Source organism: Pseudopipra pipra, chromosome 5, assembly GCF_036250125.1.
Source record: "Pseudopipra pipra isolate bDixPip1 chromosome 5, bDixPip1.hap1, whole genome shotgun sequence".
Lineage (NCBI taxonomy): Eukaryota > Metazoa > Chordata > Aves > Passeriformes > Pipridae > Pseudopipra > Pseudopipra pipra.
Window position 1 is genome coordinate 44,680,652 of NC_087553.1, and position 72,089 is coordinate 44,752,740.

The 72,089-nt window shown below is 42.0% G+C and overlaps 1 protein-coding gene across 1 annotated transcript; it reads left to right on the forward strand.

The window, feature by feature from the left end:
* Nucleotides 1-17,909: 17,909 nt before the first annotated feature.
* On the forward strand, nucleotides 17,910-56,808 carry SLC38A1 (solute carrier family 38 member 1). The gene is made up of 16 exons (XM_064655839.1): nucleotides 17,910-18,155; nucleotides 26,769-26,981; nucleotides 34,450-34,525; nucleotides 35,089-35,204; nucleotides 40,077-40,150; nucleotides 41,773-41,865; nucleotides 42,167-42,248; nucleotides 43,422-43,504; nucleotides 44,142-44,200; nucleotides 44,910-45,032; nucleotides 47,071-47,150; nucleotides 48,308-48,408; nucleotides 51,506-51,624; nucleotides 52,174-52,315; nucleotides 52,424-52,521; nucleotides 53,573-56,808. Exons 2-16 carry the CDS (start codon nucleotides 26,863-26,865, stop codon nucleotides 53,672-53,674), a joined length of 1,467 nt encoding a protein of 488 aa, XP_064511909.1. The 5' UTR covers nucleotides 17,910-18,155; nucleotides 26,769-26,862; the 3' UTR covers nucleotides 53,675-56,808.
* The last annotated feature ends 15,281 nt before the right edge of the window (nucleotides 56,809-72,089 follow it).

A 72,089-nucleotide genomic window follows, 5' to 3' on the forward strand; every position in this document is an offset into this window, starting at 1 on the left:
TGGCGCTGGGTGCAGGTATTTCCTGATGAGGAACAGTGCCAGGAGCAGCAAGCCTGCTGCATGCGCTGGCCTGCCTGCAGAAATTGAGCCAAAATGTCTTGAGTGCAGGAAATTATGAAATCTGCACTAACACGGATCGAGTGCCCACGGGGACTGTCTGTAGCCTGTTGCCGTCACACAGCTCAGAGGGGCTGCATGCTTTCCGCTTGTGCCAGGTTTTGACACTTGCTCTCTTCCCAAAAATCAGATCCCAAAGGTCTCTTGCCTTACTGCAAAGATGATGTTTCCAAGCACAAACAAGACTTACATTCTTCTAAACATGGACATGGATGTCCCAGGAAACATTTTGAAGTCCTGCTTGCTACAACAATCGTGGTTTGGGGTGACACTGTGTGTGTCTGTGTCTGGATGTACACAGTGGGAATAGAAGGTACAGGGGCTCTTTCGATATATTTCCACTTACATGGAAAGACAGTAAAAATTCAAATGGAGAAGTGAAGAAAACAAGTTCCTCTTCCAGTAAACCAGACAAGAGCCAATACTGATTTCCACACCTATATTGCTTTTCTTGGTCCCAGAAAGATCCATAACTCTCAAATTCCTCTCACACATTGTACTTTGGAAGCCCGTGTTCACTCTAACAGCCACTGCAAGTTGGCTCTTAATCTTCATTTCTTCTGTGAGAACATTCATTTCAGGTATGCTGTATTTCATATCCTGGTTCCTTCAGATCTTATACAGTTGATGCGAACACCAAATTGATTATGAGACACACGTGCAACAGCCTTTTTTTTCCCCCCAGGACCCAGCCCTAAGCTCTGCAGTGAGCTTTTATAAACTACCAGCCAGGTCACAGAGTATTTCAAAACTGAGTTTGTAGTTTAACATAAAACAAATGTTTTTGGTTTTTTGCTGCCACAGATTTCCACCCATTGTGGTAAGTCAAATGCAGCACTTCACTACTCCAGCACTTAACAGAGGCATTTTCCATCTTGTGGTTAAATTTCTCAACGCATTTAAACAATCGGTATCTTGGATCAACACACTGCTTATCTCCCAAGTCCCAGTGGAGAAGTCCTATGACGGTTATTATGTCTAAGCATGGCTAACTGCTGGAATATCCATCTGTCCTCCCCTGCAAATTTTAGTTTGGCAGGGAACATCAGTCTTCTCTTCTGCATTTTCTAGCAGCAGCTTCACCAAAACTAAACCTCTGAAGTATTTCCTTTTTTACTTGAATATGGATAAGCGTGTGAAAGAATCAGATACAATCTTTGTCATCCAGAAACTTTAGAGAACCATGAAATCCTTCTGAAAAAGGCATCAACAACTACTTAGAGTAACTACTTTGATTACCTTCTTATTTTTATAAATACTGAGTAAACTTAAACACATGGAACCTAAAGTATTCTTACAGTTTATTTTATTTCTGTCAGTTCTGCTGTTATGTGAGTAAAGCTGCCTGTGTGATTCAGCCTTTTCCGTGCTGAAGTGACTAGAATGGTGCTTTCCCTGTCTGTGCACAATGAGTGCACATAGTCCAATAAAATAGAGATAAAACAGAAGTTCCTCCGCAGAATCTTTCCTGCTTTCATTTCTCTCACTCTTCTTCAGACTAATGTATTGTAGCTTTACCTTCTCCCTCCACTACAGACACCCAAAACCATTCACTTCGCTAATTCTCACAAGGTTTTGAAAACTCTTAGCACTTCCTTTTTTTCTCACAAATAAATGTCTTTGCTTTTCATTTGCTTAGTAGTTTCCAACATGATCTTTTCAGAGACTGTAAAGATGACCAGATTTCAAAGTGGAAGGCCTTTTTGCCTAGTCTAACAAATTGACTGCAATATTTTATAGAAGTATAAAAGAGAGGAAATATTTGGAAGACTAAGTGATAAAGAAACTGTGAGAAATATTGCAATATCATGGTAGTGAGTACGGCAGCCAACTGATGCATTAATGTTACTAAACTAAACTATAGATTGCCTTCGATGCTGGAAAGCTGAAAATTAACAGCACAAAGTTTTCTCTTCATCCTCCTGCTGCAGCTTGGCCATGTTTACTTGCTGCCCTGCACAGTGACCCAGCTTGCAAAGCCTCAGGGTTTGTGCTTTGCTTCATTAGCCAGTATTTCCTTTATCCATGAGCCCACTCTCCCTGCAGCCTTCCAAGGAGCTGGTGGATGTGGAAAGCTGGCAGATGCTGGGGCGAAGAAGTGGGCTGCTGCCCAAAAGGGATAGGTGTCCAAGACAAAAACTCAGGTGTGTGCTAACAAAAGGGATGCTTGATCAAAGGCTTCTGCTTCGTGGTGCCTAAAGGCTGGGAATGAGAGCTGCCAGCAGCCAGTTATCCTGCCCAGGGAAAGGAGCTGCCACTGCTGGCCAAGCACCCATCACAACGGGGTCTGCTGGCCCCTGCTCGCAAGCAGGTCAGCTTTCCTGAGGGCTCCAACAGGCAGGAGTGAAAACGTAGACAACAACTGCATTTTTGGAGTTGGCACTGGAACTAACTGAAGCACCAGTCACAGGAGAGGAAAGCAAGCCAGAAGAAACACAGGAGGGAAAAGGCCTGCAGAAGAGCAGAAAAGGAGAATGATTTCATGACTATGAAGAAGAGAGAAAGTGGTAAATGAGAAGGGAGATGAGAACGTCTGTGCAAAACATAAGAAATCCCAAAGTGATTTTGCGGTTATTTGTTTGCCTCCTTGCCTTCCTTGAACAGGAAGGGAGAAAGGACTTGGTGAAAATACTCCTGGATAAGGTACATAAAACAGAATGTGTGAAGAACTGAACATCAGCCAGCCCAGCCTTCAAAGCTGCTCAATTAATAAATATTCAGAATCTTTTGAAATTATTTTGAAATCATGTGAAAAAAATACTGGAGAAAACTCTACATGTTGACAGTCTCCAAGGGAAACCTGAGTCATTACTTAACTCTTGTTACTTAATGCCCACAAGGCTATCTTCTATCCCACTGGCACATTAACATAAGTAATAAAATAAATCACTCTAAGCCAGAATCTTTCCTGCAGGAAATGCTCAGTGAAATCAAGGGGGTAGCTTGTCAGAATAGCATGGAGGTCTACATCACCATTTAAATGTGGATTTTAGAGTGGATAACCATTACAAATAAGCCAAAAAGGGATGACTAAGTTTTTTCAGACTTCATCTGTTTCTTACTCTTGAGCAAAGATATATAAACCCTTTCTTGTCCTGGTTTTCAAGCTGACAATGAGGAAACTCATCCTGGAAAATAAAGAAGTGCTCATTCCTGGCAGCCAAGAAGTGGTGGGCAGCAACGGCTGGTGGAGCAGCCATGGCCCATTGCAGCCAGTGCAGTCCCACAACAGCCCTCACAGGCAAACTGCAGGCAGATCATTCCTCCTTCTCCTAAGCAGCCACAGAGCAAATACACAGGCATGTATGTGCCTCTCTCCAGAAAAACATTCTCTTACTTTATGAAAAGCTTTTGCAGTGATGTGTTTTGGTACTACAAATATAAAATGTAAATCTTTCTTATTCCCTAGGGAAATAGGAAGCCTGATACACAGCTTTGAGGGACCCTAGGATTGCCACTCTATACCAAAACATACCAGTGATGCTGGAGGTTTTCTACTCACAGTCAGTTACAATATCCTGAATCACATGAATCTTGTAAAAATTGCCAAGTCATAAACAAGCTTCTGACCTTGAGCTAGTAACTGCACTTCCTGAAGTGCAACATAAATAAATCAACATAAAATGGTATGATTGATGCAATTTTCCAGGAACCAGATAGGAAGGAAAAGAAAGTAAGTATTTTTTTCTGGCCAAAAGATTGATGGTGATATTCACATTTGAAGGGAGGAATTTGCCTTGACTCATAGGAAATATCTTTGTTCTTGGGGATTTAAAAACAGCTTCCGTGGAACAAAATAGATGGCCTGAACTATGCCTGTGTTTTGAGGAAGGATAACTTTGCCTATTGAAAAGAATAACGAAGTGAAGAAGTATGTTAATGGAATGTGAGGTCATTTTCATTTTTCTTTGTAGCTGGCTGCACCAAAGGCAAATGACAGTGGTGAATTATTTTGAAGAGCATAGCAACACAGAAAATGAGAGAAGTTTAGATTTTGAATAATTAATTTGGATCATGTTACTGTTGTCAAGTTGTTCACTTATTTGGAAGACACAAAAATTGATACATTCTTTGCTTTGAAGAGATTTATAGTCTTAACAATGGTGATCTTACGTGATTTTGGTACTAGCTGTCATATATTTACCTTCACTTTTTTTAAACCTACCATAAAGTTAACAAGGATTAATTGAAGCACTAACAGAAAAAGAGCTGCAAATCCCCTCCAAAACCCAGTGAAGGTGCTCACTCATCATCTAATCAAATTTTCTACACAGAAGAATGTCTGAGGATTATTAAAACCAACTTCAAACCTGACAGCATCATTATTATAGTCCCAGGGTTGCTTTTATTGCTGAAACATAAGTAGCCGTGCTCCTAGAGCAATGATGTTGCTGGAGGAGATGAGCAGCACTTGGTCCAGCCTTGCCAGAACTTAAAGACAGCTTAAGTTGGCTTTCCCTGCATGGTGCTTGGGGCTCTGAGGATACAAATTAATTATATGTTTTAAGCACCTTGAATGGTCCCACTAACTGATGTTTCTTTTAAAGTAGCTTTGGAATCAAACCTAAAACAAGTTGTGTTTTTTTTAATCAAGATCTCCTATACAGAATTAATTTGGAAAATGAAGAAAGAAAATGGAACTCAAACTTTGCACCAAAACAAGCAAGTAACTGGGGCATGTGCTGAAGAAGGTGACAAAGAGAAGCTCTGCAGCAGGAGAAGAGTTACCCCAACTCCCAGGCCTGCTGCAGATACCTAATCCTATTACAAACCACGCTGGATCATTATCAAAACTGTTCTCATTACATTTCCCAGGCCTAAATACCTGCATGTGTTTCACAGCATCAGGCACAGCACCCGTAAGACAGGGCATGGCATCAGCATAGCCAGGAAGGCCAAGGGTGGCAAAACAAGTTGTGCTTCTGGGATGCATTTGCCAGGTATTTAGCCTTTGAACACACCATCTTTTCAGCTTTGTGGGCTCTTACAAATATTGCCAGATGTTCATCCAGCTGCACCAGTCAAAGAATTTCTCACAGATGCCCTTTCACAGTAAATGTTTCAAGGAACTTCTCAGCTACTGGACATGAAGGTGTTTCAGGGAAGACATGGCCACTTTGGGAAGGAGACTTCTCAGCAGGAGAATTAGGAAGATGAAGAGAGCTGACTCAACATGGCTGCTGTGTGAATGTTTTACCTGAACACAGGTGTCCCCCTGCAGCCACCACCTTGCTGCTTGGGCACACAGGATGGCTGCTGGGAGAGAGGGCAGCAGCCACGCTGCGCACGCCGGAGCTTCCCTGGGCCCCTCACGCGGGCCAGCAAAGCCACCGTTATCCTCTAGGCAAAGTCATATGACAGCACACAGAACAATATTGCTGTGTTTCCTTACCATTGACTAATTAGTTACCAATTTGATAGTTCAGAGAAAATTAGGAAAATTCCTGCCTGTTGCTGCTAAGTAGCTAAGTTATGAAAAAGTAACCATTTCCTTTAAATTTACTTCTCATTCTCCTCTTTTTTACAAACATTTCTTCATTCTGCTGGGATATAAGACCTTTTAACATTATTTTCTATCTGTTAGGTTTCTTGTGTAGGAAACACCATCCTGACACACTGTATCAATCCTTAAAGAGGATCAAACAAAAAAAAAGAATAAAAATATTCAAATTTCAGAATTATTAGGATCCTCTTGAGGATGACTTTCTTGTTTTCCATTTCCTGTCAGAATTTGATTTTGCAAAGGAAGCTGACATATGCAAACCCTGATCACATCTCAGTATTAGTTTTATATTTAAACTTATGAGAGTGATTCAGATTTAGCTTGGGATTGTCAGAGCTTCAGGTGCTCATTTCTTTAACTCAGGAAACAGTTCTGCAAGGAAAGCATATCTAAGGACAATACCATGATAGATCAATAAGAGCATTATATGTCATAACACATTTCTATCAAAGATAAAGCACTTCCCACTTGTCTGAAAGTTGTACGTCTATCTCCTGGAACAGCAAAAAGGAAAAGAGACAAAGCAGTATATCCAAAACCAAGTGCATACCAAAACTGATGGGGAAAACAGAAATAAACTAAAGAATTTTCAATTTAGATGTCAAAGAACTAACACTGAAATCTTTCCATACATGTTAAACATGACTGTGGAAAAAACTGCAACACAGCAGAGGAACACATATTCTCAGAGAAGTCCATTATAAAGCCATGGGAATCACAATTTAATTTTGTTACTTCCCTCCATAAACTTTGTCACACAAACACATTGTCTCCTTCACATGCTGTAAAATGAAAGATGAGAATACCCTGTCATATATATCAAACTAAGTTGCATCAATACATATTTGTATCAAAAGATAGAAAAGATACGTCACTGTAGCCAAAAAGGCACAAGAACATAAAGACAAGTTTTGTATATAGGGATTACATCTTTTATTAGACAAACTAGTCTAACTAAAAAAAAATAAAACTAAAAGAAAGTTTGAAGGAGCACAAGCTCTTATACAGGTCTGAAATAGAAGCAGCAAACCAACGTTTGCTATGAAACTACATTTCATAGCACATCACAGTCTGTTCCTTTCCTATTGTCACATCAGGCAGGTGATATGCCTCCCCACACTTCAGGGGATAAAATTATCAAATCTCTCCACTTTGCTGAGCAAGTACCAGCTATCTTTTCTTCTGGGTGGCCTAATTTACACACACCTAATTTGGCTCAGAGCAGCTTACCCCCACTTCTGCCAGTTTGCTTCTACATCTTGCCTGGAGAAGGCCATGTGCGCTCAATAGTTTGCTTTACTCAGCGTACAAACCTCAGCTTGCCAACAGGTGTTAGTGCACCTCATCTCCATGAATTGTGTCCTGTTTTGTTGCCATCTCTCATGATGTGCTAACACAGAATAATACAGATGCCTAGAAATCAAAGTGCAAGTTTTACTGCAGCAGCATGACAATGATAGAAACATTTCAAGAATTAGCATCACTAGCAAAAGAGAAAATAAACACTTCCATAGTAAGAAATAAATTCTCAGAGAAAATTACAGACTTGTGAATGAAATAGGAGAGAATTCTGTATGACACAGTATTTTTAGACTGGATAAATGCAGGGGGGTGAGAGTCATTTTTGTTAGTAGCTGGATATTTTCCAAGAGCAGTTCAACACTAGATTGAAAAGTTATTTTTAAAAGTTTTATTTCACTCTTCAAATGTGTAGTGTGAGCTCCAAAATTCTGAGAGCATGCAAGCAAATTTCCAAATACTCAAACAGCCCAGAGGGACCATCTAGATTTTGCATTTTATCACCAAGATGAGGGAGAGTACAGGGTGTGCTTGCTGTCCCTGTGTCCATAGAGCATACTGGGATGAGGTCTGGATCAACATACTGGGCAATGCAGGTGAGCTGGCAGTGGGGCGTTTTAATTAGCAAAGTGTTCTGCCCTGAAGGTAGTAAAAAAAGAAAGTTTTGTCTGTCTAACTAATGACATTGGCACTCCACCTTTCCCATGATGTAATGTGATTTAATGTTATCTATGATGTAACTTAGCCTAAATAAAAGGAAACAAGGTAAGGAAAAAGGCAGGGGAAATAACAAATTTCAATCCAAAAATTTGCCAAGCATGAGATTAAAATGATGAGGAAAAACTGTCTCCATTTTTAGAAGTCCCAGCGCAGCACTGTCGTGTGCAAATGGCCAGAAGAAGGTGGCCTTTGGTTATGTTACCATCCTCTTCACATTACACAGCTCATCAACTCTGTTGTTGCAACATTTTCAGGCAATTGATTACCTGGTTAGGAAGCACAACTTAATGAGTCATGAGCAGCAGTGTTTGTTGTGAGTGGCACGTGTTTGTTTAATCCACACGAGAAATTAAATGAAAAGCATCAGTAGCCATTTCAAACCAGCTGAACGTCAGAGAAAAGCAAATAGTTTTATATTTGTACACACTGGCACTGAACCCTTCTCCTGCATGAAAACCAAAAGGCAAACAAGGACCCAGTGAATGCTTGTGCCCATAGAGGCTGCATGCATCGCTGGCAACAACCAGCCATGAAATTGAAAGCAAATATTTGCTCTGCTTAAAAAATGTTCAGACTGTAATAATTGTATAGTGCTGTAAGCTTCGAGAGCTTCTCGATCATTTATGGAGGCTGCCTCTCTGCTTGCTGAATATATACTGTACGTGGGGGGAGGTTCCCAGGAATCGGCTATCAGTCGATAACCGATATCCCCTGGTTAAATCCAGAACATGTTCAAACAGAATTATGCAAGTGAATCAAGTTTTGATATACCATATTTTTAATTTCCTGGTTCCCTGTAACACAGACTGCTGGGTTTTTCTGTGGCAGTGGGCATGCTCCAAAGTTTGATCCCTGTTTCATTTAAGGTCCTGATTTGGGTTTCTTAAAACCACAATCAAAATCTTGACATTTCCTATGCCAGGCATGCTCCAAGCATTACGTGGCTTGGGGCAAGTTGAGAGGCTGGATTTCTTCTGTCTCAACCAAGAATAGAGGAGGTGAGTCTGTGGCTGAGCTCGGCTACTTTTTGTCTGCTGCCAATCTGCCACTTGACACCCAGATTTTCCCACCTCTCACCTCTTCAATAAACCACAAACCTTAGTGCAAAACCCAAAAAGTGCAAAACTCAAGGAAAATTGAAGAGTTCCACTTCTCTGGGATACAGGAATAAATGCAGTTTTATAACCCAGAGATCTGTACAGCTCCTGTATGACTGTGGTCACTGCTGCAGGGAGCTGGAATGAGCTACCATGCTCCCTCCAGCCTGGCATACAGAGCATCGTCTCTCAGACTTACCAGAGGTTTGCATGACCAGCTCCCTCCTCTGTGTTATGAGGTCTGTGACCCTGCTCTGGTTCCAGTCACCCCAATGCTGCCCCTGTCAGCTCACATTGGCGTGCCCTTACTGAGGCTTCCTGGGTCCCAGGAAGGGTCCTGCTCTAGGGAATTGAAACAGCAGTGCAGTGGGGACTCTTGAATACCCAGTCTGGGAAGAGAACATGAAGGTGTGGGAGAAAAAAAAATCCCTTGTCCAGGAGTGGGAACTCAGGTACCAAACAAGTTCTTGTAGAAAACTGATGTAGATTAAAAATACTAGCTCAGGATTCAGAGAAGCAAAGCTGCTTGTGCACCACTTGCCTGTTTCTGCCTGACCGTGGCCATTCTAGGAACTGATCTGAGCTCAAGGCTTGGAATAGTGTTGTTCCTAACCTGGATGTGTGCCCCAGCCTGGCTTAAAGCAAATGAGATGTCTGTGCAACTACAGCCTACTAGGTAGGCATGCTCCTCCCCAGAATCCTCCTTCCCTCTAGACCCTTGTAATTCCAAGCAATTATTTACGTCATTACATCCTGAACTCACCATCACAGGCCAAATTTCAGAAAGCGCTTCAGCACAGAGTATGTTTTATGTATCTCTCTGCCTTCATTGACTTCAGGAAGCTTCTGGTCAGCCCTAATGCTGGCTGAGATTGCCAGAGGCAACTTCCCACAGCCCCCCTGCACGCACATGGAGAGGTGATGGACTCTGCAAAACCAGCACCACAACTCTTTCTGAAAACAGCAATATTAGATGACAAGCTTTTAGAAAGGCATCCAGAATCTGAACCAGGTAGCATTTGCAATGAACATGAATATTTCAGAACACCTTTACAAAATGCAGTCACTCCTTACTTTTACATCTGCATTAGGCCGTGAGTAATACTAAAAACACACTGGGCTACGTACACTAGTCCATAATATTTCCAATGCGACTTCAGTACCTGAGTGCACAAAATTTGCAGGATCAGGCTATGGTTTGCTGCCAAGGCAAGGCTTTAGAAAGACAGCATTTTCAAATGGACATTGTGGACTAAGCACACACTTAACAAACTGCAATCAAGTTCTTGCATGAAATACAAGTTCTAAGCCTATTTGCAGGAATTTTTTAAAATCTATTTATTATTAGAGCTATAGTACCATCAACTAATATATAATATACAATACATATCTGTAAATTTTAGCTATAAAGTATTAATACAAATTTCTATATCCTATATATTGTAATATATCTTCTGCCTTCTAGTTATTCAGAGCTTTATACACCAGGTCTACTGGTAAAGCATGATCTTGTAAGAATTTTTTCTCCTATCACTTACCTCAGGATAAAGTCTTTTAAACCAACTTCTAGAATTTTACATGGGTCTTAGAAATTTTATTGCACTTTACCTCTGACACAGTCTTATTAAAATGTTACCTGTTTTCTTCATCTTCTGAGTAGGCAATGTGAAACATGGTAAAACAGGAGGGACCTCTAGATGAGTGAAAGCAGTGGGAATCAAAACTACTGAATCCCTTCTCTGGTGTGAAGAGCCTCTGCTAATGGTTGACTTGCATATGTTCCAGTGATAATCATTATCTTGTTTGCTGTAAGAAGGTACATAATTAGTTGTATGCATTGCTAAGTTAACAGCATCTTCTGCTAATGTGCTTGTCAGAAGAGGCTGTAGGACAAGGCAGGTAGTCTTCACTCAGATGTTCAACTTCTGGTCGCAGCAAGTGTCCCAGATAGGACACTAAGGGATGTAAGCCCAGATAGGAGAGGAATATAAGTCCACAGTGCTGAAACACATTTTGGGTTGGCAAATATATAGCTGCTGGAAGACAATAAAACAGATGTTGGTAAGAAGCAGGTTCAGTTTTCCATCTCCAAAGATGCCAGGAGCTGGCATGAAGGCAGACCTACCTCTACGGAAGTAAATACTGATACTTAAGGCAGACACCTGAAATATTTTCTATTGTAATATCGTGCTCCTACAATTAATATGATCATACAGAATTGTACAAAGAGTAGGGATTTGTTCTGGGAAATAAAATTTGCAGGTGCTGTATCCAACTGGATGTATGAGCAGTCTCATTTTGTACCAAAAATCTATAGCACCAGGACCTGCATGGACTCTTTCATCCAAAAGAAATGCAACAAAAGGTCTTTTGCTTATAGGATCCTTTCAAGGACATCAAAGGAAAGGGCATTTAATCTTGAACTAACTAGTCTTGCCCTAACATTCGACAGGAATCCTAAATAAATAATTATTCTCCTTTTTTTCCCAAGTTTTCAATCTGCAGTGGGGCTAATAACACTTGCCACTTGTAAGCAAAATACTGGGAGATGCTGAAATGAAAAACACTGTGTAAGTTCAAAATACTTACTGTAATCAATAATTCTACAATATGATAGACTCCTCACTTCAGTAAGTGCCCTTAAAAAAAAAAATTATGTACTCTAAAGATAATTTCCCAAACACTATCCTTGAAATCAGAGGATTCAGATACGGAGTACTTAACTAGATTGCAGGAATGCATGCCATTTCTAGTCCTGTAATTAGGCAACAGAGCAGATCTAATCACTTCATTAATGTAATGGCAGCTGCTATATGAAGCCCAAAACCAGAGAGAGAAATGGTTTACCGCACAGGTACCTCAGAATGTGTTTAAGCATGACTGCTAACAGAACTGCATACCTTGACATTTTTGTCTGCCATTTGCCTTTTTCCCTTATTTGCAGCTTGAGCTCAATAGCCTGTCAGTGATGTGCAACTGGTGTTGAGCAGCTCCATGCCGCACGGGAGACTCAGGGGAAGCAGGAACACCTGCAGGGCTTGAGACTTCCCTGTCTCGAGCGGATCAGGAAGTTTTGCTATATTTTGAACATGAAGTTCCATGTTATAAATATAGTTTTTCAGTTTAACGTTCTTTCTACAGAACTTAACTCCTCCATAAACACATGGTGAAAGGCAACACATTGTTAAAGGCATGCACATTTAATAACCACTGAACACGTGCACAGAGCAGTGCCTTGGCCTATAGCACTGTCACAATCTCTAGGGAAGGACTTGCAGGAATACACAACACCCAATGCCTTGTAAATTATGGATTAAATTTTGCTTTCACTTATTTAATCTAGTTTTAATGAAAATGGAATTTGTTTGCATTTTAAAGAATTGCAAAAGCTAACATAAACGCTAGGGGAAGTATGGGATGGGTACTGGGCACCACATGAGGCACCTGTCTGGCTTTACCGCTGCATTAACAACATCAGATTTTAAATAAACTGACTATTTCTGCTGGACTTCAGCCATACTTTCTGACATGCCCTCGGGTGTGTCAATAGTTTTATTTTGGTTTATTCTTTTAAAAAATATTAGCCATCAAAATGTTTTAAAGGACTTCATTTTAACCCAGTCCTCTACTCCCTGAGTATTAATTTCTCGTGTGCAAAGCTAAGATTTATTAATTGGTTGTTTACTGTGGTGATTTAAAGAGTTCATAATTTTTCCACCATCCTGAAAAGCTTGTCATCTTCTTAGATGGGAATTGTCAAAAAAAAGTCACTCTCTTTTTCCAAATTCACCCATTTAATGATTTTTCATGAGCCTATAACTTCTGCAGGATACATTATTGCTGGATTACACTTAGATCAGTACATACAACCTGGATACTAACAGGTCAGCATCTAATATCATATATAGTCAGGGAAATGAGCACTGATTTCTAAAGATACTGAGTTCTCTTAACTCCTATAGATTTAAGCTGCAGTGAGACATGCTCAGCCACTCTGAAAGCTTTAAATTAATGTTATGGATTTAGATATATAATATTTGGCACCCAAACTCTGAATCAAGCTTTCTTTCTTTTTTTTTTTTTTTTATATATATGTATATCTATCTTTACTGGGCTCTGCACTAGCAGGCTGGTCCCAGATTAAATAAATTAACTTTAGTATAATTTAATACAATACATAACTAAGTATTCTTAGAATAATTTAATTCACAACAGTTATCAATTATTTCATGTTTCTAGACATATCCCATCCTCCATAGACATGCCTTTTATGCTCGGACTAGGAGTTGCAATTTGCGTGGACAATTTCTGGCAATACGACATAACAGGTACTGTCCCTTAAAATGCTGGCAAGCCTTTGAAGTTACTCTATACAAATGGAATTGCAAAAAATATCCTTTTCTGGGGAAAAGGAGAGAGGATCTAATTTTTGTATAGAAACACAACTCATCATCTTGGTCACCACAAAGTCTAAGTTTACTCATTTCAGAAAGATCAAAGTTTTATGGTCTACTCAGACCATATAACTTGGTCTATAGCACTGTAAATTGACATCAAAAAGCAACACCTTAAAAGCAAGTAGATAGAAGAGCATTTTGTTACACCTACTTTTAAAGTGTGTTTGAATGACACTTTTACTATGGCTACAGGGACCTATCATATTGCAAATCTCTTTGGTTTAGTCACTGCTATTTCCTTAACCTCATGCAAGAAGTTTGAAACCTTTGTATCCCAATAAAACACTTGTTCTGACCAAAGAAAAGAGTTAGAGCAGATGATCAGGAGGTAACAAGAAAAAGCACAACTACCTGGTTTGTTGCATGAATTCCTGAATCTAAAGAGGAAGAGCAGAGGACAACTCCTATTAAACCAGGATTACTCATCATAGTGGTATACCATACTTTGGTCAGAAAACTAACAAATGATAACATATCATGGTCACAGAGTCACTGCCATGCATGCAAGATTTCGGAGCGCTGGAAAACTGACTGTCTCAACACGCAGAGTTGGAGGCGGCTGAACACATGTTTAAACACAGTTGATGCTATCAATGTTCACTAAATCTGTGACAAGTGTGGGCAGTTCTTTTCAGAGTATCGCGCAAGACCAGTCATGTACATATCGTACATTATGCATCGTAGTCAGTGATGTTCTCCCTTGCTCAGCTGCCAGGCAAAATATCCTCCTCTGCTAATGTCACAGATTCAACATCGGGACCCTGCTAGCAGCAGAAGACTTTTAACATGGCCATAGATTTCCAAGAAACCTTTCTTTTTGTTTGCTAGCAAATCCTGGAATGGCAGACTACAGAAACCATAGATATTTTTTGAATTATTACTTTATTTCAAAGAAGAAATTTGCACTGTGCAGTGCAATAGCTTGCTGTACCACCCAGAAAGATTACATCCACCTCAGCACACCCCATAGCATGTTTGGGCTTGAGGCACTCCCAGCCCAGGTAGGTACCAGTACTTTGTTCATCCTTGCAGAAGATCTGCAACACTTTTTGAGCCCACAGTCTCAGTGAAGCCTTGGTGGAAAAAGGCTCTCCCTGTCTAATTACTTCCATTAAGAGGACCGGTACTGCCACCTCCTGTGAGCACCCCATGGCTTAGATGCCGCCTTATCAAACCTGAGCTCACAGGCTCTGCAGCAAATGGACACAAATTCTTCTTTCCAAAAAACAAAACCAATTAAAAAAACCAGCCCCAAAATTCTATGTGCATTTTAGTTCAACTTGATTTAGATGTAGACTGAGGTGCAAAAATAGCTACTGCCTACACCCTGTCCTTCCTCATCACTCTTGACCATTCTTGAAAGGCAGTCAGAGACTTCAAAGATGTTCAAGGTCACTTTCTGGCAGCAAGCACCCTCACTGCAAAACACAGGATTTTTCTCCTTAAGGTGGCTTTTCACTTCTGGTCTGTTCTCTTTTATTCTCTCTTTCACACAAGCACTAGCATGTAAGTTCAAGCATGCCACTGGCAGATGTACTAAGAGGTGAAAAGAACTCTGTAAGCACCTCCAGCTCCACCTGTCAGGCTTATCACATCAGCTGTGAATCCCCCACCCCAGGCACAGCCACCTCCAACCCCAGCAATTCCATTCCCCTGGGCTGTAGCCATATATTTGCCAGAGGGTAAAATAGTTGAAATGGGTAATCATACAAAATTAATGACGCTCTGTCATCAGCTTTGTGCCAGGTGCAAGAATTGTGCTTGGAATGTCTGGTAGGCTTTGCTGCAATTTGGAAGCAAAAGACAACAAAGAAGTCAGCCAAGTCCCACTTTCAATGAAATGCACCCCAAATCAAACAGCATTCTGAAACTGCATGGAGAAAATTGCTAAATGCTCACATGTGTGATAATATAGTAAACCAAAGAAGTATTTGGTGTCTTTTGATTTTAGCTCATTTTTACTATGTAGTTATATTTTTTGTTACATACTAGCAGTTTCCATTAGGCAGTAAAAGTTAGTCAATAAGTATAAATTTTTGAAGGACAGTTCAGAAGGGAATTTTCCAGACTCTGTAAGAACATTGCACTTCAGAGGGTAGTTCTGAAAATGAATATGGCTGTTGATTCATTTTAGGCTGGCAAAATATAGTCTAAAGAATATTTGGAAGCTGTAGGTCTGAACAAAACAGAGAAAGGCTCAGGGCTATTTCAGAGGAAAGAAAAGAGGATCTATTTTGACTAGATAAAAGTGCGTTAAAAGGCATTCAAGAAGAGAACTGCCAGTTCAAGATGGGCAAGAGAAAAAAAAAATATGTGCCTCAAATATAAAGGTAAATTCCTGAATCTTTTTGGTATATCTGAAACCAGATATGGGAATGATTTAAGACTGAAAAGGATAAAGACCCAGAAGGAATGAATAAGGTCAATAAGAAGTGAATGGTACAAAAATCTGTTGGAAAAAACTTACAAGAAACCATAAGAACTAGAAGATGCTTGCCACAAGCATAAAGGTTTCACAGCATATCAAGGCAAACAGAACCAACAGTGATAAAAAAACAGAGAGATATTGAGAGGGAGAGTGGAGAAATTTGAAATACTAGAAGTGCAAAGTAAAATAGTTTCCATTTCTTAGAAGTGCTAAGAATTTCGTGGAGCTGTATTAAGGTATGTTAAAAAGATTTTTTTTCAAATTCTATAAAAAATTAAGTACCTTGATTTTAAGAATGTGCATGACAAGGTAAGAATCAAATAGCCTGCCTTTACAGCTATAAAATGAAAGCTGGTAGCAGAACACATCAAATCAATGATCATTCACCTGATAGCCTGATAATGTTCTGTTTTAAAGAAACAAAGTTTAGTTTCCTCTTATTCTCTACAGCAACACTGCCTGACCACGTCCACTATATAACACACGCTTTTATTCAGTAATCTGGGGGAGAGGTTGATTTTTCAGTTCAAGATATATAATCTAATTGAGTCTAAATTGCAAATACCTTCTCATCTGCTTTCAGGCATGATGCCTTGCATGTAGGGCTGGATGGGCAGTCAAGCCTCTAATTTGGAATCCAATTCCACATCTTTTGTCAGTTTGAAATTTCTCTGGGATTGCATATGATTCTGCTGTGAGCCCCAAGAGGTTTATTCACATGAGGAAGTGTTGCAAGAGCAGCCCTTGGTTTAACGCCCTTGGGCAGCTAGCTTTTCCTTGGGCTTCACTCTCATTGCTGGGATGATATAGCTCTTGTCCTAGCAAGGTGCAATGGGATGGGTGTTAATTACTGTTTGCACAGTGCTTCACATTCAAAGAACTCTGGGGTCCTCAGCACAGGAAAGGCGCTGTTGGAGTGGGTCCAGAGGAGGGCCATCAGGTGGCTGGAGCACGTTTCTATGAGAAAAGGCTGCAAGAGTTGCTGTTGTTCAGCCTGGAGAAGAGAAGGGTCCAAGGAGACCTTTTAGGTCTTTCAGTACCTAAAGGGGGCCTATAAGAAAGATAGTGACAAACTTTTTAGAATGGCCTATTGCAATAGAACAAGGGGTGATGGTCCTAAACTGAGAGTCAATTTAGATCAGATATAAGGAAAAATATTTTTCCCTTATTCTTACATTACAAAGAGGGTGGTGAAACACTGGAATAGGTTGCCCAGATGGATGCTCCACCCCTGAAAACATTCAAGGTCAGGTTGGACAGTGTTCCGAGCAACCTGATCGAATTGAAGATGTCCCTGATGATTGCTCACTGTTCGTTGAACTTTAAAGGTCCTTCCAACACAAACTATTCTATGAACTGCCCTATTGAAAAAAAGATGTGGCAGAAGCGCCAAAATGGGAATGCAATTTGTATATGCAAAGCCAGTGATTTGAAAACCACAGTTCTTAATGTGTGTCATCTGCCTTTTTGGCCTGACATTTAGAAGACCCCTTTTCGACATTTAGTGGAAATTCCAGAGCAAACACCTCAAGAAGCTTCCGGAAGAGTTACCACAAGAGCTTCCCAGCAGCCATTCTCCCCCACTGTGGGCAGCCAGGCAAACTGGCCCCAAAACCTACACCATCCAGTATCCTTTCACTCTTTGCCTTGTGACATCCCATGCGAGTCATGTGTTGTGTGGAATGAAACTGAGGACAGCTGCAATGCCATCTTGCTTCAGGTTTGTTCTTAAAGAGTTTTTTCCAAGTCAAAAAGCTCACAATGCTTTCTAGAGATTAGTATGGAAATAACAAGCTACAGCAAATCACTTGTGCATCAAATCCCCCCTTGTATTTGCAAAAGGTGTCTTGCCCCAGCTGGAAATGCTCTGACCTCTCGAATGTATGGCAGCATTTTCAACATACACATTTTGCATGACGAAACAGGAAATCGGGTTACAAGATAATGCCAGATCTCCCGTAGCCATTTCACGCTACAAAAATCCGACCTGCCTGCCGGGAGGGGTTCTCTTGTGGGCAACCGTGGCGTGGAGAAAAATTATTGTTGTTATTGTAAAAAGAGTAAAAAATTATTTTTTTTTTTAAAAGAAAGATGCTGAACATCCATGGGGCCGGAGAGCTGCGGGTGTCGGAGAGCGCCGTGGGTCCCCTGCCCGGACCACGTGCGACCCTCTGCCCCGCGGGGACGGCACGACCGGGGCTCCGCGTCCCACAGCACCTGGTGACGCGGTCCCAGCCCCAGCCCCAGCCCCGGCCCCTGGCCCGGCGCGGCGGCGCGCCCGGCGCGCTCCCGCCAGCCCGCCCACCTCCACATGCACACACCCGCGGCGGGAGGAGGAGCGGCATCTTCCTCGCCGTCTTCGTTTCGCCAATTTAATTCCCCTTGCATCCTCGCCTCTTTTTCTTCCTCCTTTTTTTTTTTTTTTAATTTTAAATTTCTTGTTATCCCTGTAATTATTTGTCGCGGCGCTCCAGCCGGCTCCCGGTGGATAGGGTGGATCGCTTTTCGTGGGATCCCCGCAGCTCCTGGGGAAGGTAGGCAGCAGCTGATGCAATCGCGGGGATGGGGCCGCGGCTCCCCGCGCACCCTTTGTCTCCGCGCCGCGCGGGCCGGAGCCCGGAGCCCTGAGCTCGCCGCGCTTTGTCCCCGCCGTCTGCGCATCCCTCTCCGCGCCCCCAAAACGTGCCTCCTCACCCCCGAGTGCTGCGCATTCCAAACCCTAAAAATGCGCGCAGCGAGCCGGGGAGGGGCTGGGGGAGCCCGGCGGGGCGGGAGGGGACGGGGGGCCGGGGCTGGGGCCGGCCATGCGGCATATCCCCGCGGCTGGGGCGCGTTGCCGGGCCGGAGGCGGGGGGGCGGTGCTGCTCTAGCCGGCTGCTCAGGCGGGCATGGAAAAAAAAAAACCAAAGCCCAGCAGAAATAAAACAAAAACCTGGTAGTCGGCAACTACGAGCTTCCGCTTGCAGCGGAAAAAAAAAGAAAAGTAATAGTAATAATAAATGAGTTTCCCCAGGTGACGGCCGGGCGGCGGGTGCCGCAGCCCCCGCACGGTGCGCGGCCGCGGTGTAGCCCTGCCCGGCTGTGGAACGTTCTTGCCTTTCCCTTAAACCCGGCGCTGCTATGGGGTCAGTGCAAGTTTTACGGTATTCGGAAAATGCAGGCGCGTACGCGTGTGCGTGGTGGCCCGTAAATACATAGTAACAGCTGAAGTAGTCCGTTTTAATGAGCAAAGGCGACAACAAAAAGGGGCCGGTGTGAATGCCCGGGCGTGCATTGGCTCAGAGGTGTCCAGGTCGCTCTTGTGACAGGGAGCTTGTTCCATTGTTTTACAGAGTTCGTAATGCAACCTGTAGCTAAGGATGTGTCTGTCTCCTTGTGAAAGAGGAGACGAGGAGGTGTGTAAACCCGTGCTTTGTTTGTGTGACATTGGAAGGACTGAAATAAACCCCGGATCTGGCAACTGGTTTTATGGAAATTGAAGCTATAGTATGCTTGTGCCACCAGCCGAACTCACTGCATGTTCTTGGGCTATTCAGCGTCCCAGACCGCTGTGGGACATTTCTACCAACCTCTAGTTCAAATTATAGATAGGAACCTGTGCTTTTGTGGTGCTTCATTCACCTTCGGGTTTGTTTGGCTTTTACACGTGCTTGAAAGGCAAAAGAACATAGAAGAGCTATTGTTCTAAAAGTAAAGTGTTAGAAAAAGATACTTTTTAGTTGATAAAATACATTCTGGGAATAAAAATAAAAACCAAGAAAGTGACTTTCTGAGTCCAACATTCTTAAATCAGAAGTAAAAACAGCTACAGGGAGAGAAAGAAACAGTATCCTTCCATCTAACATTTACTTCATTTGCTACCAAAATACCAACTTTGTTTTAAAAGTTTCTAAAAGGAAATTCCATCTGTTGCTGAAGGATATAGATATCAATAACTGCCCTTTTCAGGTTAGGAGCCCCTGCCGAAATGGCATTGAAATCTGCCTGCAAAACCTGCCTGAAATCTAGGAACTGCCATATTGCTGGTAAGCAGAGGCCTTCTGCTGAGGCTTGATGGAAATTCACTGACTAAAATGGGATCTGCTTCACAGTCGTACTGAATGACTCCTATTTGACTTTGCCTTTTCGGAAGTTTTTTTTTTTCTTTTTAAGAGGCACCATAGAGAGAGCACTTCTCTGAAGCACACTGCAGCATCCTCTGGCTTGTCACTTGAGGCTGTTTATGCTGTAGTTGGACCAACTGGGCTTTCTAGCCCAGGTGAGGATAGGAGACAGTTGTTGGCAGTGAGCGCCACACTCCACATACACCTGTGCAGAGGGATTATCCTCTGAGTTGTTTGAAGCTTTTTGAAGACTGCTGTAAAACACAGAGGATCAACTGTCCTTCATGACCAAATCCCGCTTTTTACAAAGGTTTTAGAGGATGGAAGGCAAGGCAGGGCTCTCTCGGCCTTCCTTCTTGCAGGCTCCTTGTCCTGGGTCTCTGTCCTACATTTTGTCTGTGTTTTCCTGGTTTGGGGGTTTGTTTTTTTTTTTTAGCAGGGGAAGAGTGGTGACTGAGCAGAAATGGGACTTTCCTTCCCTCTGTGCTCTCCTCTGTCTTTTTATCAGCCTGCTCATTTCTGTACGAATCCATGTAGCATGTAGCATTAAAAGTTTGTATTGTGAGGACAAATGAAATGTTGTGGGAATATTTAAATATTTTAAGCCTGAATTCAGTTTCCTTTCTGGTAGGTATTTACTGCTGTGACCTTAATCCAATCCAAGAAGTTTGAGCGGCTGCTCTTGGGAAAAATGGCAGCTTTTTCATATTTTGCAGTCAATTCTCATAATATTTGTCTAAGCTTATCAGATAAATATCACTCTGAGTCTCTTAGAGTCAAAACTGAGGTAGAGAAATTACTTGTAAACTGGGGCAGAAGGCAAGTGAGTTACATATGAACTTATACAAAGGGTTCTTCCTTCTGTAGTACAAAATTTATTGAAATAGGAATTTCAGAGCTGCTGTTTAACCCTTACAAATACATCTGGGTAGTCTGTTTTGTTGCAGTGCCCCATAAAGCCCCACTCATACAGCATTTCCACTTTCTATGGAAGACAAGAGTTTATTTGTGGCAGTGCGTTCTGGGATCTCTTTTCAAAACCGAGACTGCTGAGAGGATTTCACAGAGAAATATAATTAGGAAAAAATGTGACTATATTCCTCTGCCAAATGCCTTTCCTAAATTGACTGGGAAGGGCTCAAAACAAAAATGTACTTAAACCCATTTTCCTTTATGGTTCATCTTTAAGTGTTTTGCTTAAAGTAATGAATCACTGGGTGAATCAGACTGAGATTTTATGGTTTCTTATTTGCCTGCTTTTGATCAGCTGAGTAGCCTGTCGAGACTTAATTTGGGACTGTGTTCTCTTTCTTTATGGCAGCATGGAAGGGCGGTGTGGAGAGTGATGGGGCAAAGCAGGAACATTTTCCTGTTGCAGCGCAAGGTCATGCACTACCAAGAGAAAGGTCGACAATCCACATTTGTGCTCATCGCTTCTGAGTGATATATAGCATCCTTTTCTGAGCTTCCTTCCGCTTCCTTCCTAAGTCTTCTGTCACTCGTTTCCCCCCTCCCCATCTTATCTTTTAACCGTTTCCATCCTGCATGCTGTGGAAGCTGTGTGAGAGAGAAGAAGCCTGAAAATGAAAGGGGGTGGTTTACAGCCACCAAAGAAGCAGCTGCAGCAGCTCGAAGTCCTTCCGGCCGCTGCATGGCTTTCATCCTGGCACTGTGTCCGATGGGCAGGACGGCTGTGTGCTGGTACCTTGTCGGTTCTCTGTGGCTCCCTGAGCCCAACTGGGGCTGGGCTGCCGTGGGACCGGAGTGAACCCCCTTCCTTCCACTGCTCCTGTGGCTGCAGCCTGCTGCAGAGGGGCAGAGCTGAGGAGCTGGAGGCAATGACATTTCAAGCACTGCAGCTGTTTGCTCAGTGGATGTGAGTCAGTCTTTAATTTCCAGGCTCTTTTTATCTCAGTGGCTCTTCTCTAATCTCTCCATTTTGTCCTTCCTGTAGATGAGGAGTGAATCTGAAGCTTTATGTTCCTCATGTCAGGTGTCACTAATGTGGAACAAAAAGGAGATAGTTGCTTCCCCGCCTCCCAGCGTGATACTGTTTCGTATAAAGCTTATTTTTGCTTTTTGTCGTTTAAGTGAATAGTCCGTGCACAGAGTTTCAGGCTCAGTGTTTCATTGTTTATATCCACGATATCTTACTGTCATATTGGTCTACTTTGAAAGAAGTTTCAAAAGTATGAGCAAAGACTTATCACATCTTGGGCTTTGCAGGACTAAAACCAGCTGGTGTGAAAATCAAGTGCTGGATTCTGATGACTTGTAACCAACCAAGAGGAGTTCTTGGCAAAACTCCCTTTGTGAAGGAAATTGAGTCGTGTTTCATCTTTTGAGTGAATTAGCTTGAATTTCGTAGTTAAAAGTGCTTAGTGTGTCTTGGATATTTACAAATCCCAAGACTGACTGTGGGAAGCACACAGTGAATGAAGCTCCCCCCCTGGATGTGCAAGGGCACATTACAAAAACCATATCCAGAGATGGGCTAGATGGTGTCCAACTCGACCAATTACCCAAATGCCTCTTGCATACTGGCTCAGCTTTTGGGCAGTCATGTGCTTTAAGGTGACACTTTTTGAATGATGTCATTTACGGGACATGAAAGAAAAAAAAGTCATGTGAATTAAGCCATCACCATTACCACCTAGAGTGTTGATGTTACTGTTAAAAACACAACTTCCAGCAAAGTGTTTTCTGAGAATACACCTCTTCCAGCTATGGCCCAGAAACGATTCATGCTTGAACCAGCAGAAGAAATAAGGATATACCGTCTGTATAACATTTTTTTTTCAAATACAAGGATTTTGATCCCATTACTGCTCTTGTGGAATTTAACAGTCCAGAAAACTGGAGTTGCAGGGATATTTTTTTTTTTATGTTTCAGAAGGCAACAGAGAAAATTACTACAGTTCTTGAAATGTGCTTTAAAGGCTTGTGAAGGTCTCAGTGTCCTTGAAACAAAAAACACTTTCATTTTATCTTCTTGTATCGTCACACAGTCCTCCTGAATTCTGTGACCAGTTGTAATCTTTCCCATATTCTGCAAGGAGCACACAACAAATAAATTATCCATAAAGGGTTTTACAAGACATATCATGGAACATTTAAAGAGAAAGCCAAGCTCCTAGGTCAGAGCACTGCTTTTTCTACTAAAGGAGGGGCTGGGTCAGCTACCAAACAAAGGCCCTTGAGGTTCCTTTTGAAGGGTCATTAACTCTTTCCTGGTTTTCTCTTAGGGTGATTCCTGCTTCAAGGAGCAGTGATTGCCCATCTGAGTATAAGAGTTTGAAATAAGAGCAAAATTCTGATTTCTTCTTCATGATTTGCTTTGTGTGTGTCTGGAGAGAGAGGTTCTCTTTTTGGAAGGTTTAAGGATGGACAGAGTATTAGGCACAGTGACTGAAGTGATTGGGATTTCTGCAGTCACTCTTCACATGATTATTTACTGCCTTTTAATGTGAATTAGGAATAAAGCTCAGTTTAGGAACTCTTGCCAACATAGCATTTTTATTTGCATTTCTTTTATGACATTTCTTGAATGAAAAAGCTGTAAAAGTACAAATATTACCATGCTGCTTCCAATATAGCTCAGTATCAACATATAGTGAATTTTTATTAGTTGAAGCAATTTGGGTTTTTCTTCCCACGGCATTAGTGGCACCTACACCTGAGGTGGCAACTTGCTTAGCTCAGCTATCCCAGCATTGAATCTCCCTTGGGGAGCAAAGCTATTGCAATTGTAGGGAACAGCTCAGTGAGACTTCAGACCACTCCTGTGGGTCAGGGTAAGTTGTCCTTCAGCAGTGCCAGGCTCCGCTGTAGAGGCCAAGTGACAAGCCTGGAGCGGACACTTGACTTGTAGGGAATGAAGCTGGTTGATGTGAACGCTATCATTTGGAACTGTAGATTTTATTAAGGCTCTGTGGTTTGTCACATGGGTGAATTTGAAGTTTAAAATGGGGAGGAAAGTTATATGACCACCTGTACTCCATTGACTGTGGAGGGTGCCCAGAGTCATTAGCAATGACAACGGGTTTTCTCTGTATATCTCTAAGATAACTGTATCTTTGCAAAAATTTTGTGACTTGCACAGTGCTTTATTCCAGGTATCACATTTATCACCCTTTCTCTCTGAATCTTCAAGGGCTTCACAAACTGAGTGTTATTGTCGCTATTATCATCTTAATTTTACAGATGGAGATGTTAAGGATATGTTAGTTTTTCTTTGCCAAAGATCTGTGATGAGTTCATGCCATGACAATGAAAATTTCGGTCCCCAGCCCCACTACTCTCTTCTCACCCTCCTCGTGTTTTGGCACTGAGATGAGGTTTTCTCATACTTGGAAGTATGAGTATTATTTCACTCAATTTTTTTTTTCTTTCATCGTTTTATTTTGGTGTTTTTTTAGTAAATCACCCTAGCAAGAACCTGAGGCAGATTCAAAGATGACTGTCATGCTGCTTCAGGAACAACTTGTCTGCCTAAAAGCTGGAATCGACTGAAATGATTACTGATGCTTCAGCTTGTGCTAAGATTTCACTCCATCTTATAGAATCGTAGAATGGTTTGGTTTGGAAGGGACCTTGAAGATGATCTTGTTGCAACCCCCCTGCCATGGGCAAGGACACCTTCCACTACACCAGGTTGCTCAAAGCCCCATCTAACCTGGTCTTGAACAATTCCAGGGATGGGGCATCCACATCTTCTCTGGGCAACTTGTGCCAGTGCCTCACCATCCTCACAGTAAAGCATTTCTTCATAATATCTAACCTAAACCCACTCTCTTTCAGTTTAAAGCCATTCCCCCTTTTCCTATCATTACATGCCTTTGCAGAAGTCTTCATTCAATTAATTTTCTGTAGAAGCAGAGTTTTGGTTAAAACAGACAAAGCTTGTCACTCCTTACGAATAAAGCAGTGAGCTATGCTCCTGCCACTCTGGCCCTGCAGTGTTGCAGTGACAGAGGGCCAGAGCAGCAGCTCCTGAAGCCGGAGCCGCACGTCAGTGAGCTGTGCAGCCAGCTCTCCAGTGTGCTGTTTACCTCACATGAGTGCTAATTTCAGCACCTGCTTTTGAAACACTTCATGGAGAATTTATTAAGCACAGGCAATGTCAAGGCAGTTCTGAAAATCCTCCTGGGGCACCATGATGCAAAACGGTGCCCAGAGGAGAAGCTTCTCTGCTTGAATCTCAGATGAACATTGCACAGGTTTGTAAATGCCAGGGGATACAGATCCTGTACAGAGGTTGTAAAGTCTCTTAAAGAATATTTTATTTTAGGAATTCATGGTCACAAGAAGCTTGAGGATTCAGTGGGCTTGATCCTTGCCATCTCAGCAGTTGCCATCTCCTGTGGCTTTATCCTTTTATAAAAAGATCGTGCTTCTCTTCCAAAATAGGTAGACTATTTTATCCCTACAGTCTCCTGAAGACTGTTCCAGAATGTCACTGCTAAAACTACCCTCTGCTTGCCAGTCTGCATTTGTTTATCAGCAACCTAAATCAATGGTTTTAAAAATATTTTATTGTGCTAACATTTTAATACTCGAGCAGTTTTCTCCTGGTGTCTGTGGTGGAAATCTCTTCTGTAGAGGAGTTAAAAAGGACTCAGCTAACATGCCCCAACCTCTGTCCTCACAACAGGCTGTACCAGGCCCTGTCAGCCACCATAATTATGTGCTTAGTTGCTCTTTCAGTGGAAAAGAACAGATCTTGCTCTACTGTTAGCCTTGAGACTGGCCTTTAAACTTTGCACCTGAAGTTTAGACAGGGTGGGCCCTTGAGGAATTGTTAGGAGCACATGCACATTTAAAAACTGCATTTCTGAGAAAGTATTTACAGGGAAGAAACTGCTCATTTGCAAAGTCCTCTTCTGCGTGGTGGAGATGTGGTATAAAACAGAAGTATTGGCTTCTGTAAACTTAATTTGAAACAGGCAGCTGTCATAACTGAACAAGTGAACTACATCCTCCTGTCTCACCCTGCAAGAGCTGGGTATGCTCATGCCTCTTTGGTTGCATGCAAGCAGTTTGATGGCTTTGAGGTAGCCCTGAGAAATTTAAAAATATTCCCAGATTAATCTGGCGTCTGAGTGTTCACCACATACCCCAAGGTGAATAGTTGTTTGGCAGTACTGCAGGAAATTCATTCACAAAATGGGAATTGAGAGAGTTGTGGTGTAGGAACTTGTTTGTGAATAGCATACTGTTGCCTCACTACCACGCTGGAGTTGTAGCTCAGCTTAGAGTGGTTGGACTCCAGAAAATATTGGTCTTTCAGTTGATTTGCGTTGCTGATAAGGAAATATGTAATTGTAGCAGACTTCTCTGATCTGCCTTTGGTGTTATTCTCGGTGCTTTTATGCAACACATCTATCAAAGGAGAGTTCACCTGATCATCTAGACAGTAACTGCTTGACACAAGGTATACATTACTCTTTCTCCCATGACGCATGAGCTCAGGGATTTGGTTTTGTCTGCTTCTGTCCTTGTTCATTATAAGTTTAACCATACACAAAGCATCATCTACACATCCATTTTACCAAAAGTGTGTTGGAATATATGTATTAGTAGAATGGGGTACTGGGATAACTTGTTCCCTCTTTCCACTTAGCATCAGCACGGACACAATGTGCTTTATATATTTTTAATTAAGAATGGAGAACATACAGAAGACAAACACCAAATATCAAAATGTGACTTGGATAAGCAAATAATTTTTATTCCTTATTTTGTAGGCAGTTCCTCTCTTTTTCCTGAAACAAACAGGCTTGGTTTGCTCACAAGTTTGTAAATAAAGTACTGTCTTCAGCAGTTGGTTGGAGGACAGGGTAAATTTGTAAGGTTTCTCTCATTAAGGCATATAAGATTACTACTGTTCTGCAATGCATTGAGGTTATAACCTGAGGTCCATCTAACAATACAAAATTGCATGGTAAGGATGGTCCCTCCTTGCAGGTTTCACTGGTTTCTTCTGGTGATATTTCCTGCTGTTGGTGGTATACATCTTAGGTTTTTTTCTTGTGTTTTATTTAGGTTGCTGACACTGTGGTTGCAGTTTATTCACAAGATACCAACCAAACACTAGTATTTGAAGAACCACTTGGATAGGCACAGTTCCTCACGCAGCATGCCTTTCAAAGCTGGATTAGAACTGACTGAATTGCAGAATATGACTGTCCCTGAAGATGATAACATCAGCAATGATTCAAATGATTTCACAGAGGTGGAAAATGGCCAGATAAATAGGTGAGTATTTTTCCACTGACGTTTCCTCTGCTAAGAAACACACTGTTTAAAAACAGCATTCTAATTTTCAGTATATGTCTTGAATTATTCATTACCAAGTCATGCTTCATTTGAAGATGTAATTTGAATTTCATACGTAACATCTGTTGGGCATAGGCTGCAATAGGAGATAAAGCAAACAGAGTGGCAATTTATTCATCGTTTTGAATCTTTCAAATTAGTCTAATAAAAATCACACACATATAATGTAGCAAAAAGCCAACATTTTGAAATATCTGCTTGCACACAGCAAGGAAGTAATAACAATTAATACAGTGGCAGAATTCGGGGCAAATCTTCTTGTTGGCCTTTGATCCCTGATATGACAATTTTAACCTGTCTGGCCACATCCATGCATCCAAGCTCCTGGAGATTTACAGCTGGTGTGGTTGGCAGCAAGTGTAGTCCCAGTCCATGTTTGCAATTTGGCAAGATAAACTGGGCAGCAGTTTGCTCCCTTCAGGCAGGGGTGGTAAGAAGATGGTAAAACAGAGTCTTACACCTAAGTCATATCAAGTTTCAAAAAATGCATGAATACTGGCGAAAATTGCTAGTTACAATTATTAGGCTGTTGGCTTTTTCTATAAGCAGTAGTCATTTCCAAAGAGCTGCCTTTTCCACCAGAGAGTAGTTCTCCAGCCCTTCCTGTCAGACTCCAACAGGTGCTGAGCCAACCAGTTTGTAGCAAAGACCTGCTGACAGACTCTGTTTGGGTTTTGTGAGCTGTAAAACAGGAAGCTCTTTTTTGATCAAACTTCCTTTTCAAATATTGCAAACCAAGGTGGAGCACATTGGCCAGCTAGTAACTGCATGGGGATCCAGCCCTTTAAAATCTTCTCTTGCCCTTTCTTCCTTTTGGCAGCATCTTCTCTGGCTATCTGGGAAACTCACTTTTTTACCGTTGAAACAAAACTTAGAGCTGTTTTTTCCCAAGTGCGGGTAGAGTCATGTGACTCTCACAATTGTGTGGGGGGACAGGGAGCTTGGTGACAGGTATGGGAATAAGCAGTCAGCACTGGCCATACCATTCACGTAGCAAAACCAGACAGCCATACTGTGGGATGGAGCAGGGGGCCCTGGCTGGTGGTGTGGGTGAGCCCCCAGCAGGAGGGTGGCAGCCTCGCCCCATCGCCTGCCCTGGGGAAGTCCTGGGGACGTAGCCAGCAGGGCGTGTGGTGGTGTGACCACAACAGCTGCGCTGATAAAGATTAGAGCTGGTCAGGAATTTTCTGATGCAACTGCTTTGATGGAAAGTGCCAAAACGAAATGCAAACCACTTCTGTTAAAAAAAAAAAAAAAGAAAAAAAAAAGAAAGGGAAGAGCACGACACAAAACCACTCCAACTTTGCCAAAACAACACAGTTCCAGTATGAACCTGCTTGCTTTCCTGCTGGTTCACGTTGTAAGGAGAGGAGCTCATGGGCTGACAGTAGTAAATTTGCTCTGTTTAGCCTGCCGAGAATTTATATCCTTGAGAGAAGGAGTGGCTGTACCAGGCTGGCTGCACCTCCCCAGCACTTTGGCTGGTGTCACCAGTAACTGTTATGGGGGAAAACCCTGTTGGCACTTCATCTTTCAGTGAATGTTTATGGAGGGTGGGGAAGGAGTGTGCCATATGTGCCTGATTCTCTGCAGTCACAATGTGCTTTGTGGAGTTAAGACGTAGTAAGCATGACAAGAACTGAGTTGAATTCAGACTGCCTGCAAAAGGAAGAAGAAAAGTGGGGTGAAGGAAAGAGGGTCAGAAACTCAGAAGCAGAATTTCTGATTAATGCTCTGGCTCTTAGGGCATATGAACATATTCCACAATTTTCTATTCCTTTCTGGATAACTTTTTTTCTTCTGCAGACAATCATTTGGTTGTAGGATATAGCCCATTATAGTTCTCTATTATCCCACTGCCAGGGCTCTCACGGGACAGCTACTTACATCCCACACATGAGAATTTTGGTCTATATATCCCGGTTTGTTCATGTTCCACTCCATGTCTAAAACAAGTTTCAAGGCAGCTCGTGCTGACCACAGCTTCCAGTGCAGCAGCATGTTGGCACCAGTGCAGCCCTGTGAGCATCCCCATGTATGATGAGCAGGGGGACATATCCTGCTCTGCACCCCATGCTGAATGCATCCTGAAAGGATGTAGTTATTCCCTTTCTATAACTATCTTGGGAAACACTGTTTTTCCATGGAATAAGAGGTTAACAGGCATAGGGAATAACACATTTTGTGCTGCCTGGCACATGGTGTGAGGCCTTGTGAAACTCCAAAGTGCATCAAAATCAGTGGGACTTTTTTTGTTGATTTCACTTGAGCTTTAGATTAGATCTGTAATTTTCAACTAGCTTGCTTTTTTTGTTGTTTCAACCTGTTTGATTTTGCATACTGTATTTCATTTTGAACATTTTTTCTCCCATTGCATAATTGTTCAAGCTAAATATAGAACAGAGTTTTAAGGGTCTTTTGGAGAAGGTATACCAGGCAGAAGCTGATTCCAAGTCTGATTGTAAACTCCAAATAGTTCTTGATCTTGGAAAAGAATTCTCTAGTTTCCTTTGGATTTCCAGCCTTTTCCAGGCCTAAATATACAGTTGTATGTAGGGAGGGGATATTGTTTTGAAGAGGCTGTACTGAGAGGGTGGTTTTTTTGTATGCAGATGTTGAATGCAATCTAGAGATTTGCATCAAATTCAGACATGGATTTGGTGATTTTTAACCATGTCTCCTGGGTATAAAACTTTGCCATCTCTTCACATAACTGTAAATCGGTATTTAGATGACTTATTTCTTATCTATAGCTATGACAATGCAATACTTTCAGGAAGCTGATATCTGAATGCCTGTCTTGGTTTACAGCTACTAGTAAGTCATCAACACCCCTTGTTTTGTTAACAAGGTTGTTAGTAGGTATACCAAGATCTGGTCCAAGTTTCATAGTGTAAGTCAGACCAAGCTTTCTTCTGCATTTCTTGTTCCGGCCTGCCCTGGAAATCTTTGCCACTGCTCAAGTTAGCATGCAGTTTAAGAAGCTGCCTAAGGATAAAGTTCTATCATCTTAGCAGAACTAGCTTTTCCTAACAAATGTTTAAGGCATCATCAAATATCATTTTAATTTAATTATGTTTAAACATATCCAAGATAGCTAAATGGTTTCTGGCTATCTCTGCTTAGCCAAAGTGATTAGGTTGGAGATATCACCTTAACTAAACATTTTTCATTGAAGTCCTTTAATAAATTAAATTTGGAAACCATAGTTTAAGATCATCCTTTTAAAATCACTTTATCAATAATACTAAGTTTCTGCTTTGCACTAAATCAATCCAGGAAAATAATTAGATTAAGATATTCTTTCCAAGCCAACTGTGAGGCTTCATGCATTGCAGGGATGAGCTCATTATATCTTGGCCAGGATATTTCATTTATGTACCTGAAAAGTTTTGTATAATCTGTTCATACTCAGCTGTGATACAGGAAACACAACAGGAAAGCAGAAACATTTAAGAACAGGTTATGTCTTTTAATGATGAGTAAAGCATTTGAAATGAAGACAACAAACAGCACAAATGGATTTCATGCTTGTCAGGCTTTGATGGCACAGGCGGTCCTGCAGCTCATTGCCACAGCACCTCTCACAGTGGCCTTTGGTCCTTGAGAGGGCTGGGAGAGGCTGGCATAAACAGGCGTTTCACTTAATTTGTGTCATATTTTTAAAGGTCAAATATACAACATTCTGTGACAATGAATGGCTTGTTGTCTAAGCACGTCTATTAAGCAGAGCAGATGCATGGCACAGTTTAACTAGAAATTCCAGTATTTCAACATATGTTTCCTTTCATATGCTATAGGGGAAAAAAACCACCCTGAAATGAAAAAAAAATGTTTACAGAAAGCAGTATCTTGGGAAAATTTGTTTCTGTTGAATTCATTAAAATACCTTCCCCCTTATACTTTTTTTTTTAAATTTTATTTTTATTTAATGTAAGATCAGTAATACTTTCCTTTTATGGAAAATTTGTCTGTTATATGGTATGGCTGTACCACCTCCCAAGCATTGTGCCAAGCATTGTGCCAAAGCAATCTTCTTGTCTGGACTTGCAGGTTAAATTGCCTGCAACAGCAAACGCAGCACAGGCAGACCCCACATCCCCTCACACTACATCACTGATGAACTTTCTGGGAAAGCAATCCTGGGGCTGGAAGATGGCCTAGGAAGCACCCCATAAAGAAGCTGGGCTCAGTGCTGTGTAGTTCATGGTTTGGGAGCACAGTAGCCACATTCCCACGTCTGACTTTGCCTTCCTGTACACATCACACAGCATAAGTGGAGCAAAATGTGCAGTGTGATTTGGTAAACAGGGGGTGGGGTGAGGAGCCCAGCTTGTAATAGGAGATGAGAGGCTGGACAACAAGCCCACTCCAGTTCTAATGTAGAGCTAACTCAAAAGAAAGTACTTTGGATCAATTTATCAAATCAGGCTAGTTTTCTCAAAGTCCCATCTGGAAGGAAATAACATGTTTGTTGGCCACAGAAGATACCAGTTTTGCAGAAGCTGTTTACTTTGTCAGAAATATTCTAATGGAAAGTCCCACGGTAGTTTTTATATTCAAGCAATATTTCTCAAGTGTTGTCTTTATCGTGTATTAGTTTTTTAACAATAATTTTCATGGAACTCTAATACCAGACAGCAATAATAATAGTATCTACAAATTTGTTATTTTTGTAATTATTAAGGGGGGATTGGCTGCAGGGGGATGAGCAGAAGTGGGGAGATCAGACTAATGACTTCTGTCATAACTCTTGACAAAATCTAAAATGACACATGATCTCCATAAATGACAGAAGAAGGCAAAGTCCACAGATGTTCCCAGCAGCAGTTACAAATCCAAAAGAGATAAAGCTCTTCTCTGTGCTCCTGCCTGTACAAATTGCCTGCAGGGTGTTTCAAGAGAGAGCTGGAATGTCTTTTTCAAACCGTTCACACTCTGCTGCCTGCGTTCAAGAGATGAGCTTTAAACAGACATGAAAAAGAAAAGCACATGCTCTGAATCAAGTTGAGATTTTATTCCATGAGGATGAAATACCTACAAGGTGAGCTTTGGAAAGTTGATTTCGATCAGTTTATTTTAGAAGAGGTTGCTTTTCACTTCTTAAAACAGTGGGGGGGGGGTTCAGCCATCTATTCCAACTGTGTTAGCACTGGTAAATCTGACATGATGTCTATATTTTGCAGCAAATTAGTTGCTGAAGTTAGTATTCAAAAAATACGGGAGAAGCCTATAGTTGTTTTTTATTGACCTAAAGGAAATCAAAGCAGACCAGTGACTAGGAGTCAAAATTGCAACAAATCCAGGAAAAAATACTACATACATTTTGCCAGCTATGCCCGGATTTAAGGGATAAACACAAAATGTTAAAGACACTGAGTCCAAGTGTGTCAGGTGTGGAAGCCAAGTCAGCAGCATTATAACTGCATGATTTTGCCATAGCTGTGCTAGCATATATCAGTAGTAATTAGACCACAGCTGAGGTAGTAGGGAAGTTTGATAGAGCTCTGTCTTTACGAGTTCACCTGAATACCACTGGATGTACTCAGATGATGTGCAGTCTCGAGTCACAGTTTGAATTATACATCCCCAGCCAGTAGACGTTCCCAGCTGTGGGAAAGGACCAGCAGTGCTGCTGTTTGTGTCCAGTGTTGTTTGTCTGTTTTAATCTAAGAAGAGTCAGCTTAATGCTCCTACAGCTAAAACAGCCTCTGACACTTGGTGACAGCCCCTAGTTAGGTATGTGACATGTACAATGGCTGATGCATTAGCCAGTGCAGACTAAGAACCATCTGTGGATTAACAAAGATGCCAGGGACTTAATTGTGCATAAACCTTCAAAAGATGAAAAGCTGAAAGAATGCTTTATACAAACTAAAAAGTTTGCTGAAGAGAAGATCTGCGAGAAAATAACAGCTCATCTAAATCAAAAGTGTTGTAAATCCCAAGGATGCCACCACAGCCACAGGAGGACAGTAAGTTCCTAAATGTGGATACATCAAGGACACAAAACAAGTAAAGGGTAAAGAGAAAGAAAAGCTGTTTGTTCCATGTTTCCCTGCATAGAAGTGTTGAATTTTGCAGTATGATGAATTCAGTAGTGAGTTTTGAAAGACACTCAATTGAAAATCTAGTAGCCCAGAACAGTGCAGGTTGCCTGGTTCAGGATGGTTTAGGCAGTGCTGGCTACGTGTGGCACATCCTCCTGTTCTTAACTTCAGACGTACCAACACTATGTGGCAATTTAGGGTTTCAGTGGCAGTGCAGGGTTTTACAGTGTCACCTGACAGTGAGGGGACAGGTGGAGTCTTTGAGGGATCCTTGGCAGAATGATGATAGTAGTAAATTATAGTTACAATTAAAACTTTTTTTTTTTTTTTTAGCAGGGTATTATGATTAGTGTAGCACAGAATTTAGTATTTGAATGGCACAGGACTTCAACAAACTGAAGCAATGTAGTGCAATTTATAAGTATTATAATAAAGAATTTATAGTATAACTTAAGATTTATAATCACCTGGACCCTCAGCAGATGGGGTCAAATCTTAATACATGATTTGTTTTATCAATGTACAATCATAATCTAGGCATAAAAATCATATAAAAGAATATAAGTCACTCCCTTATTCCTTGGAGGATGCAGAGGACAGAGGGGTGTTCCTGGCCAGCGGCAGCTGCAGTCCCAAGTTCCCCACTTAGGCCCTGTAACTGCTTGACTTTACAGTCAGCGCTAGGGGTGATGTTGTGCTTCCCCTCTTCTGTGAAGGGGTCATCACCACTTCCTGGTGGGCTCGGTGCCTGGGACCTTCCAGGCTGGCGAGGAAGGAAGTAATCGAGTTGGCGCCCAGGCGTCTTGAGGTCGATAGGGAGGGGAAGAAGAAATCTGATTGGTTTGTCTGCTTGCTTCACAGGACCTTCAGGGTGTGATAATGGGAGAAAGGAATGAATACATGACATGCTTAGTCACAGAGAATGGCTGCATGCCTTACAGAGTAGTGTTAGTTATGCTAACCCCATGAACAGGGCTGGGAGCAGTGGGTACTCCTCATAAGCATCTCTGCAGGATACCTGGAGAAGCATTTTTCCTCTTAGCATCTGTGCAAACAAATTGCTTTCCCATCCACAAAATTGTTGCTGCTACTTTACAAAATTGCCTAAAACACCATTCTGTATATATATATACATTTATTCTGATCTTGTGCTGGTGTTACCTTTACTGATGTCCAATGTACACTGTATTAGTAAGGCATAATCTGTTATGAGTTTGACCTCTTTTCACACACCGTTTTTATACATTGCTTATTTTGTAATCACATGCTGCTCATGGAATTAATGTGTTAACATTTTCTAAGCACTTGCTGGAAATAAATCCTCTGACTTCTTTCAGCAAGTTTATTTCAGATCGAGAAAGCAGAAGAAGTCTCACAAACAGCCACCTGGAGAAGAAGAAATGTGATGAATATGTAAGTCTCTCTCACTGTTCTGTTCCCTGTCGAAAGGAACTGCGTGTTGTGTATATGAAGGGCCTTTAGATATCATCTTCAAAAGTGCTGGGCACACACAACTGTAACTGTATTCAAGTTTCAGTGCCTGGGAGCAGCACTTAAATAAAACCCCAAAACAAACCCCCAAGCATTTTGGTTGGGTTGAGGCAAGGGAATCCCTCTGGCCTGTGTTGGACAGGAAGTTGCAGTGGTTCCTTATGGCTTTACCGTATATAAATTATGTGCCTAAGATGTTTCACAGGCATAGTGAAAGATGGAGTTTAAAACTGAAATTGTGTATGGGTTGTATATTGCCTATAGCATTTACGTCAGTTTACAAAATCTATTGGACAGCAATGAGAATGTAGCTCTGACAGGGTTCAGCAATGCTTTTTCCTCTTTCAAACCAATTTTTATTAAGTAGTTTCCATAGGAGTTGTTACTTATATCTGATACATCACAAAACATGGAGTTTGAAGCAGAGGTGCATTTCCCTGCTCTGTTCCAAGCTGTTGCTGACACATCTGTCTTTACTTCTCCAGATCCCAGGAACTACTTCACTGGGGATGTCTGTCTTCAACCTTAGCAATGCAATTATGGGCAGTGGGATTTTGGGTCTTGCTTTTGCCTTGGCCAATACGGGAATTGTCCTTTTTCTGTAAGTATTCACGTGATGAATAGCTGATCTCTGTGGAGTTTCACTGTGTTTAAAGAATGTGTGCACTGTCAGCAAGTGGAGGGATTTATAGTCCATCTGTAATGAAGTACAGCATTCAAGCCTGAAAATATTAGCTACAAGTTTCAGACATTTTTTTTTCAGTCAAATATTTTTGAGGAAAAAGCTATTACTTGTAATGCTAGGGAAAATTAACTCCATATTATTTACTACAGACCTAGATGGGGATTTTTCCTGTGCTCCGCAAGCTATGCATACATCAGAAATATTCAGTAGTAATAGCTGCAGTGGGCTAGTACCTTGTTCTTACTTATGTCACAGGATCTCCAGAGCTTTCTTCAGAGTGTGGTGAAATAAACACTCTTTTAAAAAACAAGAATATTTATATTCCTTTATAAGTTACATATAGTATTTTCATCTCACTCACACAGTTTCTTCATTTTTTTTTAGGTGAGTACTTGAGAGCCAACATAAATATAGCCAAGATTTTGGTATAGAAAAGAGTTGAGGCAGAGTACTTAATTGGGAAAAAAAAAAGGCTTTTTATAAAGGAGAATTAAATAGTTTAAAAATGAAACAGTGCCCTTGAATGACTAAGACACTTACTTTGGATCTCAGTATGAGACGTTTCATTGTGAAAAGTGATTGTTAAGAAATCAGTTGGGAATTGTGTGCAGATTTCAATGATAAATGTTCATTGAGGGAAGAAATACAATAATTTACAATATTTGAGAACTATTCAACAGGGTTACTGAGTTTACAGATTGCTCTAAAGAGGTGTCATTTCTTGAATGTCGAATCTAAAAATATAGAACTTTTGTCATTTCTTAGTATATAATGTGAGCCCTGTAGAAAGTAGTGTAGATAGCCAAAGTGGTATGTATTGCCATCTGCTCTGGGATTTTGTGCCAGAATATCTTAGATCCATGATGCTAGCTTACAATTTGCTGTGGTTGGGTAAAATCTAGAAATAATCCAAGGAGTTAATCCATTTACATTAAGAATGTATGAAGTCTCATAATTGTGTTGTCACTAAGCTAGGCTGTAAAATATCTGGATTGTAATTTACATCTTTCTTTAGCAGAGTGACTCAGTTTATTTTATTTTTGCTGCATTTTTTACCCAGTACTCCAACCCATATGTGATAGTCCTCCCATGCTCTGATAAGCACATCTCTGTGGGTACAAACTGGTGGTTGCAAAAACTGCTGTAAGGAGAGAAAAAAAAAGTTATGTCTTTTCAGCCTTATTACCTCTTCTGTGATAATAGTGTCTCAGCCAAGGAACAGCCTCAATTTCTCCTTACTGCTTTAGTTTTCTATAAGCTCATCTTCTTCTCATTCTTTCAGCAGTTTTTCATAAGAGTAAAGTGAAATGTGTTGTTCTAAAGGATGTGAAAAGGCAGTTTCTTTTAAGTGAAGTAGATCAGACCAGTGATGTGAACACCAGAGAAACTTCTAACAATGTGTGATGGTGACTGAGCTCGACCCGAGTAGTGAGTATGTAGATCTGTACCAACACACTGTGCAAAAAACTGCCAAACTGAATGTAGAGATTTTGTAGAATAAATAACAACATTATTCTCTGTGGAATTAACTGTGTGTGTTCAAAAGTGGATAATTGTTTTTGTTAGCTTTATAATGCCTTTAGATCTGTTGGCTTTGAGATATAGCAGCCAACGGAGATCACAGGTAAGGAGGCTAGCAGGACCTAACTGAGCAGGCTAGCAGAGCTTTCCCCTTTGAAGCCTGAAGATGCAGGATCCTAACATGGTGTCTGTAGTTATGCTTGAAAGTTGAACTGCTTTAAATGTTCTTTTATCTTACAATAATCTTAGAGTTAAACCTAGTCTATTAGTGTTAGATTTTTTCTTACGCTCTCATTCCATACATTTTTCCTATAAGTGTATAGTTCTGCTGTTGCTGTCACAGGTAGATCATTTCTGCTTTCACTGCTTTTTGCACATGAGAAAGCACTTAAATTCACTGCCTTTGAGTAGCACAGTTCTGGAAAGTTTATCCCATATTGGCATGCACCATCCCTGAAAAGTAGAAAGCAGAGGCAGAAAAATTAAGAGAGAATTTTCAGCACTGACAAAGCAGACCCACCCTGATTTCCATTCTCACAGCTTTTGGGCTCTCGCAGTATGAAGTGCACACTGCCATGAACACCTGGATCACTTCATATCTTATATCCTTAGCATAAGACATGCAAAATAAACATGGCAATGTTTATGTCCTATTTGCATAACTTAGTGCCATAACAAAGCGTCATAGTGTCTAGGCAAAACTACTGAGGTAGGAACTCAGAGGAGCTTAATCCCAGCATTGGTGATTACTACAGCCTAGACCAAAAGAGAACATAATTTCCTGTATGCCAAAGGAGAGAAAACTTTGCTGCCAAAAGATGGCACAGAAAGTTTCAGAAGTTAGAGATGAGCCAGGCCACCTAGGAATTGCAAGAGCAGTTGTTGCTGCTTGTGGTTTCATCCTGGAGAGCCAGGTCCAAGAGCGATGGATCATGTTGCTGAGACATGTAGGCCAGCCATGCACAAGGTGCCTTCAGCCTGCATTTAGTCCAGCACTGCATGTGATCTGAAAAACCCTGCTGAGGCAGAGGAGCTTGTTAGAAGAGGTATAGATTGAGACTACAGCTGAAGTTTCACACTGCTTCCTGCAGCCGATTCTGCTAGTTTTGGCTGAAAGGACTCATGAAGCTGCAGCCTAACTCCTCCAGAGGTTTAGGGCAGCTGGCAGACCAGCCCTCTAGGAGGCTGTAGGGTAGCAAACCCCATGCTCTTTTTTCCTCTGCACCCAATACCTTATGAGGGTTCAGAACTGCTCTGTGAAATAATTCAGGTGACTTCATGAGCCTCACAGCTTTTCTAGCCCCAAAGCCTGGGACTTCACAGCAGGCTGGAGGCAGCGTAGAATTCAGCTGACCTGGTAAATGTGGTATCTGGGAGAAAACAGCAGTGGCATCACAGGAACGGTTTGTTCTTCCCAACACTGTATCAGTCCTCTGGCCTAAACTGTTTATTCTTTTGCAGGGAAGTGACTTTTGCCATTCGCTTGCACAGCTACCAGCACTTCTTTAAAAGCAGGCAAAACAAAGAGTAGGGGAGTGCTTTTGGGACTGTAGTGCAAGTTCCCTGTTTCTGTTTTGAATTTGTGCAGAGTGAGTGGCATGGACATTTTCATTCCTTTCCAAGGGGTGGTTCTGGCACAAATATTCCTGTCCATACCACAGTCCTAACACAAACAAGTTTTTCATACAGTGCTAATGAAAATGCCAAGTGTCTGTAAGAACCCTATGGGGAGCTAAGGACAACAGATCAGATAAATACCTGGCTGCTTGGGAGTGTTATTTTTTCCACTGCAAAGGCTCTGTGAGCTCAGTGCTTGAAAAACAGGAGCTTTTAATATTAAGACAGACTGGATGCTGGCATGCAGAGCTGGAGCCATTTGGGGCTGGGATTGAGTCAGCCCCAGCAGCTGAGCACAGGGGCTGAGCGCCGTGTCTGCAGGCAGACAGGGGCGGAACAGCTCAGCAGGGAACCCGGGCAGGAGGAGGGCTTAGCAAATCTGTAAAAAATGGAGCAGAGTGAGCTCAGCCAGTACAATCTCCCTTCCCTTCTCCACCTTCTCAAGGAGAAACAGCCTTGGGGCTGTACAAAGAATGCGTTGTTATTGTCAACCATCATTCTTTCTTGGCAAAAGAGCAGTTCCTTCTATCACCTCTTTATGTTTCTCCCTGCTCCTCTGGCCCCAAGGAACTTGTGGGTCATTATTTGGCACTAAAGTATTTCCAGTCTAAACTAATAAAAAAGTGATGGGAGGAGGCTTCTCATCCTGTTCTTTCTATATATTCATATGAAAAAGATGTGTTGCTGCCTATCTATGGCAGCAGCTTGTTTTCTGTTAAATTTTAGTCTTGTTTTCCTCAGTGTCCGGAGGGTAGTTGTCATAATAAAGAGAGGAATTGCCAACAGATTGTCGGAATGCTTTTCACACACATCATGAAAACATCATCAGGTCTTTGTGTGTCAGTGTTGGAGGGGAAGGCACACATGGTGTTTGACTTAAAGACATTGAGCAATGAGAAAATGTGCTTTTATGCACTTAGCCCCCAGCACTGACTAATTATCATTTGTGCCAGCAAATTCCCTACACAAACAGTTTGGTCACTACTTCCTGCAATTCTTCTATGTGAAGTTAAATTATGGATCATGTCAGACCAGGACTGACATCAGTGAGGGAACAATAGCCCCCACCTGGACAAAGTATAAGCCTTTGGTTGCTGCCTTTATTCCCAAGGGAGGGCAGTCAAGCCTTAACTTCCCTCTCCTTGGGCACTGTGAGGCACATAAAAAGCAATTTGGGCATGTTACCCTTTGGAGGTAACATATGAAATGTGTCCTCGAAAAAGATGTTTCCATTTGTTATGGGAGTCCTTAAATACGGGACTTTCCGCAATTTTTACTCTGCTCCCAAAATAAAAAAGTTTAGAGTGCATGTTGAACGACATACCTGACTCGTTTGTGCTCTGATTAAATCTTCATTTCTGTCTGATAAGAGATCTTTACTCTTGCTTTTTTCAGTATAGGGAGGTGTAACTCAGCTGCACTCTGTGGCTCCGCTAAGTTTTATTTGGTTGAATCCCTCTACATGTGGGGTCTTCTACCTCCATGGTGGAACTGCAAACAGCATGTGAATCACATGTATTTTAGGGCTTTTAGCATGGTCAGAGAAATAAAAAAATTGTCTTGGAGTCAATAGGAATATGATCTGACATGAAATATTGAAATGTTAGACTTCATCTCTTATGGTAAGCTTTATTTTCCATTCTTTTGTAGGCTGCTTTTGATTTCAGTCACGCTGCTGTCTATTTATTCAATACATCTCCTGTTGGTGTGTTCAAAGGAAACAGGTAATCTACGATGTTTTACTGTTTCAGTAGAATTGTAAAAACCAAGAGGTGAAAAGTGTTCAAATGAAGCCAGGTGCTTTCTGTAAGGTGGAGTTTTTGTCACTTTGCTGACATGATAGGAAGGCCTGACAAATTTGGGTCAAAAGCCCAGAATTAACAAAAATTTATGTCATGACAATGGAGAAGAGCATCACTATAAAGAAAAAAACTTATGACAAAGAGTGAATTCTGCTGCCTGGAAATGTTGTCTTCAGTGAGCTAGAAGGAACAGCTCGTATAGTTTCTTTGCATTACAAAGTGAATTACAAATGAAACTAGTGAACCTTCAAACTGCCACAGCCAGTGATGAAGAATGCATGAAAATACAGTTTGTCCTTAATGGTTAGTGTGAAATTCCTGATAGCCTTTGTGGCGTAGTAGTAGTTTTCCTAGAATAAAATAGAAGGGAACAGTTCCTTCACAGAGAGAAGTGTATTTGTAACACAGATACACTATCTAAACACAGAAATTAGAAGTTACCTACAATGTTAAATGTCACTGTGCTCTGAAAGCCGAGAGTCTCTTTCCTTGTGAACAATCTCTGAAGCCATATTTTTAAAATTATCTGTGCACGAGAACACTATAATATATAAATACGCAATTTGATCACACAAGTTACTGTTCTTGCATGTATAATGTCACCAATTGCCTATTTAAACTCAATGTGGACACATTTGTGCCGTGTTAGTTCCCAAAATCTGAGCCCTGTTTTCTATGTTGCTGGTACATTTAAGCTCAAACTTATTTTTTATACAAGCTTCAAAGCAGAAATGCCAGCTGTAAGGAAATATAGAGAAAACCAAACAATGGAATGCATTTTAGAAATCATCTGCCCAGTGTAACATCTGCAGTATTTCTCTTTTGGTTCTAATGTATCTAATGATCTTCACAATGCCCAGTCTTTTTCTCAGCCTAATTCACAGACAAGGAAAAAACCATTTAACAGAAACACAAACCAATTAATAGGGGAGTTTCTTAAGCTTGATGGTTACTTAAAAAGAAATCTTAGTTATAATTTACACCTTTCTCTGGTTTTACCAAAACTATACCACACTGAGAACTCACAAGTTAGGGCTTTGTCATTAGAAGTTGTAAATGATCCTGTTAAACAATGGCTGTCCTCATTTGGATCGTTCAGGGAAAGCAAGTGGAATTGCATAATGGCAGTTCTGTGTCTGTGATGGCCAGGCTGCCAGTGCTGACTTGTGGGTCCTGCTGTACCGGGTTTTGTCTGGAGAGGAGGTTTTCTATGTCATTCTCATTGCAGGTGCAAATCTATGCCAGGATGGGGGTACCAGAAGGAAATGTCACTAGGGGTATAGACAGACTCATTAAAGGAGTGCAATAGTCTCATTAAGAGCTTCCATTTCAAAAGTGACTGGTAGCCAATGATAACATTTATAGAAGTCAAGAAAACATATAAGTTTCAGCCCTAGAAATTACAAGAGAGCTCCCTATTTACTTGCAACGGGCAGTTTGGGCTACACAGATGGCTGGTTAGTTGAAAAGAAATCATAAGTGTTTCAACTCAGCAGCTTTCAATGGTGTATTTGTTACCTTTCTCCTCTTTTCTTTTCATGCAGGGTGCATGGTGTATGAAAAGCTTGGTGAGCAGATCTTTGGTACCCCAGGCAAAATGATTGTCTTTGGCTCTACATCTCTTCAGAACGTTGGAGGTAAAGGAAATGAGGAATATTAGAAAACAAAGCCCAGGAATATCTCAATAATGTTACAGCTACCAACCAGTCAGGTTCCTCCTTCTCTGCACAACATCTTGGGATCTTCACGCTCCTCAAGATAGCTTTGCATGCTGCCTTTACATGCAGCCTTTTGAAAATGCTGTAGTTTTACAGTCAGTCATAGTTCAGGGTCTTCTATCATCAGACATCACTGTGGGAGAAGGTTCAGGATGCTTCTCAGTACTTGTTCCACAAAATACTTTATCCATTTTGTAAACCAATCTTCTTCTTCCTCCAGCAATGTTGAGCTATCTCTTCATAGTCAAAAATGAGCTGCCTTCTGCCATAAAGTTTCTAATGGGAAAAGAAGAAACTTTTTCGTAAGTTGAATTAATTTTCATCCTTAGACTGTAGAATTTAACGTTGTGTAGTTAAAGCATATGTTTACAAAAGCTCTTAAGTATTGGATATCCTTTAGGTTTGTCAAAGTAGATTTTCACAGGAGTCTCTCAGGGGGTTCATAAAAACCAAGACAATTTTGGGAAGGAAAAGATGGATAGGAAATGCAGGTTAGTTAGCTGCTGTTTTTACACACTAGATTTTTATGAAGAATGGTGATTTATACAAAGCTCTTATCATAGAATCCAATATTTTATAGTGTTAGGCAACACTTGAAAATATTGGGAGCAATGCAAGTTAAAGATATTATGTGTTTCCCCGCATTCTCAGCATCTTGCAGAATTTTGTCCCTGGAACATTGTCCGTAGTGTGAAATTCTTCAATACTAGCATATGACAACTGCAGAATATTATACTTAGATTTCTGCCACTTATCATTCCTTGAATTTACCAGTTTCTTTAATAGAGGGATGGCATCGTTTTATAGTGGTAAATATCCCTCACGCTAGGTTATATGGTGTGCTGTAGTGCACAAGAAAGTGGTAGAGACTCCATTCCTCCTCAGGCTATCATGCTAAACTGGACCAAGCAATGGAAATAGGTCATCAGAACATCACTAACACTGTCCCTTCTCCTCTTTCTTGCTTTCCAGCAGTATTCAAAGCACTTTGCTAGAGGAGATACAGTCTTGGACTGGGCAGTGCATGCCAGCCCTCAGGAGCCTGGTTTGCCACTCCAGTCAAATGCCTGGGTGGTTTCCCAAATGAATTGTGGTGCCCCTCCTTGCTCCACTGTGCCGTATGTGTGAACCTTTGCACAATCTTTCGTCGTCCTGACACGGTGGCTTATATCAGGTCACACAGGTGGTTGTTCTGCCTCTCAGTCCCGCTCACTGATCCCAGCAGTAGGGTGATATTTTGACTAGTGACTATGAAAATCTACCATACCTGAGTCAGACCAGTGCCCTGTTTCAAGGGCTGGATACTTTAAGAGTCTGCAAAGTTGAGATGTGACCCCTTCTCTCCTTTCGTAGGAGCTTGTAGGGTAAGAAGACCAAAGATAGTTCTTTGACAGCAGTCAAAGAGGGTGACTGAAGGGAAAACCAGAGAGTGTTTAAGGTGTGTCATGATATGGTTTTTTAAATGTTTTATGCAGGGCATGGTACGTGGATGGACGGATTCTTGTTGTCGTAGTGACATTTGGCATAATCCTCCCTTTATGTCTCCTTAAGAACTTAGGTAAGATGAAAATGCCATTTTGGCCATCATGCCACTGACAGCCACATTGACAAAAAATAAGTTACTTTTCTATAAGCATCAAAATTTTTAGTGGTGAGGTATTGGACTTTGAAGTAAGATATATGCAGAGAATTGCATTTTCAAATGTGTTTGAATCCACAGAGATGCCAGTAGGTACACAATGTATTTTTTTAAAATCATGTAACAACATTTGGCATCAAAGTCCAGCTGGGATCTTCCTTTTGAGAAAATAACCCAAACTCAGCTGATGTGACTTGTATCAGGGAATCTGTGTCACATTCTGATTGCAACTGCACACTTTCATGTATTTTTCAATTATCACAACCTCTTTCAAAAGTAAAATTGGTTAAACTGATGTACAGGTGACCCTGAGGAAGTCAAATGGGTCAGAGCAAGGCTCAGGCCTGACCAAAAGCTAGGAGACTTGTTATGTGGGAGATTCCCAACATGGGAGACTTCCACACCAATAGGACGTGTTTTTGTCCTGCCCAGAAGCTCACAATGCATATTAAATGTATAACACATTTGAACTTTTCATGAAGAAGCAAAAGGAAGTAAAAGCCAAGATAGACTAATAAAATTATTTTGTGTAAGATTTCCTTTTAATTTCTTTCAGGGTATCTTGGCTATACCAGTGGATTTTCATTAAGCTGCATGGTATTTTTCCTGGTAGTGGTAAGTTCAGCTTGCTTTCTTTGTTGGATGAGTCTTAGGACCATAGAATCATTAAGGTTGGAAAAGACCTTTAAAACCATCAAGTCCAACTGTCGACCTAGCACAAGTTTACCACTAAACCATGTCCTCAAGTGAAGTAGGCACACATTTTTTGAACACTTCCAGGGATGGTGACTCCACCACTTCCCTGGGCACTCTTTCCAATACTTTACAACCCTTTCCATGAAAAAAAATTTCTAATATTCAATCTATAACTCCCCTGGTGCAACTTGGGGCCATTTCTTCTTGCCCTGTCAATTGTTACCTGGGAGAAGAGACTGACACTGACCTCCTACAACCTCCTTTCAGGTAGTTGCAGAGTGATAAGGTCTCCTCTGAGCCTCCTTTTCTCTGGACTAAATAACCACAGTTACCTCAGCAGCTTCTCGTATGACTTACTCCCCAGACCCTTCACCGCCTTTCTTGTCCTTCTCTGGACTCACTTCAGTACCTCAATGTCTTTTTTGTAGTGAGGAGCCGAGACCTGGACACAGTACTCGATATGTGGCCTGATCAGTGCCAAGTACAAGGGGAATGATCACTTCCCTAGTCCTGCTGGACACGCTATTTATGATACAGGCCAGGATGCTCACAATTTCACTGATATTTTAATTTTAATTTACTTTTTTTTATTATTTTAGCAATTAGCTATCTTCCATTCTTATTCTAGGTTATTTACAAGAAGTTTCAAATTTCCTGTGGTGTACCAGAACTAAATGCAACATCTATCCTATCAAATAGCTCAGCACATGAACATATGTGTAAGCCAAAGTATGTTATCTTTAATTCCAAGGTATGTTTCTTTTTATAATACTTATTTTTAATTCACATAATATGTGCACCTACACCCCATGTTCTTAATCTGAACATAGGGCCTGATTCTCCATGCTTCCATTTGTGATCCAGTGGTGAATGCACAATGGGTCTCCTTGCCCAGTCTTACGGAGATGCCATGATGAATGTACCTTGCAGTCTTGTCCTGCCGTGGTAGTAGATGTGCTAAGGCTATGAACCTGAGCTACCACTGGACAATTAATGCTTTCTTCAGGAGATTTTTCCTTTCCACTGCTTCTTACTATCCGTACTACAACTGTGCCTTCAGACTCTTGTTCAGCAGAAGCTGCGTAAGCCACACGTGCATCCAAAGCCCAAAAGTAATCTCTGTCCTTTTGCAGAAAAACCACTTCTTTGTGACAGGGTACATGTTTCTGTAGCCATGTGGTGAACTGGACTGCAAAAAGGATACAGTTGGAAGTTAGTCCAGCAAAAATTTGGTTGCCTTTCAGTCAGATGCTTCCCTCTGTCACCACACAGCTGCAAAAGAAGTTGGTCTAAGAGAATGTGAGAGCTCTGGGAGCAGGAGGATGGCTCCTGTCAGCTGTGCTGGGATGCAGTGCTCCCAGTGGAACAGCCCCTTATCCAGCAGGGCATGGTCCTCAGGGCCTTACAGTTGCATTCATAGACAATGTATATGTGTAGCAGAGGCATGCAAAAATTAATTTTTTTAAAATTCAGTCTACCAGCTTCAGTTGAAGAAGCCAATCCAAGCACTGTTCTTTGGTTGGGGGAACCGTCACCCCAGATACAGTGTGACGGAACAAGAATTAGAAGTCCATTTGAAGTAGGCACCCGGAGCTGATATTCTGAGGTTTGCCCTCAGGGCCAACAGTTTGCCAATCATTTTAGCAACTTCGGTGTGTGAGAGGAGAGACAGGACAGTTTCACAGAATCAGAGGATAACCAAGGTTGGCAGAGACCACTGGAGGTCACCTGGTCCAAACCCCGTGCCTGAAGCAGGACCACCCAGGACTGTGTCCAGGCAACTTCTGGATATCTCTATAGATGGAGACACCATAGCAGCAATGTGCTATGAGTGAGCGAGAGGAGGTCACAAAGGCCTGGGCAAGGAAGGACCACTGGAGAGCAGCCAGTGTATTTACTGAATCTGCCAGGCCTGGGCTGTATCATAGAACAGCTTCTGTGGAAAGGGGATGCCTGTGACCAGCGCAAGATCTCAGAGGGTGGGACAGAGCTGCATGTAGGGATGGACTCATTTTGTCCTTGCAGATTCACGTTACCTCTGCTCATACCCGTTCCCTAATGGAGAATGGAAGTGGTTGGGCACTGATCATTTCTGAAATTTGGCTGAGGACTGAAATCCCCTCAAGCTCTTAGTGGAGAAAGGGGTGAGGTACCCCTCAGAGGCCTCCTGCACTTCCTGATGACATAATGGTCTTTCTCTTTCCCCAAAGAAAAGCATGCTCCCTCCAAAGCCCTCCTAGTCCTTTTGTTGGCCTGGGAAATTAAGGGATTCAGTCTGGTACATTGAAATATCCATTTATTTGTAAGTTCTGCATTCCTGTTCTCTTTTCTTACAGTCTGGATACGGGCTTCCTCTTCAGGACCTCAGCCTTAGCACCACGGGTGCGCACCCCTCTCCATGCCAAGGCAGGGTAGCGTAGCGGTGACCCGCCATATGTCCCTTTTACGCGTGACACTGTGCTAGTAACCGTGGCAGTAGCTGGGCAGGGAGACCCATCCCAGGGAGCAAAACCAGCAGCAGTGTGGCATCCAGAGCTGCGCTCTACAAGCACAGTCAGGGCTGCACTTGCACCACCAATGCGAAGACTTTGTCCTCAGGTTGAAAGCGCGCTGCTTTCCGTATTTCATTAAATACGTGCTAATTGACAGATCTTCTGCCTTCTCAGAAGGGCTCTCAATGTTCAGTTGAAGAATTCAAAAAGCTGGGAGCTGAGGTAGTTGAACATTTCTTCACACCACTGGAGGAAATACTACTTCTTAACTTCTTTTCTGAAATTCTCTCTGAACAGACCGTGTACGCTTTGCCCACCATTGCTTTTGCATTTGTGTGCCACCCGTCAGTCCTCCCGATTTACAGCGAACTTAAAGAGTAAGCCTTTCTCTTTCTTTTTTTTTTCTTTTTTTCTTTTTTTTCCAGTTAATTGTTTTTAACCATTTTACATGGAAAATGTTAGCACAGAGGTGCTCTGAGTCATTCGTGCCGCTCAGAGATGTGCTTTAACAACACCCAACAAGCCCGCGAGCATGGCTGTCAGCTCGGAAATCTGGCCGTGCCGCGCTGCTGGGGTGGGGGCAAGGGAAGTAGAGAATAATGCAATACTTGTGAGTTTTCTCTGGAAGTACACAGCAGCCTGGGGAGAGCCAAGTTGTGCTGGTCATTATTTGGCAGAGGCGTGTGTTCCACTAATGGTGTTTGTTCCAGTGCAACTAAAAATCTGTTGCAGTACCAGGAAAATGAAAGTACTTTCAGCCTCACTGATATTAAAAGACCTTTGCTGGTACTGCTGTCTCACTGACACTTCTGGCTGGGACCAGTCCTGCTGTGACATCATTGGCAGTCCTGGGCAGCTACAGTGGGGTCCTGGGCCACTGGGGAGCCCAGGAGGGAGATCAGAGTCAGGCAGACCCATGAGTGCCCTCGGGCCCCTGCCACTTGCTGGGTGCTTTAAATTTCAAGTGACTTTAGCAGGTTCACAGGTGCCTATTTAGGGCATCCTTGTGTGGATTTAAAAGTCTAAGTTTAGGCACTGGAGTGTAAATATTTTAGAACAAATATCTAAAGATGAAATGTTTACACTTTTACCTGTTTTATGGGTCTGCATACATCCAGTATTTTCTACCCATGGCAACACGAATGTTTCTCTACAGTCATTCAGAATGTTTCTGGGTTCTTTTCCTCTCTGTGTAATTTTATGCTTCTCTCATTTTGACCTTTTAATTTAATTATTGAAGTGTTTCAGGGCCGTCCTCTCTCCACAGGGCTTCACTCTGTTTAAGCAAGTTTGGCCATGGAGCAGAGCCATGGGTTGGACCCACCATTTTTTGACTTAAGCCCCAAGTAGGGTCCTTTTCCCCAGTCCTTTTCTTCCTTGTGCAGCTGTCAATGAATTCGTGTTTTATATGGAAATACATTAGCGAGTCTCCCCAGAAATACTGTGTTTATGCAAAGACTTAAAACATTTGAAACAGCTATTGAAAAATCCAGCCTAACCATTTTTATGTGTTCTTTTTCTGTTCTTTCTCCAGCCGTTCACAGAAAAAAATGCAGTTGGTTTCAAATATCTCATTTTTTGCCATGTTTCTGATGTACTTTATGACTGCCATATTTGGCTATTTGACTTTCTACGGTAAGTATGCAGTTCTTTATTGATCAGAGTTGAAAGGGGATACGTGTAAAATCAATAGTGTATCCCAGCTGGCAAGGAAAGTCCCATCCACTTATATTAAAATACTATTCCAAATAATTTTCCTTAAAGTTTTCATATGGAAGATATAAGTCCTTTCTTCCTTTTCCCCTATGGATGAAAAGCAGAAGTGAAAGTATTATTTGCAAAAGGCATATTCAAAATATGAGGGAGAGATTTGTTTAACAGAATTGGGGATTAGCTGGGGCCCACTGAGATTGTGTTCCAGGGTCCTCACCTGAATGACGTGTGCATTGGTAACGACTGAAGCATGCATACTTGCAAAAAATTAGACAGATCTGAGAGCAGGTCCTAGGAAATGAGTAACAAATAGGCCATCACAGGTTTTTCACTTTTTTATTGATGCGTTTAGAGACAACAGACCAAATGTTTTCCCTGTGTCCCTAGAGCTGACCTCTTTAGGTCTTGGTTAAACAAACTGGCAGTGGGAAAGCTTTGAGTATTGCCCCAGCTCAGCTACCAAAGGATGGTTATTTCAGTGTTTGAGACTCACACCGTCTCTTTTCATGCATATCAATTCACTTAACAAATTATGTTGTGTCACTAAAGGATACAATATGTATGCCCTAAAGGCACAATTGTTAAGTAGAGTAGGATAAAACATGAATGTTGCCCAGGAAGTTATTCCCATGTTCCAGTATAATGAGAATGTTAGAAAGCAGTCTCTTTTTCCATGGACCATTAAGGGGTTACAAGACAGGTGACAAAGCTGATGTTTGCCCTTTACTTCAGAGTCACCATCAGTCTTCTCCACCCAAAAAGTGACCTTTTTGTTACAACCTCTTCATTTATGATACTGTCCCTTGTAAGCCACCTATTGCAAGAGAAAGAAAATAACTAAATATGAAATGTGGCATTTTTTTTCTTTCAAAGGTTTACCTATCTCATATTTGTTTTCTCAGACTCTCATTCTAAGGCCTTGAGTATACATGCGCTGAAGTAATTTGAGGTCATCTGTTCTAATTTTCCCAATAAAACCACAAATAGGCTGCAAGTGACAACAGCATCAGCTGTTCTCATCCAACTGCTCCCATCTAGTACATTTTCATAGAGATGTGTCAAATTATCAGCCCCAGGGAGCAAGTGGGTGTAAATCAGCATGGACCCCTTCACTTTGGCAGGGAGGAGATTCTGATGTGATTGCCCCAGGGATCTGAGGAGGCAGATCCGTGGCGCTCCTCTCTGGGAATCTCCCACATCCCTCAAGGACGAGGGTCTGGAGTCCATGGAGGAGGTAGGGGCTGCGTCCTTCTGGCCCTCCTGAGGGGGAATGGTGGAGGAATCCCTGGGGTGTCTTGTGTGCGTCTTCCCACATCAGGCTCCCCAGCACTGAGAGCCCACAGACAGAAGCTGTGCAGCTCTGCTGGTGCTTCTGCAAGTGTCAGTGCCGTGACAGGCAGCAAAAAAGACGCTGAGGGAATATAAAATTCCTCCACTTGGATCATTCTTCCCCTTGAGACTGACAAGACCTTACGTTTCATATGTTCACTTACAGTGTTCTAACCCTCTTCTCTACCCTTACCTGGGTAAGAACAGTATTTTTATTGTGACCATTTCTTCTTTGCACCAATAGTACTTGTCTGTTTGCTGTGTTCTCAAAAGTGTTGCAGTGATGACTATATTTACATTGCAGAATTACAGAAAAGAGGTGTTTTTCTTCCCCTAAAAGGTCACAGTGTGGTTGGGCTCTGTGGTGTATCTAGCTGAAAGGAAAACAGACCTTCAACTGTAAGCCTTGCCCTTCACTTCCTACCTGGCTGCAGCCCGTGAGTGGTACAGAAGTTGCAGTCTGTGCTTGCAGGAGCAGAGTAAGCTCTGTGTCGCAGAAGCTGTGCATGTGCCCGGCTTGAAAACCCCACTCCTGATCTGCAGGGAGGTGGGAGAGCATTTTCTTTCTCCTGGTGGGGATTCAAGCACTGCATAGGTGGTGTTAACCTGTGGTCTCTACCCAGAAAGGTGCCCTGGGGGGAATGTAGGCATTTTGCCACAGGATAGATCCCTCTGCCTCCAGGAGTACATGAGGTTTTACCAAGTGCCAAAGATGGTAAATCAGACGTAGCTGTTGAGTTCCCTTTAAGAGCTGTTATATTTTACCACCAGCTTTCTAAGATTAGCAGGCAGAAACAAAACATAAGCCTAAAAAGGGGCAGCAAGTATGTTTTGTGTCACGCTTAACAGCCCCCGCCTTAGGTTATTGCTCCTGGATATTTAAAACTTACAAAGCAAACATGTAGATCCCTCAGCAACTTGGTTTTCCTCTTGGTTAGTACACGCAGACCTGCTCTGCACTATTTATCACAGCTTCAAGGAAACATTTTGGCAGGAGGTTGTATTAAAATATTGCCAGCGCCTCCCCGTTAGGCACCCCCTGTGATTTGTCTTGGCTGCTGGGGCCGCCGGCTGGCGTGGAGCTGAGCTGCAGGCACTGCTGGCAGCCCTCAGAGGAGCTGCTGAGGGATTTCAGTGCAAATGTCAGTGTCCCACTGAGAGCTGACCCAAGATAGGCTTTGTTCTCGGTTGAGAACAGGGGCACTGCTTTTCACTGGTAGTTTATTTGCTGTTTAGACTAATTTAGTTCAAAACCTTGCAGTTAAGTTCAACCATTGCAGTGCATGTGTTTATTTTTATATCCTTTGAAATGAAAAACCAAAAAGTCCATGGAACTAATTAAAAATAGCTTATTTCACTTTACCTATTTTTGTATCTATGTATATATGTAAGCAAGCTTTTGTGTATGTCTCACTGTTGTCTTTCCTACAGTGAAAATTACCTTAGACTTAGGCACGTGCTGTCTTGAATTAAGATGCATTCCTAAATCAGGCCTCCAAAGGATTAATCTGGAATAATGGGATCATTAGGATTTTGTTCAAAGCGCTGTTTTAACTCAAGAATGTTTCATTCCATACTCTTTTGTTTACAGATAAATCACTTGTTGTTCAAGAAGGCTGTTGTTAAACAATGATTTTTGTGAACTAACTGCCTGTTTGCCAGAACACTTACCTTACTGTCTTTTCCATAGAGAGTGTGCAGTCAGATCTGCTTCACAAATACCAGAGCAAAGATGACATCCTGATCCTGACCGTGCGCTTGGCTGTGATTGTGGCAGTGATACTCACTGTGCCAGTGCTGTTTTTCACTGTAAGTAAAACTTCCTGCACGGTTTGGAAGTTGGTAATAGCTGTACACAGCATGTTTCTTGAAACCACAGTCCAGCAGTTGCTGAGACCATAATGTTGCAGCTACTGAAAGAGCTTGAGCTTGGATCAGTTTTCCGCACACCAGACTCCCCCTTAAACTCTTTCTGCATGGAGAAGTTCTTCATCCAGGAAATAAATAAATTGCTTTTGATCTTAAACATGTTTTAAATTGAATCCACAAGGGTTCTCTCTTCCTTCACATCACTTTATTGGAGGAGGCTCAGAGATGAAGTTAATTTTTAAGTGCAGAAGGATTCCAAAAGATACGTTAGAAAGAGAGGAATATCCTACTGCACATGCATGTGTAACTACAGTTCTGAAATAACAAATTGATTTTAAGGATTATTTCAAAGGACATTACATGAGACAATCTTATGACAGATCTATGCAGCACTTGTCACATGAAGAACCGGTTCAAATAAACATGGGAAGCTTTGCATTGGCTCATAGACTATTCTTGACAGAGAAATTTCTCTCTCTCTCTCTACAGGTGCGTTCATCATTATTTGAGATGGCCAGAAAAACAAAATTTGACTTAGGCCGTCATGTTTTGGTTACTTTTGTTCTTTTGGTTATCATCAACCTGTTAGTCATTTTTATCCCATCCATGAAGGATATTTTTGGAGTTGTAGGTACAGTATCCTGGTTTTGTACTACTAATAAAAGACGGTTGCTAATCAGCAACACAATAATTAGCTGTTGCTGGCAGTTAACAAAACTCATTTATTTGAATTTTACAGGGGTCACTTCTGCCAATATGCTGATTTTCATTCTTCCTTCATCGTTGTATTTAAAAATTACACAGCAGGATGGATCAAAGTTGACTCAGAGGATTTGGGTATGCATTCCATTCCCACCAATGCAACACTTCCATTTTGTCATTCTTTATAATGTGCTACGTGCAAAGCACATCTAATCTGAACATAGGTGTGAGCTTCTTTACATTGCTTTCCCCCTGTGCTTCAGTTAGCTGGCAGCTGTGCTCGCCTTTCTCCTTGGCTTACCCTGGGGGTCTCCTAGTGGAGGGGCCATACCATGCACAGCATCTCATATTTTGAGGAGCTCTTCTCTGCGGGGTGAGGGACTCCCCTGGCTGGCAGGCAGCAGCCCTGCAAGCAGCAGTAGCTGTCAGTGGGATGCAGAAACCCCTCCAGCCACCTCAGCAAACCTTTCAGCCCAGAAAGCTCTCTCTATCTCTGTGAGTTGATCCAGAAAGTGTGCAAAGTGCTCCATTTGTGGTATTCCTCACAGTTTTCATGGACCAGAGTCAGACTTAGGGTGATTCCACCAGAAGCAGCCAGCTGAAATGTTATGTTAGCCCTTTAGCATGCATGAGCAGATGGAAATGGGCCTTGGAAAGATTTCCTATGAGCCCCAGAAAGAGCTGAAAAGATGCAATACTGTGTATTCCCAACCTAATGGGGCATGCACTGGAAGCATTGTAAGGTCAGACCTTCCTTTTCTGAGCAGACAGGCAGGAAACATGTGTTTCACTTGTGGCTACATCCACAGATCCCATGACGAAAGGGCTGAACTTTGATGAACACATATCCGCTGGGAAGAATATACTGATTTCCGTGAGGCTTTGGAAAGAGCAGAGCTGATCAGTCCTAAAAACAGACTCACTTAATCCTCTTTAGGGATGATTGGTGTTTAAGAAGTGAATTGAGAGAAGAAAAAAGATTGGTTTGGTGCTCAGCAAGTAATTATTAATGACGCTAATCTGTTTAATTATCTATGGGTCTTGTCTTTACCAGAAGTGCTATTTCATTTTAGTTGATAACTTTGATACATCACCTTGTAAATCTCCTTAAGAGGAGAAGTTAACATACTTGAATTAATTGTCTTTTCTTTTTATGCATTAATTTTCTCTCCGTTTTTTGTTTCAGGCTTCTCTTTTCTTGGTGCTGGGGATAATGTTTTCCCTAGTGAGCATTCCCTTGGTCATCTATGACTGGGTACAATCGGGAGGCAGTGCCGAAGGCCATTGAAGTTCACCTCCTTCTGAAAAGAAGACACCCCTGTTCACTATACACCAAAATCGCAACCATCTGTTCTGTTATCTATTCCATCTTTTGTGAGTTTACTCAAATCAAATCCAAATAATTATTATCCAGTACTGAAAATACTGTTATGGGTGTATTTTCTTTGAGAAAACAGACCCATTTTTCCAACAGACATATCGAGTTATCAGATCAGTGATAAGTCTGTGTTAATTGTCCATGAAGCTATATAGAGCATTGCTCATAGGAATTCATCTCAGTTAGTTTCCCCTCTTCCACTCATGAACTGCATTGTTTCATTATTGTCATTAGCCCTTCATCCACAAGTTCTGCTCCTTTAGAGCAGCAGCACCTGTTGCTATCAATTCCAACTGGAGTGATGTCCATTCACACCCTTCCCTCCCTCTTTTAGCCAAAACTCTGCTCTTTAATTGTACACATCTGGTTTGTTGGTTTGTTTGTTTCTTCTGTTGCAGTTTCAGGCACCATTTGCCTCACTGGGTCAAGTGTAGGATTGTGGATACAGGCATGAAAAGCACCACAAGAGCATAACTGAGCGTTATATAAGCATAGGTCCCAAATCCGGTGCTTCTCTCTGGTATTCTGGTGGGGGAGCCAGCCCCAGGGCTTGGCCTGTTCGTGGCTTTTGGGAACAGACTGTGTGTGTCTTTGTGATGGGGTGCAGGGAGCAAGAGAAGGATGGCCACCACCACCAGCCACCGTTCCCCTGGCACACTTCTGCTGGAGACTGACCAGAACTAGACTTGACCCCAAACCATGAGTACTTGAGCCTGAAGAGAAGCAGACGTTCAGAGATTTCCATGGGAAGTCTGCATTTTCTTCAGCATTAAACTGTTCAGTAATGTCCAGCTGCTGTCAGAAAAAAATACTAAACTCCAGTTTTATTAAAACCTACACATTTAATCATACCTCATGCCTTTTCCATTCTAGGATTCATTTGTACATACCTTACCCTCCTCCCACTGAAGTCAGCAGGATCTTTGACAGCAGTGGGACTCTGATTGGACTCACTTTGTAGTGGAAATTGAAATCTGCAACATTTCTTTAAATGAACAGAAATACTTTTTAGTTTTAAAAGTTTCATTTACATTTTTCATCAATTCTTCATAACAATTAAATGATTTTCAATTACTACTAGCAGAAACACTGTAACTTGCATCTGTTGTCCACAGAATAAGCATTTGCCTAATGCCTTATAGCTGGTGTAGAGAACTACTTGTAGAGACTCAAATGCTAAGCAGGTGATTGTTCACCACCCTGAGCAGACATCTTCTATTACTGCACTGCCAGCAGCATAAATGTGTGCACTTTGTGTCATTCACCATGTGAGCCAAAAAGTGTCTCAGAATATGAATGTGGCTCCCACTGAAAGCACTGATGGCTAAAGGGAGCCCCTGTCAAGCCCCAGGGCTAAGTGATGCTCTCAGTATGCTCGAGCCATATCTCTCACTATGTAGTAACCCTTTTGTTCCCAGTAGTGGTTCATTGACAGCTCCCATTGTAACTGTGGAAGCATACTGTCATCAGCTGTGAGGAACCTGTAATTGCAACTTGCTCTTTTTAAGGTTAGGGATGGAGTATTTGGGGTCTTCGGATTTCTGGGAGCTACTGAATTGCCTCAGTTGCCATGGCTTGAAGTCACTGAAAGTTGGGACCACAGAGTGCATCTCAGGACCTTGAAAGTTGGTTTCTAAGGGTAACATCCAGAGAGGTTAGTTTGAGGCCTTCCTTAGAATTTGGGCATTGATCTGCAGTGTTCATCCTGCAGAAACTAAGCCTACTAAGCCTAGACTTCCAGATCTGTACCTCAGCCCAGGAAGTGAGGTATCCGCCTCTGATGATAATCCACTGTGATCCAGAAATAAGGCAGAGTGGACTCCACAGGCTGCCCAAGTCCTTGGAGTAGCCCAGCAGCAAGAACAAAACTGGAAGCCTTCTCCCTTCAGGCAAAGTGACCTGCTAGACTGCAGTGCAGGGTTCCTTTATTCTTCCTTCCTCCTGGCCCCCGAGACCTTCACTCACAGGCTCCCAGCAAGATCTCCAGTGCAGCACCCTTTCTCCCAAGGACCCCCTAGCCCAGCCTTTAACACATGAACTGCTGAGATACCTGGGACCACTGGGCTAATGTCCCTTGGGCTTTCCTGTGGCTGGTCTCAGACACTGCGATGGTGCAGGTCACCAGCTCTCTCTGTGCCATCTCTTTATGGGACTGATCCCTGCCCTTATTCACAAAGAAGTCCATACCATAGCCTACAAGACCAGGTGTTAGGCAAGCTCTGGGGAGAAGAACCTATGCTTTGTTCCTATCTCTTTGCACCTCACCCACCAGCTTGGCTGTAAGTTTGTGGCTCCTCTTTTGCAGGCACCCAACCCTCAGTGGTCACTACAGCAGGAGCCCAGCATCTCACTCCATTCTCTGACTCAACTTTCTGAGGTCACATTTCAGGTTTTGAGGTGCCTTATAATCTCTCTGGATCTTATCCTGAAAAACCTAACTCAGACCTGAGGATGCTGTACAGTGTTATCCTTAAGATGCTCCAGGGCTCTCCTGCTTTCCTCCCTGCTTTATCCTTCTGTTACAGATTAATGAGCAGCATTGCTCTGTGCATCAGGGGTTGTGAGAGAGGAGATCCTGGGAACAACTTTTAAGTACCCAGCTATGAGCTAGAGGTCTGATCTGGTGCACAGGGTTCCAGCAAGGTCTCATCTGTGACATCTCCCTCCTCTCCGTCCCCCCGAATAATCTGTAGTCTTCTGTTTGAAATACCAACCATTGAGTTTTGGCACCCAACTTCCTTCGACTGGAAGGGCTGTTGGGTCACTGATTGCTCCTTTTATATTCCTAAATCTCTTCCATCACTATTGCTTTCTCTCCTCTTTGCTGTTCTGCCTTCTCCTTTTTCCCAGTTTATTTGTATACTGGAGTTTTACTGAATAAATAGGGAGAATGAGCTGAGTGTGCATAGACTGAAATTACCCAAGGTACTGGACCACCAAAGCATATCTTAGATACTGAAAAATAGATACCCAAAATATTAAGTCTTTAAACAGACTTTGCTTCTGGGTCTCTTAACTAGGAAAAAACCAAACCAAAACAAAAACCAACCAACCAAACAAACAAACAAAAAAAAAAAAAAAAGAGAGAATTTTGCTTAAACTGATTTACTGGCATCATATTTATAGATATTTATGGAAAGGTATCGTGTGTTTATTGATGTCTGTGGTAATGAACGTGAAATAACGTGCTTTTTGTTTTTTCATCAGGTTTATACATTCTTAACAGAATGCAATAGACCCTGCTGTAACTGTCAACATCAGTGATGGATGACAATATTTGTTTGAGGTTATCTGTAAAATGTACTGCTGTTTTTCAGTTCATTTGGAATAGTGAACCTGTAGCCAATGATTGTATGAGTCCCACATTTTAGCTAGGATTTTAAAAGCACAGTGAAATGCTATATGAGTTTCTCTGTTAAATTAATAGGATCCAGAGTACCATATCTACTTAGTAGGGAGTAGCGTGCTTTCTTTTCATAGAGAGTTTATCGCTGTTGTGAGCACTGCAAATGTCATAGACTGGATGCAGAATTGCTCCTAATAACTGCAACAAAAAAACTTTAAAATTCTCATTTGCATAATCACAACAATCGAGTGGTGAGGGACAAGAAAGGACTAATTAGAAGCAGGGGCTACTAATGAGATCGTAGGAGTTAATCCTACACTTAAAAGATGGCCTTGCTGCCTCTCCTAGATCACAGCACATTGCAAAGAAAATAGTCATGGGCTTAAAACGACCGTAATACTGCTGCCCTTCTCTGTCCCATGGCACACATACCTAGTAAGTAAAACACAATAAATTGTTATTCAGGAACAGTATCTCAGGAGCAGTGACCTGTCTGGGTGATGCTTGCTTCTGGTCGAAGGGCCAATGCCAAATCCATGCACCAGCACAGACCTTTTGTAGAGCTGACATGGACCAAGTGGTGCCTGGCCCATGTGCAGGCCTAGGGCAGAACAGCTGGTCTCATCCTGTGAGGTCATGGATGGGGATGCTCATCCGCTCCTGAGGGCTGCTCTTCTGAGGCACATTTGAATGCACAGCCTGTGCTCCACTTGCAATAGGTCACATGTGCAAGTGTGAGTTGGATGATCCATGGGTTGTGTCTGTACATCTGCCTTACAGTGCATAAGCGCAACACAGTTCTGATATTGAGTATTAACAGTAACAATGGTATCTCTAGCTTATCTTTAAATTAAAAGGTTTCTTTGCTTGAACCTTACATTAAGGCTAAAGAGCATCTCGGTCAAAACAAAACTCTTTCCATGTGGTGGTGTCCCACGTCGAGTCCTACTGTCCCACCCCAGTGCCTGTAGGAGAAAGGCACCACAGAATGTACTCAGCTCCATCAGCAGCTCCAAGAGATGGCTTTATCAACTGGCGCCAGGGTTCTTTCGTAATCAAGTCCCCAGAGCCCTTGGTGCTGGAAAATCCTTATTTCCTATAACGTACACAAAGAATGTTTTATTTGTATCTAATGTAAGGATTTGTGTAACAAACTGTGAAAAAAAAAAAAAAAGAATGAATTAATAAAAAGTACAGGGCTGGAAAGGTCTAGAATTCACAAATTGTACACATGCCTATGTTTCTCAAAACAAATCTATGCAGTTGTGTTGTATTGTAGGAAATTTCATTTTTATGTACATATATATTGTAAATAAATAGGATGCTGTATATTTTTGCAGTTGTTTTTCCCCCATGATATAGAAGTGTTGAGATAGGCTCTGCATATTAAGAGTAATTTAAATAGAAATACAAATACTTTAGCTTCTTAGCAAAATGCATATCCTTTTCTTTCTCCCAGGAGTACACAAGTTAAATCCTAAACTTGAAATTACAATTACATCACTAATGTGACAAGAAACAGAAAAATAAAAGGTCCAATGAAATTGCTAGGATTAATTGCAGTGCATGACTCCCTGTTTTCTCAAGAGCAAGTTTGTCAGTCTTCCTGGTATGTAAAATATCTCCCTTGTAAGGGGCCCCTTTGGTATGCAGGTACCTCTTACCTCCTAAGCTGAGGTCAGGTGGTAGTAAAGTGTTGAAAAGGCTTTATGCAGAAACCATGGCAAACTGCAACCAGCAGTTTGACCCAGCATTATGCCATGTTGCATCCAGGCATATATTTACCCAACTAGGCCAAACAGGTCAGGGCAAAACTTCTGCATTTCCATTTTCAGCTATCAGAAATGCGTGTACTTCAGAAAAAAAAAGTACTACAAGCAAGGGGTGGGCAGCAACCAGAGCAATTGGAATTGGTGCCATTTCTAGCCCCCACCCTTCCTGTAGGGTCCTGTGGCTGCTTCTCCACCACAGACTCCACTGCTCTCATGCAACCAAAACACTAATGCCTGAGGATGCCAAGAGCATCCCCAGCCACGAACTGCTTGCACATCCCACCCTGTGAACAGGCAGAGGCCAGTATTTTGGTCATGGGATAGCTGCGTGTCCAGGGGTGAGGGTGATGGGGGAGGAAGAGCTGTGTGCATCCCGAGAGTGCCTCCATCAAAGGCCTTGTATAGACTTTCTCACTGGTAAAGCATGGAAACATGTCTTTTTCAGGATTGCTGAAAAATGGAGGTTAAGGAAGTGCATCTAAAAATAATTGTATTTTTTTTCCATGTTTACTTTATGAGCTTGGATGAAAATGAAACTTGAAATAACATTCGCTTTCACCATGAGCACAAATTGAGGAAAAAAACCTATATACAGTCAGTTCTACAAAGCTTTTCAAGTTAATACAAGTGTACATTTTATTTTCAGTGTTATAGCCAACAAAATATAAACTGTAAAGGTATTTTTCCACAAGACTTGAACTTTAACTTGTTTATAGAAACCTATTTTTAGTGTCCCAATATATGTTATGGCTCACCCAGATCCAGTATGAACAATGCTGTTTGAATGATGTATGCTTGATACAAGCTTGCCTGTAATAGATTGTTGAAGTGAGTCATTGGTAATATTTTGCTCCTGTTAATATCACCTGTTAACTTTGTGCTGCTCATATCCAAATAAACAACGCAGTTTTTCAGTTTCTGTGTGTAAATAAAAAAAAATGTATTGAGTTCTATAATCTCTCTGTTAACTCTATAGTTTTTAAACATTAAAATTGTAATCTAAACTAATGTTGGGACCATATTCTTTCAAAGGAATGTGTATGTATCATTTTAATAATTTGAATAGCATATGCTCCCTGCTGTTTATGCAAGTATTTTCACTGAATGTAGGGCATGCAGCTTTTGCGAAGCCAACTATATTAGATTTGGTGCAGTATATGCAGCAAAATATCAATAGACATCTGTGGAGCATTAAAGTGAAGTTTCTGATACAGTTTTAGAGGGACCTGAAGCTGGGGCATATGGTCACCGCGGTCTGGGGTTGCTGAAGATGACAGCATTCATTCCTAAAAGACTTGTTTCTGCCTGCTCTTTGAAGGCTGTCCAAGTGCTTGCCAGTCTGTTTCAGGGTCAAGTCAGGCAGTTTAATTTCAAGGGCTGCTGTTAGAGTTAGGTTTGAGTACAGATGTCAAACTGGTACCTAGAGTGACTAAGCCTTCGCCAGACTTCCTCTGTCTGCTAGCGGATGTATGAGTAGATTCCCAAAGACTCAATGTCTTAAGCATTCCCAGATATAACTGCCAAAATGTCTCTGTCAGAGTCTTAAAGGTTCTGGAAATTGCTAACTTTTTTGCCTTTGGCCATGAATTTTACTAGTGCTCAGGTTGTAGTGACCGCCTACAAAAACAGCTCTTGGCTCAAGTCCTATAAACAACCGAAGAGCTTACTTGACTGCATGGGATGAGTACAGCTCCCTGGGCCCCTCTGCAGGAGAAGTGATGGGAGGATTTATGTATCAGAGGATCTCTGGCAAGCCACTGCCTGGTCCCCAAGCCCAGGGACATGTCTTAAAGCCGTAAGTCAGGGAGCACAGAGGTAGAAGCTTCTGCACTGACCTGGTGTAATAGCCCCTTCTGTTTGGCTTACATTTGCACCCACTTCTCTACCCAGCCAAGCTTAATCATCTCGTAGCCATACCTTAAGACATAGGAACATGGTTTATGGAGCAGAGGGAAAAGCAGAAACTACAGTTACTTTTTTCCTTTTTGCAGAGACTACAACAAACATCTGTTGCCTTCTGCAGTGCAGTCTGACAGCTTCACCTGAAGTTCACCTAAAACCACGCAACAAAACACCAGTCTCTTTTCCAGCCACATACTTCTACCGTTGGCTTGGCACGATCTTCTTGTATCCCCAAGGTCAGCCAGATGTCTTGAGTTCATCTGACCTGTCCCTATTTGGGAGTGAAAAAAAAAGGAAAAATTACTATTTCCTAGGGCAAGCAATGCAGCTCTGTCTGAAGGCAGAGACTCCCCCATGTGGTTCAAGTAGGGTCTTAGTTCAACTGAAATTCATATAAAATTGCATTTAATCTTCAGGCTGAAGCCCAAATTCAAGCAACTGTTAAGATGTCTCATTCCTCAGTTTGCCAAGTAAGCACTCATGCCAAGTTTAAGAAGTGTGGAGAAAGTGGGGATGGTAGGAACAGGGACAAGTGATAAGTCCATTTCCAAAACTTTTGGCCACAAACACATAATAAACTTAGCACGGGCTTTGCTTCCTGCACCCTGTTGTCCTCAGACCCATGCAAGAGAGCAGCACCATTTGCCTTGCAGTCAGTTGTGTTAAGTATCTCTGGTTCAAACACCAACTTCCTAACACAGATCCCAGTGTGGTTAGACAGAAGTTTTCAAGCAGCCCAGCATCTGTGTTTTGCAAATATTAAGTGCCATGCATTTCTCTTTCAGCTTACAGTTATGGAAAATGGAGACTCCTAAAGATGGTGCACTGCTGAATGCCATGGCACTGGCAAGGGACAGTGCTGCTGGCTTAGTGTGCCTTAACCTTTGCCATTACTCCCTGCTTGAAAAACATGTGGTTGGTTACTGGTTTTCTTGGAAAATGGTGTTGATCGGCCAAGGCTTAGGCAATACAGCTAAGCAAATAAATTGTGATGGGCTGGGGTGACACCAGCCAGCCCTGTCTGAGATTCAATCTGCAGAGCAAAGCCACCTTGTGAGTTCCCTGAGCTATGGGCTAACAGAAGCTACTGTCTTAAAAAAATGGAGGAAAGTGTATCATCAACACGAGTCAGAATGTATCCCGGAGACGAATCACGTCCCCTCCTTAGAAAATGCCTGGCTTAAAGTCTCAGGTCCTTTTCCCAGAGGTAATCAGATCTCCCTCCTCCTGCCTGCCATGTACCCTTGGAAGAGCATTTGCCCAGTGGGCAGCAAACCTTAAGAACTGTCCTCTTGCCAGTTATGAAAAGCTGGTGAAATTTACCTAGTTTTTTGTGGAGATTATTACTTCAGACTAAGCCTTTCAAATGTACCAGGTACTGACCATGCCCTTGACATGCTCCCATATGCTCTTCCTTCCTGGACACATTTTGGGATCCATTGTAACGCCCTAGGCTCACTCTACGAGCTCATCAAAGGGGTTTTACATTAAAAATATACAAGGCTCCAAAAATCCACCTGCCAGATTTATTAAAAGGGCCTTCAGTTCTTTTTATACCTTGAGAGAGAGCACAAGAGAAGACACTACACACATTTCTCAAGAGGTCAAATAACACACTTTTACTGGTAAACTTTAGAAAATAAGGGAACTTGGCAAAAATTTAAGGGCAGCATTCAAACAAACGAAAGCATTTCACAAAACATTGACTTAGCACATGCTAACCCATACAACTTAGCAAAATCCCACCCATCCAGCCTTAAGTTACCCGAATACCAAGAAAGGAGATTAGAAGAAGTAAAGAAAGAGAGAGAAAAAAAGAAAATTATAACTACTGCCTTGGGTCACTGGAATTTCAGCTTCCATATGTCCTGATGGTAGGGTCATGACCATGTGGAGGCTTCATGGTGTTGGTTTTATTTGCACTGGCCCTCTGTGGCCATCCCCTTCATGTGGGACCTCTGGCCCACTGACCGCTCTGGGGCTGGACTGAGGCTCCAGGGCAGGGTGTGGGGCGATGCTTCCAGTGTGCCAGTGACTGACAGCTGTGTCAAAGGCTCTCAAGGAGGCAGAGTTATGGGGGGGGGCACAGCACCATCCACCTTGGCAGAACCCGATCTGCCTCCTCTCCCCACACACAGAGTTGTTCTGAGCCAGTTAATTTCTTTCAGTACCTCACACCCATGCTCAGGTAAGTTTCCAAAAATTATTCTTTCCTAACCCTAACCTATTGTTTTCCCAGCAGTTCTCACTTTACATAAGCTTTGCAACAGCTGGACTGTCCCCATTACTGCCTGGTACAGACCTGCCCCAGAGCCCAGGCAAACCTGCTGGTTCCCCTTACCTTGCTTAGGAGGGGTTTGCTCAACCATTCCTCTTGCACAGCAAGGGTGGCAACAACCCTTGTGCAGAGGTGTTTGACAGTGATTAGAGAAGTGGAAACCAAGTACCAGATGCAGGAGCAGCTGACATTTCTCCTCTTCAGGCTCATGCCAAGAGGTTATCCTGGTGAGCAGCTGATGAGGATGAGAGAGGATGGTCTGTTGGCCAGATGTCTCCCCAGCCACCCAGACCGGCCTTTCAGAGCTCCTGGATGTGCAGTCTGTTGCAGAGATGGGGTGAGTGTGGTGCTCAGCAGCACCACCACAGGAGCCAAGCACATCGAGGATAAAAAAGCACTTATTCTATCCCAAGTAATTATAAGGGAATATAGCAGAGTTAGGCACCAAGATATTGGTAAGAAACTCATGAAGAGAGTGGAGAAATTTTTACGATGTGGGATCAGATTAATGACCTGTACAACGACTGTAGTAAAAACAGCACCATACAGATGCTACAACATTTGTAGAACACATTTCTTCAGATCATAACCAAAGCCTGTAATTTATTCAGATGTTAAAAAAAAAATTTAAAAGAAAAGAAAAAAAAGAAAATTATATGTTCACTGACAAAGCCAGTTCTTGCAGACTGAAGTCTCCTTGGGCTTGGTGCAGGCAGCAGTTCCCAGTAGTATTTCTTATGTAATAGCTTGATCTCCTATTAATTTTCAGATACCATTTGTAGATAATCAGAAGTACCAGATGCTGGAGAAACAACTTCCCTGACATAACAAGGAATTATATATCTCTTGCAATTAGATCATCATAAAATGAAAGGAAAACAGGCATCAGTCTGCCATTCCCACATCCAGTAGCATTTAAACAATGAGCGCAGTCTCTGTTACTTCTGCTGGCAGCCCTCCAGCAGCACTTTGAAAAGGCAGTGTGGCCTCCCTGTAAATTGATAAACAATCTTGTAGAGCAACAGGCAAGTCTTTGTTAAGTTTTTACTTAAGTAGAGAATTAATTGGCATCTTTCTGTGCAGAACAAGCAGGGTCAACTGCTCCGTTTTCCAGAGGCAGATTATTTTAACCAGAATATGCAGTCCCTGCAGTTAATGGAATAAACTCTAGGATGTGGGTACAGAAATTGCTTGTTTTCTTAAAGAGTTCTGGGAGCAGAACGATCAAACTCAGTTGGCCAAAAAAACTAAATAACTGAGTCCTAGCTGTGTTGATGACTTCAACACACAATCACTATCACTACAAAAGCAGATGTGTCATCCTCACACAGGATGCTGATTTCCTAGAGTAACATGTTGTCACTGGCTGTACCATTCACGACCAATCCCATCCAGAGAGGCGATGATATTCTCACCTCTGCTCTGGGCCAAGGAATAGAAAATGGCCTGAAATCTTTTGTACAAGGCTGCCAGTGCCCAGTAAGATGCAGATTGTTCTCTAGGGAGTGGGTAATGTGTTTAGATACATGCATGTCATGTAATTATCTTCCTTCATCTAGTGCTCCAGCATGTCTTTGCCTGCTATAGATTACACCAGGGCAAATTCAGCTCTTACTGTCACTCATGCTCTGGTCAGCTGTGAGGACGAAGCTTGTCTCTGTGGCTGACCAGAGTATGAGTAGAAATAGCATAGATGTACTAAAGCAGAAGATGTACCCCATGTAGTCTGCAGACTGCATGTAGGCAGCTAAAGCACTGAGCAAGTGCGGTGGCACTTCAACACGTGAGCAAACACGTCACCAACACCTTGACTTCTCTTGGGACAATCTCACTATCCTAAAAGAGAGCACAATGATAAATCAGTTCATTCAAGTAAGAACATTTCTATATTTACATTGCAACCCTCTATCAAGCACAAGATTGACCACTAGTTCCTGTTTACTGCAGAAATAACCTGTACTCCCTCTCAGGGCAAATGAGTACCACTCTGAGGGCTCAAAATAGTTGCCTAAAATTGGAAAGCATTTTTTTGGTATTTTTTTATTTTACTGGCCTCTGGACAAACAGTCCAGATACCAATAAACAAAATAGGTCAAAACTAAAAGCTAGAAAACAAGTCTTGCAACACACTCTTTACTTAGCTACCCACCTCTGCAGAAACAATATGGTTAGCACAGTTGAGACATGAAAACAACATCCACAAAGAGCAGGACTCATCAAAGCCAGCTCTGAGAGATACTTTTCACAAGGGGACAGGTAAGAAGAGGGCATTTACACAGAAGAAGAACATGCAGTATTTCCAACCCCACTCCTTTATAGGTGCTGCTGCATCAGTGGACCTCCCTAAGTGCTCCACCACATGCAGCAATGTCCTGATACACAGCTGGAAACACTTCTGCTACTTTGCTGGGAAAGTACCAACTTTGGGATGTCCTATGGCTCAAAGCAGACAAAGAGATTCCACGTGTCCTTGTCATGGATCTCCCCAGCAAATTTTCCCTCCCAGGGACTTTACAGGAAATCTGGATGAGCCAAAGACAGAAAACACACAGTCTAATTACAATGGACCAGATTAGCTATATAGAACCCATATATGAATTTTTTAAGAATTAAGAGTTAATTTATGGCTCACAAGAATTTAGGGTGCCAAGTTTTATGAGCAAAGAGTTCTAGACACAAAGATCTTGGGTTGGTACAGAGCTTATTTTCAAAGGTCACTAGCAGCCACTACTAAGTGGTAGTCACATCAGACTAATTTACTAATGAGATACACAGAGCTATTCCCAGGCATTACTTCCACAGACTTTCCAAGATTCACAGCCTGCAATGAAATGGTTGAGGTCCACTGCGATCAAAGGAATTAGCCTTAGATTTATATAACCTGCTGAAATGTCTTAGACTTCCACAATCTGAAGAACTGCCTTAATGGATTTATACTAAGATACTAAGTTATACATGAACTGCTCTGGGGGGATGGGGGAGACAAAAGAAATGCTAGATGGGCTTCAAGCCTTTATATATTTTACTGCTGATAAAGGATTTATATTTTATTTGTACCAATCTTGGTAAGAAATGAAAATCATCTAAACCAACTCTATAAAGGACATAGGGAGTCAACAAAACACCAGGAAAATAAACAGCTCTACCAAGGAAAACATCAGCAGGAATGAAAACTACCGCACTGGAGTTGTAGGAGCTCCAGGTCTTTTAGGACAACACTACTGCAAATCTCAACTGAGAATAAAAAAATTAAAGGGAAGTGCAAGTATGGTTGTAGAGCTCAGTGAGACCCTACCTAATGCACAAGGCCCAAGCTGTGAGGAAGTAGCCAACGTGGTTGGGGATGGCTACTGAGAATTGCACAACTGCACACCAAATTCTTCTCTGTTCTTGTGGCAACATTACTTTGCACACACACTCATATTTATAAGTGTGTCTTTAGCTATTGCTGCTTTTTTAACTCATCTCCACAGTCAGCAGAGAAGAAACATCATTACTTATATGATTTGTCCTTGTGGGCTACACATGCAGACCCCAATCCCTGACACAAATTTGTCATTCTCATCGAAGTCAGGAGGTAAATCAGCACAGACACTAGCAGTTTAGCACTTCACCAGTAGGCTTTGCAGCAATACTGCATGCTATAGAAAATATATCTGCTCTCAGCTCTGACAAAACTAGGTCACCAAAAGTATTTGCTCCTGCACCATTTTTTTTATATCTAAACACACAGAAACTGAAGTGTTACCCTGGTGTGCAAGCTCCTGATGACCCATGGAACAAATCCACCTCACCCAGCAAGTAAATGAAGCACAAATACAAGCCTCACTGGGAATCATTTTTCAAATGGTTAGGCCTGGGATGAGACACGTACATATTTTTCTTCAACGGCTGAAGAAAAAGTAGACATACCACAGCACTAATGTGTGCGTGTCATTTAGCAGCCCATCTGACGTTGGTTGTGATGCCCATAACTTCTCTGCAAGACACTGTGTGCCTACTGCTTTTCTGTTTCAAGTCAGAAAATAGTGCTTTTAGAAGGACCATCTTCTCTGTCAGCTGCTTTACAGTCAAAAAAGTTTGGTATAGTCCATAAAGGGATGCTCCAGCAAGATGCACCTCACCTGAGAAGCCCAGAAGGGGAGTAAGAGAAAAGGGTTACACACACATAACCTTGATGCTGATTGAAGTAAGGAAAGACTGACAGAGAGTCAGAAAGCTTTGTGTGGAAATACAGGTCCCTTGATGAGCCATGCTTTCTTTTTTAGTAATGTTTTGCTCTCTCATTTCAGTATTTTATGCTGCTGGTTCTCACAAGAGAGTCTCTAAGTGCCCCCAGTGCAGAGTCAGTCGAGATGGTGAAGTCTCTGTTCAACGTATTCTCTAGAGAGGCACAAAACACTGCAAAGAAAGAAAGTGCCCACGAGAGACTCAACATCTCCTCAGAGCTGGCCAGGCAGGAGATGTTGGCTAGAAGGCTTGTTTGGCTGTCCTGCATTTGAGGGCCTCAAGCAGGACTGGACAAGAGAATAAGGCAGCTCAGTTTATTTATAATTCCCCTTTTAATGCTTCTGTGCTTTTCTGTCTGACTCAGTCTCTGCCTTGTGGTTGGAATTTCCATGTCAAAACACAAGCCATTTGAAGAAATTTTAATAATACTGGTCATTATATTATTCATAATATTGTTACATTGTTATAACTGTGATAATTCAGAAAATGAAAATTGCTTGTATTCTTTAAATATTGATTCCCTTTCCCTTTTTATTGAAATTTATATTTTTCTTGACTTTTTATAAAGATCTCAAGCATTTTCAGGTGCCTCCCCTCTCCACTTTGCCCAGGAGGTGTAGCCACAGATGGATTTTCAGGAGGGCAGCTCAGACTCCTTCTCTACACACAGAGGCAATCCTCGCTCTCTGCTTGCCTGCTCTTAGAGGCTGGGCAGGAAGGGCAGAGACAGGTTCTTGACCTCCAACCGAGTTCACAAACCATGCAAGAGCAAAAGTAACTCATCACAGGCTCACTGAACCAGGCAGGCTCACTGAGCCAGGCAGGCTCACTGAACTGTTCCCAAACTCATGGGGCTGGTGCTAGAACTGGTTATCCCGCCTGTCATTCTTTTCTTGTCATAACAAATCCATAGTTTTTCAGTCACTGCCTTTGTGCTTTCGAGGGACTGCCAGCAGCCTAGCTCCTGTAATGCTAAATGGAGCAAAGCATAGGACAACATGCTCACACCCATAACCACCTCCACTTCCCTTTTGCTGGTACCGAGCCACCTTCTCCCTGCAGAGCCAGTGACCCATTAAGGGTTCACGTTGCTGTGCTGTAACCCAAGTGACATCAGTGATGCTCCTGTCTGGCACCTGTACTTATCCTGACATTATAATAGCAATAATACAAACCAGATCTCTGCAACTTTCACGACTACTTTGTAATAACCCAGAACTAACACAAACATCACTCTAACATCATTCAAGCAAATCCATAGTAAGTTTCAGACCAGTATGGAAAATATTTTAATAAATGAGAAGGTCTACATCAGTTTTCTTGCTGTTTTACAGAATAAACCTAGTTCAAAACATTTTAATTTTAGCACAGTTGATTGGTGATACTCAATGTGTTTCCTAGACCTAGCAAAAGTTAAAGTAATTTAAATCTCCAGTCTCTCACAAAACCACCGAGGGTTGTTAGTCCCAGGCGTGTAGAAGGTAGCCAATATGGTTTTTCTGGTATATTGCAGCAAATGACAACACAAAATTGGCAAAAGGCAGAAGACCAGCAGAAGATCTGCAAACACCATGAAGGAGTTGACTCTCTACAATTGTCTTAGCTGTGCCTCCTGCAGTTTGTTATAACATCACTCGCACATGAAAGCAGATGGTTTGCTACATATCAATGTATTACACCTCTCTTTCACTGATTTTTTTTCAGCTTCACCTGTGCATTTTTATTCAAAAGGGGACCACATGGTCCCTGTGAGATACTTTATAAATAATTGTATATTTACAGTAGCAATTGAAACCAGGGTCACATGCTTACCTTCAAGAAAGCAGCTGAAAGTAGCTGGGTACTATAGGATTTGGAATTATTTCCTCAGTACAGCATAGAGATATGCAATTAATAATTAAACAAAAATTGATTTCACATGGCCTTCCTGATTGCATTTGTTCTGCTACTGCTGCAAAACACAAGGTTCCTAATCAGAGCTGGTCGAAGAGAGATGGGGTCACATGTGCCCTGACAGCATTGCCTCCATCCATCATTTGCATGCTGGAGCAATGATCCCATGTCCCTGCTCTGTCAAGGGCTGGGTTCAGCTCTCAGTGAAGGATGGCCTAGGAAAGATGGTGCTGTCTCACTTGGAGACCCTCCTTTAATTTATCCTTGAAGTCTGCAGGGGCTGGTTTGAACACCTAGTTCAGCCCCTCCCCCAGAAGTTTTCCAGGTGCAGACTGTGGAGGACAGCCAATATCTAGATAGCACCACTTCCCCAAACACTGAGAATTAAAGGCTCTTGTGAGTGATTGTTTTACTAATGCTTCTTCTGCTTGCCCTTCCCCTTCCTCCCTGTGTGCCTGTTGGCCATACCCTATTTCAATCTCAGCAAAGAGCAAATTTACTTTAAGAAAAAAACCAACTGTCTGAAGAAACAAGACCAAAGTCGCTCATATAACTTTGTGACCAAAGTGACTGAATTAGAGGCCAGCCTTGCTTCCCCCTTTTTCTTCCCCTCCCCGTACTATTTTTAGCACTGCCCTTGTTTTAGCACGAAAAGAATGAAAGACAAACCCGTACCTCCCCAGTACCAAGGGAGGGTATGCAAGATCAGATGTCCCAGATACTTGGTCTCCCCACTGAGAATAAATTGCCAGAAGAGTTCAGCTCCTGCTTAGGTCAATAAATAAGAGAATATTTTTAAGTGCTTCACATTGATATTACTGGCCAGGATATGTCAGTGAGAGCACTATTCTGGAAAGTTCAATATCTCTTTGTAAATCCTGCCTACTCATTTGAGGGCATAACTGAGGACAATTTAATAAACATGGCCCCTGACTCACTAATCCCACACCTTCAGCCTGAGATCTGGGCTCCCCCAGTCATGGACAATCCTGTACTCCACTTCCTACCTCATTTACCACCCCCCTGACACAGTGGGTTTGGGTTTGTGTGTCTAAGAATTAATACAGGATAAAAATGAAGATAAAACTGATTCCATCTAGGTGGCAACATTATAATTCTCTTTACTTTCGATTTTTTCTCTCTTGCACTGCTGATGGGTAATGAGATTTGCTTTTCATCATTATCCTCTGGTTAAGAAGAGGGCTGCAAGCTGTGATTTACTAAGCTAGGAGGCAGGATTAGGTGGGTTATATAAGCAAGACGGCAAAATCAATCATGAACAAAACCTAGACTAATTCTAGTGTTGTTGTCCTGCCCTCTTCCCTTCAGCTTGAGGAGAAAAATTGCAGAGACCTGTACAATGATTTGAGAAGTGGCTTTCCAGCACTGTCCCTTCTACTCCTTTCCATCTTGTCTGTTCATATCGCCAGATGCTGCCAGCAACTTTTGCTTCTGTTATCCCGCATGTCCATCAGTACCTCAATGTGTGCTCATGTGTTTCTCTCACGCAAGGATGAAAGAAAAGTAGTATAACATACACTTGCAGCCCCAGGTGATTAAGTCTGCTCCTTGTTCAGTGGTCAGTAAATATGGACGGAGTAAGGTGATGGTTTGCCCACGAAGCACAGGGACAAGCACTGCCCGCCCTAAGCTCCCCCAAGGATAGCCATTGGGATGGCATGTGGTGGGAAGTGGAGCTGGTTGGGTTTGCGGAGACATCTCCTTCAGAGACGTCAGGCCTCTGTGGTGCTTCAGCTGTTTGCCTTCAGAAAGCTAGAAGATGCATTGCCTGGAATTGCTGCCCTTTTTCCACTTCCTAAGGTGGTTACAGCATGGTCCTCTCACTGAGAGGGAGAGGAGGGCTGCCCGCCTTCATCCCCCACCACAGCTTACAGCTGTCCTGTCCATCCCTGTGCCCCCGGTAGTCACCCTGCACAAGCATCTGCAGGAGTGTGAGCTTCTGTGTGGAAAGCCACTCACCTGCTGTTATCTTCCCTACCTCTGGATGGAATCTTTCTGACCTCTTTCTTTATTCTGAGAGTGAGAAAGAAGTTTTTCTTTCTAAGCTTGACAACCAGAGTGTTCACAGTAACAAAGTTAGGTACGGATTAATGTGCTTCCATTACCAGGACTAATGTCTGACTCCACAAAGTTATTTAGGTTTCTAATAATAAACACAAGCACCAGGCTTGCCCTTCATTTCCAAACAGAAATACCTCTGAAGATCTAAATCTAAGTGGCCATATCAGCAAACCCATGAAACTAATTATGGACAGATGGCTATCAAATGCATAGACTAATCAGCTAAAAAATAGGGATTGCTTTTTGCTAATGGCTTTCATTAATAATTATTTTGCTGTTATTGGTGATAATAGTTCAGACTTTTTCACCCAATAGGATCCCTTTAAAAGTCCCAGTGTAATACTTCATACAAATACAGTGCATCAGTACTGTGCTTCTGCTCCAAATGGTAAAACGGACATAAACCCAAGAAATATAGTTTTTTGTCTAAACTAGTTCACTATGATAAAATGAGAGAGCAAAATACCTAAAAATAATGAAATTTTAAAAGTGTTATTGTTTCATATAGTCTACACTGCTACTGGTTTAGCAATCCTACCTTTAAAGATATAGAACCATTTTTAAGTATACCAAACCAGATAGTACACTGATGCAAATAATAATTTCACTGATTTTGCCAAACCTCCTTTAACTTTTGTTAAGCGACAACCAGATCCAATACTATCTGAACTCTATTTATAGCTTTACTTCAGAACTTCCTATTGTCCCTGACATAGTAAAATAACACCTTCCACGAAGGCAAGAAATTAATTGACTTAATATTCTAAACAGGCCATTGTCAAAATAAACGGAAGTCTCTTAACAATAGTGAGTCAAATGGAT

What these genes read in the sequence shown, in the direction of transcription:
- SLC38A1 (XM_064655839.1), top strand. Translation starts at nt 26,863, where the DNA reads ATGCCTTTCAAAGCTGGATTAGAACTGACTGAATTGCAGAATATGACT. An exon ending in AGAAGAAATGTGATGAATAT is followed by an intron (nt 34,526 to 35,088) that starts GTAAGTCTCTCT and finishes TTACTTCTCCAG; the next exon opens with ATCCCAGGAACTACTTCACT. An exon ending in TGGCTATTTGACTTTCTACG is followed by an intron (nt 48,409 to 51,505) that starts GTAAGTATGCAG and finishes TCTTTTCCATAG; the next exon opens with AGAGTGTGCAGTCAGATCTG.